This window comes from Podarcis gaigeae (assembly GCF_964106915.1).
Source record: "Podarcis gaigeae genome assembly, chromosome: 16".
Classification (NCBI taxonomy): Eukaryota; Metazoa; Chordata; class Lepidosauria; order Squamata; family Lacertidae; genus Podarcis; species Podarcis gaigeae.
The window spans coordinates 6,495,364-6,567,452 of record NC_139693.1 but is presented as its reverse complement, the minus strand read 5'-3'; the positions used below and the strand labels follow the sequence as shown (position 1 = coordinate 6,567,452).

The 72,089-nt window shown below is 43.8% G+C and overlaps 5 long non-coding RNA genes across 5 annotated transcripts; 2 read left to right on the top strand and 3 right to left on the bottom strand.

The window, feature by feature from the left end:
- Positions 1–14,969: 14,969 nt before the first annotated feature.
- LOC310833548 lies at positions 14,970–17,046 on the bottom strand. The gene is made up of 2 exons (XR_014558777.1): positions 16,977–17,046; positions 14,970–16,026 (listed from the first exon to the last, which is right to left on the bottom strand). It is a non-coding gene; the product is annotated as an uncharacterized lncRNA (long non-coding RNA).
- A 5,742-nt stretch (positions 17,047–22,788) lies between these two features.
- LOC310833553 lies at positions 22,789–24,853 on the bottom strand. The gene is made up of 2 exons (XR_014558783.1): positions 24,791–24,853; positions 22,789–23,845 (listed from the first exon to the last, which is right to left on the bottom strand). It is a non-coding gene; the product is annotated as an uncharacterized lncRNA (long non-coding RNA).
- Positions 24,854–34,738: 9,885 nt separating this feature from the next.
- LOC310833487 lies at positions 34,739–38,143 on the top strand. The gene is made up of 2 exons (XR_014558701.1): positions 34,739–35,377; positions 37,536–38,143. It is a non-coding gene; the product is annotated as an uncharacterized lncRNA (long non-coding RNA).
- Positions 38,144–51,864: 13,721 nt separating this feature from the next.
- Positions 51,865–53,940, bottom strand: LOC310833493. The gene is made up of 2 exons (XR_014558707.1): positions 53,727–53,940; positions 51,865–52,649 (listed from the first exon to the last, which is right to left on the bottom strand). It is a non-coding gene; the product is annotated as an uncharacterized lncRNA (long non-coding RNA).
- A 13,030-nt stretch (positions 53,941–66,970) lies between these two features.
- LOC310833494 lies at positions 66,971–71,468 on the top strand. The gene is made up of 2 exons (XR_014558708.1): positions 66,971–67,163; positions 70,302–71,468. It is a non-coding gene; the product is annotated as an uncharacterized lncRNA (long non-coding RNA).
- The last annotated feature ends 621 nt before the right edge of the window (positions 71,469–72,089 follow it).

The window sequence follows — 72,089 nt, the reverse complement described above, 5'->3', positions numbered from 1 at the left end:
CATAAGTATGCATGCCATCCAAATCTGTTATCATGACCTTTCAGATCTAATGCTGTTTCCTTTTCCAGTTTTATCCAGTCCCTAATCCACACCAAACATGCAGCCTCATAATACAATTTGAGGTCTGGGAGGGCAAAACCGCCTCTTTCTTTTATATCTGTAAGTATCTTGTGTTTAATCCTTGGCCTTTTGCCCCCCTCCAAAAAAACCCTTAGAAATATCCTTCTGCCATTTTTTTTACTGGGACTGTCTGAAAAAGAAAGAGCATTTTTGGCAATACATTCATTTTTATCGCTGCTATTTTTCCTAGTAGGGAAAAGTTCATTCTACTCCATATTTCTAAATTCCTTTTTATCTCAGACCACACTTTTTCATAATTGTCTTTGTAGACATTTATATTTTTTTGCTGTTAACCATACCCCTAAGTATTTTACTTTTTTATGAACTTCTATCTCAATACTGTGCATCAACTCTTTTTTCTCTTCTTCCTTCAATTTTTTTTTTACTAATAACTTAGTTTTCTTTCTATTTAATTTAAATCCTGCCACTTCCCAAAATTCTTGAATCTTTTCTATCATTCTAGGAAGATAATTTTTTGGATCATCCACCGTAATTACTAAATCATCAGCATATGCTTTCAATTCAAATTCACTTTTTCCAGTTTTTATCCCTGTGATCTCTTTATCTACTCTTATATTTCTTGCATGTACTTCCAGGACCAGAGTAAACAACAGCGGTGATTGCGGGAATGTTCCAGCTCTTAACAATTAGACATGTTCTTCTAACATTCACCATAAACAAACACACTCTTGCAATTTCATCTAGCTTCTGCGAAAACGTTTGGAACAGCTGTAGTACTCAGATGGGCCTTTCTAAATTGAGGTTCTTTGCCAACCAATTTCTACTTACTTTTTCAATGTTTTTACCGTCATATTGTGTTTTTATGTTGCAAACCAACCTGACCTGTCGTATTTATACAAAAGCGCAATTTGCTACTATTTAAACAAATAAATTAAATAAATATTTCCGACTGTGCTAGAAATCTTAAATGACTGCATAAAATCTACCAACTAAAGTAGTTTGCATTAATGTCATCTGCTTTGTTGTTTGACTCTATTTATTTTAGGTTCTTTGTTTCCGTTCTTGAAAAAGCAAACTGATTGATTGAAAGGTACTTTGAAAGCCATTTCTCATTTAGAATGAAGACCCCAAGGTATCATGAAGGTAGATGCTGCTGTAACTGTGCTGAAGCTGAGTTGGTCAAGATCAGCTCAGTGCCTCGACAGGAGGCAATGAAAGTACCCTACCTAATTCCACACTTGAATTCAATCATAGAAAAAAGAGAGGAGATAAGTGTTTTGGGATGCAACTGAAATTTTAATATGAAAGCAAAGAGGTACAAATAGTGAAATCAAAAGTGCAACTAGAATGCAGAATGAATGACACCATGTTCCATAATAGCTTGTTTCCATGAAGCACAAGGGTGGTAGAACATGGTGGAAAAAAACCACAAATCAAATGCTATACAATGCATATTCAGAAATGGGAGCATTCACAGAAATGGGGGCATTCTTTATCTTTTTTTAGTGGAGAAAGATCTTCTTACTACCATGCATTGAGGGAATGCATGGATAACTTTCAATCAGTCCCCATCCTATAATATTGCTTCCTCAGAATGACTTGAATGTGCAATTCCTTGTAGAAATGGCTGGGTGCACCCACAGTTCTAAATCTGGTGCTCAGATCAAGTGGCCTGCAGATGGTGAAGCATTATACAAGGATTTTAAATTCAACCACAATAGGCAACACAGATAGTATGCTGAGCATTAGAATGTAGGCATAATCAGTATGTGATAAGCATAAGGAAAGCTTGCATGCATCTTGTTTCAAGAAGGGTTCAGGTGCCACAGGTCATGACTTGTCCAAGTTCTGATGCTGGGTTTTCAATATTTCAGGCGGGAGTGGTGAGAACCAGTCCACCTCTTCTTTCCTTCTCTTACTTTCTTTTTGTTTGTACCACCCTCCTTCCATATATATCCTTCTTTGGACTTGATTTAGAACTTGCAACTATCATAGCTGCATGAGCTGCTTGGCATGGCATGAGAGTAGAATTCGGACATGTTGGAGCCACCACTGGCATACCTAGAAGATCTGCCGCTGCCATATCCATAAGCACATGGGTTGTACTGCTCAATGCACAAAGGCTGGTCAGGGCAACAGATAGCTGGCCCTGGGATGGTCAGGACAAAAGGTGGTGGCTGGATGGTCACTGTTGAAGGAGGACACTGGGCATAGCAAGGATCCTGCCACATACCAGAACGACGGCCAGCAGACATCTTTGAGGTTTAGAGATGGATCTGAAGGAAGATGGAGTCAGCGTTATGCAGAGTTTCCAATAAAGATAAGTTGTTTGAGACATACACTAGTTATGAACTCAATAGTTTCCTTCCTTCCTTCCTTCCTTCCTTCCTTCCTTCCTTCCTTCCTTCCTTCCTTCCTCCCTCCCCCCCCCCTGCCATAATACTACAATCTGAGACCACACAATGAATCTGATTAGAAGAAGATTCAGCGTAGATGAACTCTACAATTCTAGTTGGGCCAGTTGTCTGGCTCAATCAATGTAAGACCCATAGCCAAATAATAAAGAACCTGTGTTGTGAGCAGGAAGCCCCTGCTCCAAACACTGGCAAGGTCTCTGTAAAGGGCCCAAGCTGGAAAGTATGGGAAATACCTTTGCCTGACGCCAGCAAACCTGACACGTTAAGGTACATAATTCAACAACTTGGAAACTTCCTCTTTGTACAAGCGTCAGTTTCCTAGTAGAGCTATGCAGAAGGAGACAACTGCCACCCCCACTCTGCCACAAAGGTTTGAGGTCTGCTGGAAAGGAAGCTACATAATATTGGATTCTCTAAGCCAATGTCAAGCTTCAGTCAAGTACAGTGGTACCTTATGTTATGGACGGGATCCGTTCCGGAGGCCCGTCTGTAACATGAAAAGCCCGCAAAAGTGCCGCTTCTGCACATGTGCGAGTGGCGAAACCCGGAAGTAACCCATTCCGGTACTTCCAGGTTGCCATGGGACACAAGAAAAAACAACACACGCAACCTGAAGCAGACGTAACATGAGGTATGACTGTACCTAATTTATTTATTTTATGATTTATCATGATAATTTTGTATACCACCCTTTACCTGTAGATTTCAGGGCAGTTCAAACATAAAATTGCAATATAAAGAACCCGCAAAATACATAATAAATATAAGAACAAGAACAAACCAACAATCCCCCCTCCCACAACACATTTAAAAGGGCATCAGCTATCAATCAACCTAAGGACCTATGGCCCTCCACCATCTTTTACCATCGTCTGTATTTGCTGTGGCTGATGTTGGAGAGTTGGAGTCCAACCAGATCTGGAAGGCTTGCAGGTTCCTCACCTGTGTTGTAACCCCAGAGAGTTGTTGCCCATCAGTGTGGCCCAACCCATCAGAATGCAGGAGCATGCAAAGCAATGATATGCATTCCAAAATTATCTGCTTGAAAGCCTCACACAATGGTGCAAATCCCCAAACCCACTTATCCTTTAAAACCAGCAGCTACTAGCAGAACGCCCACATAACCTTGGTACACCAATGAGATCCAGAAGATGTCCCCACCGTTCCAGAATCCAAAATGGACTTACCTAGTTCTCTAAACAGCAGAAATGAGAAGAAGTGTTTGGAAGAACCCTAGATGATGGCCTTTTTATACTGTTTTGTAGCAGGAAGTAGATGTCGTTGCAGGAAGCATATTCAAGACTTCCTATTATTTATTTATTTTGTCAGGGGCTATGATGATGAGCCGTTAAATTGCCATAGGGAACACCCTGGTTTACTGTAAGCAGCAGACACACTTTCCTTGTTAAACAAATATTGATAGATAATCACATCACTGTCGTCATATGTTTCCCTCAAGCTCAGTATGCAAGTGTTCCACATCTTTCACCATACTAGTGTTGGCTATTTGCAGTATGGTAGTGCTGCAGAGAGCTTGCTGGGGAGACCATGCATTAAAAAGGGACTCAAAAAGTAGTTAAACAAGGTTTTAATAACAAAAACAAAAACTCCTTATACACTAAATACATCAACAACAAACCAGACCCAACCACCAACCTATCCCCCAGGGTAATGGGAGAGCTAGGTGCTGCTCTTTATATACTACACCCAATTGCCAACACAGCTTAATCAATACAACTCAGCAGCACCTGCTATGTTTCACAGCTGTAAAGCTGGGTCTCGTTATCTTCCTCTGGCCCTTGCTCTGGCCCCTTAAAGACATACACATCGGGTGGAACAATGATGAACCTTTACATTTAAAGAAGCCATTCAACAACTAGCTGCTGCAAGGATCTGGAGCAACATTAGGGAACTTGTTTACATTTGATGTTTTATCGTGTTCCACAGGGTGGGTGCCACTACTGAGAAGGTCCTCTACCTGGTTCCCTGTAACTTCACTTCTCGCAGTGAGAGAACTTCCAGAAGGCCCTTAGTGCTGGACCTCAGAGTCAAGGCTGAATGATGGGGGTGGAGATGCTCCTTCAGGTATACTGGGCCAAGGCTACCTTCTCTGTAGTGGTGCCCGCCCTGTGGAATGCCCTCCCATCAGAAGTTAAGGAAATAAACAACTATCCGACATTTAGAAGACATCTGAAGGCAGCCCCGATTAGGGAAGTTTTTAATGTCTGATGTTTTATTGTATTTTTAATATTCTGTTGGAAGCCACCCAGAGTGGCTGGGGAAACCCAGCTAGATGGGCAGACTCCTTCAGTCCTGTGTTAGTAAGCAGGAAGAGTAATGCCTGATGTTATGCCTTAAAGCAGGATGGGAAATGATTCCAACCTCAGATAGTTCTGCTGGATCTCTCAGCAGCTTTGGATACCATTGCCCACAACACCCTTCTGGACCGGCTAGAGGGGCTGGGAGCTGGTGGCACTGTTATACAGTGGTTCGGCTCCTTCCTCCTGGGCCGTGTCCAGAATGAAGTGTTGGGAAATGAGTGTTCAGACCCCTGGAATCTCACTTGTGGGGTGTCTCATGGTTCCATCCTCTCCTGCATGCTTTTTAACATTATATGAAGCCTCTGGGAGAGATCATCAGGGGGTTTGGGCTGGGTGATCATCAGTATGTGGATGATACCCAACTCTACCTATCTTTCAAATCGGAACCAGTGAAGGAGGTGAAAGCCCTGTGTGAAAGCCTGGAGGCAGTTGGAGGATGGATGGCGGCTAACAGATTGAGGTTGAATCCTGACACGACAGAAGTACTGTTTGGGGGAGACAGGGGGCAGGTGAGTGTGGAGGATTCCTGGGTCCTGAATGCGGTAACTGTGCCCCTGAAGGACCAGGTGCACAGCCTGGGAATAATAATGGACTCACAGCTGTCCATGGAGGCACAGGTCAATTCTGTGCCCAAGGCAGCTGTCTACCAGCTCCATCTGGTACACAAGCTGAGACCCTACCTACCCACGGACCATCTCACCAAAGTGGTGCATGCTCTGGTTATCTCTTGCTTGGACTACTGCAATGCGCTCTCCATGGGGAGAAGGTGAACTTGGAAACTACAACTAATCCAGAATGTGGCAACTAGAATGGTGAGTGGGAGCGGTCACCGAGACGACATAACACCGGTCCTGAAAGACCTACACTGGCTCCCTGCATGAACTGAGGCCATTTAGGGCTTGGTCAGCACCAACACTTTGAATTGTTCTCGGAAACGTACTGAGAGCCAATGTAGGTCTTTCAAGACCGGTGTTATGTGGTCTTGGTGGCCGCACACAATCCCCAGTCTCACTGCCGCATTCTGGATGATTTTTAACATTAAGAAAGGGTTAAGGAATGATTTTCATAACTTAGATGGACACATGACATCCTACTTTTAATAACACATTATGAATGTTAATGCGCTGCAGAGCAACCAGCAACCAGCAACCAGCAGTAGGGAAACAACATTTTGATGGAGGAAACAAAGGGAAGAAACACTTTTAATTTATAAGTATGCCCTGTGACATTTCACAACAGTATATCAAATATCATTCTGAGAATGTTAAACTGGTCGGTGTAGATCGAGCCATGGCCTTAATGGTTTGACATTCACTGTGGTACACATGCCCGACCTTCAGTGCTATTTGGCAAGGGAATGATCACACTCAAAATGCTTTGGGAATTTTACCCCAAGGACTTGGCTTTCCTCCCCAGACTAGAGGCCAGATTAAACCCATGAACAAAAAGCCACTTCAAGCAATGGCTCCCTACAGATTGAAGTAGGTGAAAAAGAGGAGTCCCATGCCAGTTCTGGGTTTTCTTCCAAATTCCACTTTTGGGGTGTTGAGTTGTGGCAAACCTACTCCGACCCTAAAGTGGGAGCAAAATTATTCAGACAGTGCTTTCAAACTTTATACTCTTTGTGAACTAACTTCCACCAATGTATTTGATAGTTTTGAAACTTTTTCTCTTTAATACTGTCTTTTTAAGTGTTGTGATGCCTTATATGAAGGTGCAATTTGTAAACATTTAAATCCAGAAAGTGAAATATATCATAATAATAATAAAAAAAGTATTTATACCCCACCCTCCCGGGCCAGAGTTGGGCTCTGGGCAGCCAGCACAATTAAAAATTACCGTAAAAACATAATAGGGGCAAAAAAACAATTTAAATGGAATTATGCTAGGAATGGTTGTTGAAGGACAGCATAAAATCTATAAAATGAAGTGATCTGCATAGATGTTATATGTTCTGGTGTTTGAGTAGATTTAGTTTAGTTTAGATTTAGTTTACTTTAGGTTCTTTGTTTTTGTTCTTTAAAAAAAGTGAACCGATTGAGTCAAAGGTACTTTGAAAGCCATTTCTCATTTCAAATAAGGACCCCAAGGTATCATAATTGTAGATACTGCTGCAACTGTGCTGAAGCTGAGTTGGTCAAGATCAGCTCAGTGCCTCGACAGGAGGCAGAGAACCCTACCTAATTCCACACTTGAATACAATCATAGAAAAAAGAGAGAGGAGATCAATGTTTTTGGATGCAAATAGAAGTTTAATATGAACCCAGAGAGGTATGCATAGCCCAAAGAGAAGTGCAAATAGAATGCAGAATGAAATACATTATGCTTCATAATACTTTGTTTACATAAAATACAAGGCTGATAGAACATGGTGGAATAAAACTGCAAACCAGATGGTAACCAATGCATGTTCAGAAAAGCGATAATTGACAATCAGGGTTCCTTTTTGCTTTTCTTCTTTGCTTTTTTGAAAGGGAGGGATCTTCTTCATACAATTCACCAGGGAATTGAGAAAAGGTTCCCGGGGAAGGTGTCATATATATAACCCACTCTGGCTAACATTCCCAATTCAGAGTAAAAATTCAGAATGGATAATACTCCCTCAGTCCCCATCCCATAATATTGCTTCCTCAGAATGACTTGAATGTGCAATTCCTTGTAGAAATGGCTTCGTCAACCCACAGTTCTAATTCTGGTGCTCAGATCAAGTGGCCTGCAGATGGTGAAGCATTATTCACGGATTTTAAATTCAACCACCTGAGGCAAAACAGATATAATGTGGAGAATTAGAATGTAGGCATAATCAGTATGCGATAAGCATAAGCAAAGCTTGCATGCATCTTATTTCAAGAAGGGCTCAGATGCCACAGGTCACGCCTTGTGCCAATTGTGATGTTCAATATTTCAGGAGGGAGTGGTGGGAACTGGTCCACCTCTCCTGTTTTTCTCTTGCTTTATTTTGGTTGCTGCCCTTCTTCCAAGCATATCCTTCTTTGGCCTTGATTTAGAACTTGCAGGTAGTGTGGCTGCTACTGTGGGTGCCTGAGCTGCTTGGCAGGGCATGACAGCCACCACTGGCATGCCGAGAAGATCTGGCCAGAGGGTATTTAACACATGGGTTGTGCTGATCAATGACAAGAGGCTCCTCGGGGCAGTAGAGCTCTGGCCCTGGGATGGTCAGGACAAAAGCTGGCGGCTGGATGGTCACTGTTGAAGGAGGACATTGGGCATGGCAAGAATCGCGCCAGATACCAGAACGACGACCGGCAGACATCTTAGAAGTTTAGAGGTGGATCTGAAAGAAGATAAGAGTCAACATTACGTCGACCTTGAGGTGCTGGTTAAGAACCTTAGGGGAGCCCTGGTGGATCAGACCAAAGGGCCATCTAGGGTAGAGGTTTATCAATTGAAGGTTTTCTTCCTTCACAATTCTAGAACATGGTTCCATCCAGTGAAGATTTCTAGTTGCCTGGCTCAATCAATTTAGGTCCCATAGCCCCATGATAAAGCACACCTGTTATGAACTTGAGGCCTCAGGACCAAATAGGAGCAAGTTCTGCTTTAAGGACCTATGGCAGAAAGGCTGGGGAGGACGTCCACCTAACATCAGGAAATCTGATGCATTAACATCCATATTCCAGTGGCCTGACAACTTCTTATACATGGTAGCCTCAGCTTCCTGATGGAGCTACGTATGTAGAAGGCAACAGTTGCCATCCATACCTCCACTCCAAAGGTTTTGAGTTCAACTGAAGAGGGAGCTAACTGCCTTTGGGCTTTCAACCCCAATGTCAATCTCTAACAGAGTCTCATCTATGCCTGCACTCCAGGACTACCTATCCCAACATCAAACCTCTCATTGATTTCCAGGGCTTCTTTTACCTGGAACTCAGTTCCAGCACCTCTCAGGTGGGCACCATTGTCATTAGAAGAGAACAAGGGAGGTGTTCGTGGTGAGTTCTGGCAACTCTTTTTCTAGATAAATAGCACTGGCTGTGCCCATAAATCAGTGGTGAGGAATCTGTGGAGCTGCAGAGGTTGCTCAATGGTGGCTCCTAATCAAGTACAATGCATCCACATCCAAAGAAAGAGAAGCAATGCAAGTAAGTTAGCTTGAAAACCTCACACAAAGGAGCAAATCTGAGAACCAACTTATCTATCCTGCAGATGGACTCCTGTGTAACCTCTGCATATCCAGAAGATCCAGAAGCTGTGCCCATTGTCCCAGAACCCAAATGGACTTACCTAGTTCTGTGAGAATCAGAAGCGAAGTGTTTGGAAGAAGCCTAGTTCATGGGCTTTTTATACTGCTTGGTGGCAGGAAGTTTATTTAAGACTTCCCTGTTTTTCTTTTGGGGGTGGAATGGATATAATGAAGAGCTGACATATTGCTATAGGGAACACCACAGATTTTTTAATAAAGAGGTGACACCCTTTCCTTGATAATCTAATATTCATTTATGATCACCACATTGGCATGTTATGTTTCACCCAAACTCAGTATTAAAGCACCACACATATTTTAACATAGGCCAATGTGCCAAAAACAGCACCTGATCTTCACAAAGTTGTTATTGAAACTGGCACATCATGCTCAGCACGTGGTTCCAGGACATAGCCAGTGTTTGTGGCAATCAGGATAGAGACATTGCTGGTACCCTGATACCACTAAGTGTCTACCTCTCTTTGTGGAAGACCTCTGAGAAGATGGGATCTGGAAGAATCAGGATAGACAAGGGGAAGGACATACTATGGGAAATTTATACTATTAGCACATCTTGAATTTTTCAACTTTCGAATTCCAAAGATAAGGCGTGCTAAAAAATTGAGAATTCAAAAGATATTTTGGTTGAATCAATATAATTTTATTCTGTTTGGTAATTGAAAAGTGTGCAAGATTTCATTAAAAAAAGATTTCATAAAGGTACCCCTGATAGCTAAGTCCAGTCGTGAACGACTCTGGTTGCGGCTCTCATCTCGCTTTACTGGCCGAGGGAGCCGACGTTTGTCTGCAGACAGTTTTTCCAGGTCATGTGGCCAGCATGACTAAGCCACTTCTGGCAAACCAGGGCAGCCCATGGAAACGCCGTTTACCTTCCCGCCGGAGCGGTACCTATTTATCTACTTGCACTTTGACGTGCTTTCGAACTTCTAGGTTGGCAGGAGCTGGGGCCGAGCAACGGGAGCTGACCCCGTTGTGGGGATTTGAACCGGCGACCTTCTGATCGGCAAGCCCAAGAGGCTCAGTGGTTTACACCACAGCGCCACCCGTGTCCCGTAATATTTCATGGAAATCATTAAAAAATTATTGCCAAGTACTTGCAGTTATATGTTATTATTATTATTTACTTGTTTACCATTATTTGACATTTTCAGAAGGTAAAATTCAAATTATTCGGTTTTCCGAAAGGAGTTCATGTACTTCTTCATCAGACATAGACTTACCAAGCTAAATGTTGTCCACTCACAAACATAATAGCAGATTTGAAGTCCTGACATCCCCAAACAACAGATTTTTCAGAGCCCCTCACTGAAAAAAATGGCAAAAAATACGTTTTACCCCCCTAAAATGACATACCATATAGAATTCATCCCCATGACATATACATGCAGGTCCTGCTACTGGAATGCTTGTTATCCACAAATTCAGATCTCCAAACATAAAAATGATGCTCAAACCTCATTACATTCTACGTTGATTCAGTCAGAGTTTGCACACCTCCTAACTTCTTTATTAGTTTTTTGCCATTTGGGGGCAGAAACCAGGGAGAAAGGGACAGGGAATTTTACCTTCTGAATCTTTTGAATTCTCAATATTTTTAGCACCCCTTATCTTTGGAATTTGAAAGCTGAAAAATTCAAGATGTGCTAATAGTATAACTTCCCCATTGTATGTCCTTCCCCTTGTCTATCCTGATTCTTCCAGATCCCCATCTTCTCACAGGTCTTCCACAAAGAGAGACCTTAGTAGACACTTAGTGGTATCAGGGTATCAGCAATGTTTCTATCCTGATTGCCGCAAACACTGGCTATGTCCTGGAACCACGTGCTGAGCATGATGTGTCAGTTTCAATAACAACTTTGTGAAGATCAAGTGCTGATTATTGTCACATTGGCCTATGTTAAAATTCAAGATGGATCATGATGTGCCAGTTTCAATAACAACTTTGTGAAGATCAAGTGCTGTTTTTGGCATATTGGCCTATGCATCAACCGACATGTTAAAATATGTGTGGTGCTTTAATACTGAGTTTGGGAGAAACCTAACATGCCAATGTGGTGACCATAAATGAATATTAGATTATCAAGGAAAGGGTGTCACCTCTATTAAAAAATCTGTGGTGTTCCCTGCAGAAATATGTCAGCTCTTCATTATATCCATTCCACCTAACAAATATTGATAGATAATCACATCACTGTCGTCATGTTTCCCTCAAGCTCAGTATGCAAGTGTTCCACATCTTTCACCATACTAGCTGCTGCAAGGATCTGGAGCAACATTAGGAAGTTTAGGGAACTTGTTTACATTTGATGTTTTATCGTGTTCCACAGGGTGGGTGCCACTACTGAGAAGGTCCTCTACCTGGTTCCCTGTAACTTCACTTCTCGCAGTGAGGGAACTGCCAGAAGGCCCTTAGTGCTGGACCTCAGAGTCAAGGCTGAATGATGGAGGTGGAGATGCTCCTTCAGGTATACTGGGCCAAGGCTACCTTCTCTGTAGTGGTCCCACCCTGTGGAATGCCCTCCCATTAGAAGTTAAGGAAATAAACAACTATCCGACATTTAGAAGACATCTGAAGGCAGCCCCGATTAGGGAAGTTTTTAATGTCTGATGTTTTATTGCATTTTTAATATTCTGTTGGAAGCCACCCAGAGTGGCTGGGGAAACCCAGCTAGATGGGCAGACTCCTTCAGTCCTGTGTTAGTAAGCAGGAAGAGTAATGCCTGATGTTATGCCTTAAAGCAGGATGGGAAATGATTCCAACCTCAGATAGTTCTGCTGGATCTCTCAGCAGCTTTTGATACCATTGCCCACAACACCCTTCTGGACCGGCTAGAGGGGCTGGGAGCTGGGGGCACTGTTATACAGTGGTTCCGCTCCTTCCTCCTGGGCTGTGTCCAGAATGAAGTGTTGGGAAATGAGTGTTCAGACCCCTGGAATCTCACTTGTGGGGTGTCTCAGGGTTCCGTCCTCTCCCGCATGCTTTTTAACATCTATATGAAGCCTCTGGGAGAGATCATCAGGGGGTTTGGGCTGGGTGTCATCAGTATGTGGGTGATACCCAGCTCTACCTACCTTGGGTGACACCTGGCTTGAGAGCAGTACATGTGAAAAGGATCTAGGAGTCTTGGTTGACCACAAACTTGACATGAGCCAACAGTGTGACGTGGCAGCTAATAAAGCCAATGCAATTCTGGGCTGCATCAATAGGAGTATAGCATCTAGATCAAGGGAAGTAATAGTGCCACTGTATTCTGCTCTGGTCAGACCTCACCTGGAGTACTGTGTCCAGTTCTGGGCACCACAGTTCAAGAAGGACACTGACAAACTGGAACGGGTCCAGAGGAGGGCAACCAAAATGGTCAAAGGCCTGGAAACGATGCCTTATGAAGAACGGCTAAGGGAGCTGGGCGTGTTTAGCCTGAAGAAGAGGAGGTTAAGGAGTGATATGATAGCCATGTTCAAATATATAAAAGGATGTCACATTGAGGAGGGAGAAAGGTTGTTTTCTGCTGCTCCAGAGAAGTGGACACGGAGCAATGGTTCCAAACTACAAGAAAAAAGATTCCACCTAAACATTAGGAAGAACTTCCTGACAGTAAGAGCTGTTCGCCAGTGGAATTTGCTGCCAAGGAGTGTGGTGGAGTCTCCTTCTTTGGAGGTCTTTAAGCAGAGGCTTGACAACCATATGTCAGGAGTGCTCTGATGGTGTTTCCTGCTTAGCAGGGGGTTGGACTCGATGGCCCTTGTGGTCTCTTCCAACTCTATGATTCTATGATTCTATGATTCAAATCGGAACCAGTGAAGGAGGTGAAAGCCCTTTGTGAAAGCCTGGAGGCAGTTGGAGGATGGATGGCGGCTAACAGATTGAGGTTGAATCCTGACACGACAGAAGTACTGTTTGGGGGAGACAGGGGGCAGGTGAGTGTGGAGGATTCCTGGGTCCTGAATGCGGTAACTGTGCCCCTGAAGGACCAGGTGCACAGCCTGGGAATAATAATGGACTCACAGCTGTCCATGGAGGCACAGGTCAATTCTGTGCCCAAGGCAGCTGTCTACCAGTTCTATCTGGTACACAAGCTGAGACCCTACCTACCCACGGACTGTCTCACCAAAGTGGTGCATTCTCTGGTTATCTCCTGCTTGGACTACTGCAATGCGCTCTCCATGGGGAGAAGGTGAACCTGGAAACTACAAGTAATCCAGAATGTGGCAACTAGAATGGTGAGTGGGAGCGGTCACCGAGACGACATAACACTGGTCCTGAAAGACCTACACTGGCTCCCTGCATGAGCTAAGGCCATTTAGGGCTTGGTCAGCACCAACACTTTGAATTGTTCTCGGAAATGTACTGACAGCCAATGTAGGTCTTTCAAGACCGGTGTTATATGGTCTTGGTGGCCGCTCAAAAACCCCAGTCTCACTGCCGCATTCTGGATGATTTTTAACATTAAGAAAGGGATAAGGAATGGTTTTCAGAACTTAGATGGACACATGACATCCTACTTTTAATAACACGTTATGAATGTTAATGCGATGCAGAGCAACCAGCAACCAGTAGTAGGGAAACAACATTTTGATGGAGGAAACAAAGGGAAGAAACCCTTTTAATTTATAAGTACGCCCTGTGACATTTCACAACAGTACAGTATATCAAATATCATTCTGAGAATGTTAAACTGATCGGTCTTCTAATGGTTGTAAGGGGTTACTTGTGCGTAAACTGCCTTCAGTTTAGTTAGATTGCTTGGCCAACCATGCTTAGGCTGACAGCTCGCCCTCCGTGACCTGTTAGTCACTTGCAGAATCCGTCAGTGGGCGTTTCTTGAACCTCTTCCAACATAAAAGCTGTTTGAGGCCAAGTCTACTCCTATTTTCCCTGCACGGAACTCGTCTGCGCAAGTAAGGGGAAGGCAGGGGCGTGCCAGCGCTCTCTCCACTAGTCTCTGGTGAAGGGTCTTGGAGACCTGTCTCCAATTCCTCCATCTCCCTCTCTTCTCTACTGGTGTTACGCTGAATTCCTTCCCCCCTGCTGGTCCCCTCTCCGGCTTCGCTCTGGAGCCCTGCCTCCGCCTCTCGCTCTGATGTCAGTTCCCTGACAGGTCTAGAATGAGCCATGGCCTTAATGGTTTGACATTCACCGTGGTGCACATGCCCGACCTTCAGTGCAAGTTGACAAGGGAATGCTCATACTCAAAATGCTTTGGGAATTTTACCCCAAGGACTTTGCTTTCCTCCCCAGACTAGAGGCCAGATTAAACCCATGAACAAAAAGCCACTTCAAGCAATGGCTCCCTACAGATTGAAGTAGGTGAAAAAGAGGACTCCCATGCCAGTTCTGGGTTTTCTTCCAAATTCCACTTTTGGGGTGTTGAGTTGTGGCAAACCTACTCCGACCCTAGAGTGGGAGCAAAATTACTCAGACAGTGCTTTCAAACTTTATATTCTTTGTGAACTAACTTCCACAAATATATTTGATAGTTTTGAAACTTTTCTCTGTAATACTGTGTTTTTAAGTGTTATACCACCTTGTGATATCTTATATGAAGGTGCAATTTGTAAACATTTAAATCAAGAAAGTGAGTTATATGGAATTATGCTAGGAATGGTGGTTGAAGGACATCATAAAATCTATAAAATGAAATAATCTGCATTGATGTTATATGTTCTGGTGTTTGAGTCGATTTAGTTTAGGTTCTTTGTTTTTGTTCTTTAAAAAAAGTGAACCGATTGAGTCAAAGGTACTTTGAAAGCCATTTCTCATTTCAAATAAGGACCCCAAGGTATCATGATGGTAGATGCTCCTGCAACTGTGCTGAAGCTGAGTTGGTCAAGATCAGCTCAGTGCCTCGACAGGAGGCAATGAAAGTACCCTACCTAATTCCACACTTGAATTCAATCATAGAAAAAAGAGAGAGGAGATCAATGTTTTTGGATGCAAATAGAAGTTTAATATGAATCCAGAGAGGTATCCATAGCCCAAAGAGAAGTGCAAACAGAAAGAAATACATTATGTTTCATAATACTTTGTTTCCATAAAATACAAGGCTGATAGAATATGGTGGAAAAAGACTGCAAACCAGATGGTAACCAATGCATGTTCAGAAATGGGATAATTGACAATGAGGATTCCTTTTTGCTTTTCTTCTTTGCTTTTTTGAAAGGGAGGGATCTTCTTCATACAATTCACCAGGGAATTGAGAAAAGGATCCCGGGGAAGGTGTCATATATATAACCCACTCTGGCTAACATTCCCAATTCAGAGTAAAAATTCAGAATGGATAATACTCCCTCAGTCCCCATCCCATAATATTGCTTCCTCAGAATGACTTGAATGTGCAATTCCTTGTAGAAATGGCTTGGTCAACCCACAGTTCGAATTCTGGTGCTCAGATCAAGTGGCCTGCAGATGGTGAAGCATTATTCACGGATTTTAAATTCAACCAATTGAGGCAAAACACATATAATGTGGAGAATTAGAATGTAGGCATAATCAGTATGCGATAAGCATAAGCAAAGCTTGCATGCATCTTATTTCAAGAAGGGCTCAGATGCCACAGGTCACGCCTTGTGCCAATTGTGATGTTCAATATTTCAGGAGGGAGTGGTGGGAACTGGTCCACCTCTCCTGTTTTTCTCTTGCTTTATTTTGGTTGCTGCCCTTCTTCCAAGCATATCCTTCTTTGGCCTTGATTTAGAACTTGCAGGTAGTGTGGCTGCTACTGTGGGTGCCTGAGCTGCTTGGCAGGGCATGACAGCCACCACTGGCATGCCGAGAAGATCTGGCCAGAGGGTATTTAACACATGGGTTGTGCTGATCAATGACAAGAGGCTCCTCGGGGCAGTAGAGCTCTGGCCCTGGGATGGTCAGGACAAAAGCTGGTGGCTGTATGGTCACTGTTGAAGGAGGACATTGGGCATGGCAAGAATCACGCCAGATACCAGAACGACGACCGGCAGACATCTTTGAGGTTTAGAGGTGGATCTGAAAGAAGATAAGAGTCAGCATTACGTCGACCTTGAGGTGCTGGTTAAGAACCTTAGGGGAGCCCTGGTGGATCAGACCAAAGGGCCATCTAGGGTAGAGGTTTATCAATTGAAGGTTTTCTTCCTTCACAATTCTAGAACATGGTTCCATGCAGTGAAGCTTTCTAGTTGCCTGACTCAATCTATTTAAGTCCCATAACCCCATGATAAAGCAGACATGTTATGCACACGAGGCCTCACGTCCCAATAGGAGCAAGTTCTGCTTTAAGGACCTATGGCAGAAAGGCTGGGGAGGACGTCCACCTAACACCAGGAAATCTGATGCATTAACATCCATATTCCAGTGGCCTGACAACTTCTTATACATGGTAGCCTCAGCTTCCTGATGGAGCTACGTATGTAGAAGGCAACAGTTGCCATCCATACCTCCACTCCATAGGTTTTGAGTTCAACTGAAGAGGGAGCTAACTGCCTTTGGGCTTTCAACCCCAATGTCAATCTCTAACAGAGTCTCATCTATTCCTGCACTCCAGGACTACCTATCCCAACATCAAACTTCTCATTGATTTCCAGGGCTTCTTTTACCTGGAACTCAGTTCCAGCACCTCTCAGGTGGGCACCATTGTCATTAGAAGAGAACAAGGGAGGTGTTCGTGGTGAGTTCTGGCACCTCTTTTTCTAGAAAAATAGCACTGGCCATGCCCATAAATCAGTGGTGAGGAATCTGTGGAGCTGCAGAGGTTGCTCAATGGTGGCTCCTAACCAAGTACAATGCATCCACATCCAAAGAAAGAGAAGCAATGCAAGTAAGTTAGCTTGAAAACCTCACACAAAGGAGCAAATCCGTGAACCAACTTATCTATCCTGCAGATGAACTCCTGTGTAACCTCTGCATATCTAGAAGATCCAGAAGCTGTGCCCATTGTCCCAGAACCCAAATAGACTTACCTAGTTCTCTGAGAATCAGAAGCGAAGTGTTTGGAAGAAGCCTAGTTCATGGGCTTTTTATACTGCTTGGTGGCAGGAAGTTTATTTAAGACTTCCCTGTTTTTCTTTTGGGGGTGGAAGGGATATAATGAAGAGCTGACATATTGCTATAGGGAACACCACAGATTTTTTAATAAAGAGGTGACACCCTTTCCTTGATAATCTAATATTCATTTATGGTCACCGCGTTGGCATGTTATGTTTCACCCAAACTCAGTATTAAAGCACCACACATATTTTAACATAGGCCAATGTGCCAAAAACAGCACCTGATCTTCACAAAGTTGTTATTGAAACTGGCACATCATGCTCAGCACGTGGTTCCAGGACATAGCCAGTGTTTGTGGCAATCAGGATAGAGACATTGCTGGTACCCTGATACCACTAAGTGTCTACCTCTCTTTGTGGAAGACCTCTGAGAAGATGGGATCTGGAAGAATCAGGATAGACAAGGGGAAGGACATACTATGGGAAATTTATACTATTAGCACATCTTGAATTTTTCAACTTTCGAATTCCAAAGATAAGGCGTGCTAAAAAATTGAGAATTCAAAAGATATTTTGGTTGAATCAATATAATTTTATTCTGTTTGGTAATTGAAAAGTGTGTAAGATTTCATTAAAAAAAGATTTCATAAAGGTACCCCTGATAGCTAAGTCCAGTCGTGAACGACTCTGGTTGCGGCTCTCATCTCGCTTTACTGGCCGAGGGAGCCGACGTTTGTCTGCAGACAGTTTTTCCAGGTCATGTGGCCAGCATGACTAAGCCACTTCTGGCAAACCAGGGCAGCCCATGGAAACGCCGTTTACCTTCCCGCCGGAGCGGTACCTATTTATCTACTTGCACTTTGACGTGCTTTCGAACTTCTAGGTTGGCAGGAGCTGGGGCCGAGCAACGGGAGCTGACCCCGTTGTGGGGATTTGAACCGGCGACCTTCTGATCGGCAAGCCCAAGAGGCTCAGTGGTTTACACCACAGCGCCACCCGTGTCCCGTAATATTTCATGGAAATCATTAAAAAATTATTGCCAAGTACTTGCAGTTATATGTTATTATTATTATTTACTTGTTTACCATTACTTGACGTTTTCAGAAGGTAAAATTCAAATTATTCGGTTTTCCGAAAGGAGTTCATGTACTTCTTCATCAGACATAGACTTACCAAGCTAAATGTTGTCCACTCACAAACATAATAGCAGATTTGAAGTCCTGACATCCCCAAACAACAGATTTTTCAGAGCCCCTCACTGAAAAAAATGGCAAAAAATACGTTTTACCCCCCTAAAATGACATACCATATAGAATTCATCCCCATGACATATACATGCAGGTCCTGCTACTGGAATGCTTGTTATCCACAAATTCAGATCTCCAAACATAAAAATGATGCTCAAACCTCATTACATTCTACGTTGATTCAGTCAGAGTTTGCACACCTCCTAACTTCTTTATTAGTTTTTTGCCATTTGGGGGCAGAAACCAGGGAGAAAGGGACAGGGAATTTTACCTTCTGAATCTTTTGAATTCTCAATATTTTTAGCACCCCTTATCTTTGGAATTTGAAAGCTGAAAAATTCAAAATGTGCTAATAGTATAACTTCCCCATTGTATGTCCTTCCCCTTGTCTATCCTGATTCTTCCAGATCCCCATCTTCTCACAGGTCTTCCACAAAGAGAGACCTTAGTAGACACTTAGTGGTATCAGGGTATCAGCAATGTTTCTATCCTGATTGCCGCAAACACTGGCTATGTCCTGGAACCACGTGCTGAGCATGATGTGTCAGTTTCAATAACAACTTTGTGAAGATCAAGTGCTGTTTTTGGCATATTGGCCTATGCATCAACCGACATGTTAAAATATGTGTGGTGCTTTAATACTGAGTTTGGGAGAAACCTAACATGCCAATGTGGTGACCATAAATGAATATTAGATTATCAAGGAAAGGGTGTCACCTCTATTAAAAAATCTGTGGTGTTCCCTGCAGAAATATGTCAGCTCTTCATTATATCCATTCCACCTAACAAATATTGATAGATAATCACATCACTGTCGTCATGTTTCCCTCAAGCTCAGTATGCAAGTGTTCCACATCTTTCACCATACTAGCTGCTGCAAGGATCTGGAGCAACATTAGGAAGTTTAGGGAACTTGTTTACATTTGATGTTTTATCGTGTTCCACAGGGTGGGTGCCACTACTGAGAAGGTCCTCTACCTGGTTCCCTGTAACTTCACTTCTCGCAGTGAGGGAACTGCCAGAAGGCCCTTAGTGCTGGACCTCAGAGTCAAGGCTGAATGATGGAGGTGGAGATGCTCCTTCAGGTATACTGGGCCAAGGTTAACACAGGGCTACACCCTGTGGAATGCCCTCCCATTAGAAGTTAAGGAAATAAACAACTATCCGACATTTAGAAGACATCTGAAGGCAGCCCCGATTAGGGAAGTTTTTAATGTCTGATGTTTTATTGTATTTTTAATATTCTGTTGGAAGCCACCCAGAGTGGCTGGGGAAACCCAGCTAGATGGGCAGACTCCTTCAGTCCTGTGTTAGTAAGCAGGAAGAGTAATGCCTGATGTTATGCCTTAAAGCAGGATGGGAAATGATTCCAACCTCAGATAGTTCTGCTGGATCTCTCAGCAGCTTTTGATACCATTGCCCACAACACCCTTCTGGACCGGCTAGAGGGGCTGGGAGCTGGGGGCACTGTTATACAGTGGTTCCGCTCCTTCCTCCTGGGCCGTGTCCAGAATGAAGTGTTGGGAAATGAGTGTTCAGACCCCTGGAATCTCACTTGTGGGGTGTCTCAGGGTTCCGTCCTCTCCCGCATGCTTTTTAACATCTATATGAAGCCTCTGGGAGAGATCATCAGGGGGTTTGGGCTGGGTGTCATCAGTATGTGGGTGATACCCAGCTCTACCTACCTTGGGTGACACCTGGCTTGAGAGCAGTACATGTGAAAAGGATCTAGGAGTCTTGGTTGACCACAAACTTGACATGAGCCAACAGTGTGACGTGGCAGCTAATAAAGCCAATGCAATTCTGGGCTGCATCAATAGGAGTATAGCATCTAGATCAAGGGAAGTAATAGTGCCACTGTATTCTGCTCTGGTCAGACCTCACCTGGAGTACTGTGTCCAGTTCTGGGCACCACAGTTCAAGAAGGACACTGACAAACTGGAACGGGTCCAGAGGAGGGCAACCAAAATGGTCAAAGGCCTGGAAACGATGCCTTATGAAGAACGGCTAAGGGAGCTGGGCGTGTTTAGCCTGAAGAAGAGGAGGTTAAGGAGTGATATGATAGCCATGTTCAAATATATAAAAGGATGTCACATTGAGGAGGGAGAAAGGTTGTTTTCTGCTGCTCCAGAGAAGTGGACACGGAGCAATGGTTCCAAACTACAAGAAAAAAGATTCCACCTAAACATTAGGAAGAACTTCCTGACAGTAAGAGCTGTTTGCCAGTGGAATTTGCTGCCAAGGAGTGTGGTGGAGTCTCCTTCTTTGGAGGTCTTTAAGCAGAGGCTTGACAACCATATGTCAGGAGTGCTCTGATGGTGTTTCCTGCTTAGCAGGGGGTTGGACTCGATGGCCCTTGTGGTCTCTTCCAACTCTATGATTCTATGATTCTATGATTCAAATCGGAACCAGTGAAGGAGGTGAAAGCCCTTTGTGAAAGCCTGGAGGCAGTTGGAGGATGGATGGCGGCTAACAGATTGAGGTTGAATCCTGACACGACAGAAGTACTGTTTGGGGGAGACAGGGGGCAGGTGAGTGTGGAGGATTCCTGGGTCCTGAATGCGGTAACTGTGCCCCTGAAGGACCAGGTGCACAGCCTGGGAATAATAATGGACTCACAGCTGTCCATGGAGGCACAGGTCAATTCTGTGCCCAAGGCAGCTGTCTACCAGTTCTATCTGGTACACAAGCTGAGACCCTACCTACCCACGGACTGTGTCACCAAAGTGGTGCATTCTCTGGTTATCTCCTGCTTGGACTACTGCAATGCGCTCTCCATGGGGAGAAGGTGAACCTGGAAACTACAAGTAATCCAGAATGTGGCAACTAGAATGGTGAGTGGGAGCGGTCACCGAGACGACATAACACTGGTCCTGAAAGACCTACACTGGCTCCCTGCATGAGCTAAGGCCATTTAGGGCTTGGTCAGCACCAACACTTTGAATTGTTCTCGGAAAGGTACTGACAGCCAATGTAGGTCTTTCAAGACCGGTGTTATATGGTCTTGGTGGCCGCTCAAAAACCCCAGTCTCACTGCCGCATTCTGGATGATTTTTAACATTAAGAAAGGGTTAAGGAATGGTTTTCAGAACTTAGATGGACACATGACATCCTACTTTTAATAACACATTATGAATGTTAATGCGCTGCAGAGCAACCAGCAACCAGTAGTAGGGAAACAACATTTTGATGGAGGAAACAAAGGGAAGAAACCCTTTTAATTTATAAGTACGCCCTGTGACATTTCACAACAGTACAGTATATCAAATATCATTCTGAGAATGTTAAACTGATCGGTCTTCTAATGGTTGTAAGGGGTTACTTGTGCGTAAACTGCCTTCAGTTTAGTTAGATTGCTTGGCCAACCATGCTTAGGCTGACAGCTCGCCCTCCGTGACCTGTTAGTCACTTGCAGAATCCGTCAGTGGGCGTTTCTTGAACCTCTTCCAACATAAAAGCTGTTTGAGGCCAAGTCTCCTCCTATTTTCCCTGCACGGAACTCGTCTGCGCAAGTAAGGGGAAGGCAGGGGCGTGCCAGCGCTCTCTCCTCTAGTCTCTGGTGAAGGGTCTTGGAGACCTGTCTCCAATTCCTCCATCTCCCTCTCTTCTCTACTGGTGTTACGCTGAATTCCTTCCCCCCTGCTGGTCCCCTCTCCGGCTTCGCTCTGGAGCCCTGCCTCCGCCTCTCGCTCTGATGTCAGTTCCCTGACAGGTCTAGAATGAGCCATGGCCTTAATGGTTTGACATTCACCGTGGTGCACATGCCCGACCTTCAGTGCAAGTTGACAAGGGAATGCTCATACTCAAAATGCTTTGGGAATTTTACCCCAAGGACTTTGCTTTCCTCCCCAGACTAGAGGCCAGATTAAACCCATGAACAAAAAGCCACTTCAAGCAATGGCTCCCTACAGATTGAAGTAGGTGAAAAAGAGGACTCCCATGCCAGTTCTGGGTTTTCTTCCAAATTCCACTTTTGGGGTGTTGAGTTGTGGCAAACCTACTCCGACCCTAGAGTGGGAGCAAAATTACTCAGACAGTGCTTTCAAACTTTATATTCTTTGTGAACTAACTTCCACAAATATATTTGATAGTTTTGAAACTTTTCTCTGTAATACTGTGTTTTTAAGTGTTATACCACCTTGTGATATCTTATATGAAGGTGCAATTTGTAAACATTTAAATCAAGAAAGTGAGTTATATGGAATTATGCTAGGAATGGTGGTTGAAGGACATCATAAAATCTATAAAATGAAATAATCTGCATTGATGTTATATGTTCTGGTGTTTGAGTCGATTTAGTTTAGGTTCTTTGTTTTTGTTCTTTAAAAAAAGTGAACCGATTGAGTCAAAGGTACTTTGAAAGCCATTTCTCATTTCAAATAAGGACCCCAAGGTATCATGATGGTAGATGCTCCTGCAACTGTGCTGAAGCTGAGTTGGTCAAGATCAGCTCAGTGCCTCGACAGGAGGCAATGAAAGTACCCTACCTAATTCCACACTTGAATTCAATCATAGAAAAAAGAGAGAGGAGATCAATGTTTTTGGATGCAAATAGAAGTTTAATATGAATCCAGAGAGGTATCCATAGCCCAAAGAGAAGTGCAAACAGAAAGAAATACATTATGTTTCATAATACTTTGTTTCCATAAAATACAAGGCTGATAGAATATGGTGGAAAAAGACTGCAAACCAGATGGTAACCAATGCATGTTCAGAAATGGGATAATTGACAATGAGGATTCCTTTTTGCTTTTCTTCTTTGCTTTTTTGAAAGGGAGGGATCTTCTTCATACAATTCACCAGGGAATTGAGAAAAGGATCCCGGGGAAGGTGTCATATATATAACCCACTCTGGCTAACATTCCCAATTCAGAGTAAAAATTCAGAATGGATAATACTCCCTCAGTCCCCATCCCATAATATTGCTTCCTCAGAATGACTTGAATGTGCAATTCCTTGTAGAAATGGCTTGGTCAACCCACAGTTCGAATTCTGGTGCTCAGATCAAGTGGCCTGCAGATGGTGAAGCATTATTCACGGATTTTAAATTCAACCAATTGAGGCAAAACACATATAATGTGGAGAATTAGAATGTAGGCATAATCAGTATGCGATAAGCATAAGGAAAGCTTGCATGCATCTTATTTCAAGAAGGGCTCAGATGCCACAGGTCACGCCTTGTGCCAATTGTGATGTTCAATATTTCAGGAAGGAGTGGTGGGAACTGGTCCACCTCTCCTGTTTTTCTCTTGCTTTATTTTGGTTGCCGTCCTTCTTCCAAGCATATCCTTCTTTGGCCTTGATTTAGAACTTGCAGGTAGTGTGGCTGCTACTGTGGGTGCCTGAGCTGCTTGGCAGGGCATGACAGCCACTACTGGCATGCCGAGAAGATCTGCCCAGAGGGTATTTAACACATGGGTTGTGCTGATCAATGACAAGAGGTTCCTCAGGGCAGTAGAGCTCTGGCCCTGGGATGGTCAGGACAAAAGCTGGCGGCTGGATGGTCACTGTTGAAGGAGGACATTGGGCATGGCAAGAATCACGCCAGATACCAGAACGATGACCGGCAGACATCTTTGAGGTTTAGAGGTGGATCTGAAAGAAGATAAGAGTCAGCATTACGTCGAGCTTGAGGTGCTGGTTAAGAACCTTAGGGGAGCCCTGGTGGATCAGACCAAAGGGCCATCTAGGGTAGAGGTTTATCAATTGAAGGTTTTCTTCCTTCACAATTTTAGAACATGGTTCCATGCAGTGAAGCTTTCTAGTTGCCTGACTCAATCTATTTAAGTCCCATAACCCCATGATAAAGCAGACATGTTATGCACACGAGGCCTCACGTCCCAATAGGAGCAAGTTCTGCTTTAAGGACCTATGGCAGAAAGGCTGGGGAGGACGTCCACCTAAAATCAGGAAATCTGATGCATTAACATCCATATTCCAGTGGCCTGACAACTTCTTATACATGGTAGCCTCAGCTTCCTGATGGAGCTACGTATGTAGAAGGCAACAGTTGCCATCCATACCTCCACTCCAAAGGTTTTGAGTTCCACTGAAGAGGGAGCTAACTGCCTTTGGGCTTTCAACCCCTATGTCAATCTCTAACAGAGTCTCATCTATGCCTGCACTCCAGGACTACCTATCCCAACATCAAACTTCTCATTGATTTCCAGGGCTTCTTTTACCTGGAACTCAGCTCCAGCACCTCTCAGGTGTGCACCATTGTCGTTACAAGAGAACAAGAGAGGTGTTCGTGGTGAGTTCTGGCAACTCTTTTTCTAGATAAATAGCACTGGCCATGCCCATAAATCTGTGGAATCTGTGGACCTGCAGAGGTTGCTCAATGGTGGCTCCTAATCAAGTACAATGCATCCACATCCAAAGAAAGAGAAGCAATGCAAGTAAGTTAGCTTGAAAACCTCACACAAAGGAGCAAATATGAGAACCAACTTATCTATCCTGCAGATGGACTCCTGTGTAACCTCTGCATAGCTAGAAGATCCAGAAGCTGTGCCCATTGTCCCAGAACCCAAATAGACTTACCTAGTTCTCTGAGAATCAGAAGCGAAGTGTTTGGAAGAAGCCTAGTGCATGGGCTTTTTATACTGCTTGGTGGCAGGAAGTTTATTTAAGACTTCCCTGTTTTTCTTTTGGGGTGGAATGGATATAATGAAGAGCTGACATATTGCTATAGGGAACACCACAGATTTTTTAATAGAGGTGACACCCTTTCCTTGATAATCTAATATTCATTTATGGTCACCGCGTTGGCATGTTATGTTTCACCCAAACTCAGTATTAAAGCACCACACATATTTTAACATAGGCCAATGTGCCAAAAACAGCACCTGATCTTCACAAAGTTGTTATTGAAACTGGCACATCATGCTCAGCACGTGGTTCCAGGACATAGCCAGTGTTTGTGGCAATCAGGATAGAGACATTGCTGGTACCCTGATACCACTAAGTGTCTACCTCTCTTTGTGGAAGACCTCTGAGAAGATGGGATCTGGAAGAATCAGGATAGACAAGGGGAAGGACATACTATGGGAAATTTATACTATTAGCACATCTTGAATTTTTCAACTTTCGAATTCCAAAGATAAGGCGTGCTAAAAAATTGAGAATTCAAAAGATATTTTGGTTGAATTAATATAATTTTATTCTGTTTGATAATTGAAAAGTGTGTAAGATTTCATTAAAAAAAGATTTCATAAAGGTACCCCTGATAGTTAAGTCCAGTCGTGAACGACTCTGGTTGCGGCTCTCATCTCGCTTTACTGGCCGAGGGAGCCAACGTTTGTCCGCAGACAGTTTTTCCAGGTCATGTGGCCAGCATGACTAAGCCACTTCTGGCAAACCAGGGCAGCCTATGGAAACGCCGTTTACCTTCCCGCCGGAGCAGTACCTATTTATCTACTTGCACTTTGACGTGCTTTCGAACTTCTAGGTTGGCAGGAGCTGGGGCCGAGCAACAGGAGCTGACCCCGTTGTGGGGATTTGAACCGGCGACCTTCTGATCGGCAAGCCCAAGAGGCTCAGTGGTTTACACCACAGCGCCACCCGTGTCCCGTAATATTTCATAGAAATCATTAAAAAATTATTGCCAAGTACTTGCAGTTATATGTTATTATTATTATTTACTTGTTTACCATTACTGAACATTTTCAGAAGGTAAAATTCAAATTATTCGGTTTTCCGAAAGGAGTTCATGTACTTCTTCATCAGACATGGACTTACCAAGCTAAATGTTGCCCACTCACAAACATAATAGCAAATTTGAATTCCTGACATCCCCAAACAACAGATTTTTCAGAGGCCCTCACTGAAAAAAATTTGCAAAAAATACGTTTTACCCCCCTAAAATGACATGCCATATAGAATTCACCCCCATGACATATACATGCAGGTCCTGCTACTGGAATGCTTGTTATCCACAAATTCAGATCTCCAAACATAAAAATGATACTCAAACCTCATTACATTCTTCGTTGATTCAGTCAGAGTTTGCACACCTACTAACTTGTTTATTAGTTTTTTGCCATTTGGGGGCAGAAACCAGGGAGACAGGGACAGGGAATTTTACCTTCTGAATCTTTTGAATTCTCAATATTTTTAGCACCCCTTATCTTTGGAATTTGAAAGCTGAAAAATTCAAAATGTGCTAATAGTATAACTTCCCCATAGTATGTCCTTCCCCTTGTCTATCCTGATTCTTCCAGATCCCCATCTTTTCAGAGGTCTTCCACAAAGAGAGACCTTATTAGGCACTTAGTGGTATCAGGGTATCAGCAATGTTTCTATCCTGATTGCCACAAACACTGGCTATGTCCTGGAACCACGTGCTGAGCATGATGTGCCAGTTTCAATAACAACTTTGTGAAGATCAGGTGCTGATTATTGTCACATTGGCCTATGTTAAAATTCAAGATGGATCATGATGTGCCAGTTTCAATAACAACTTGTGAAGATCAAGTGCTCTTTTTGGCACATTGGCCTATGCATCAACCGACATGTTAAAATATGTGTGGTGCTTTAATACTGAGTTTGGGTGAAACATAACATGCCAACACGGTGACCATAAATGAATATTAGATTATCAAGGAAAGGGTGTCACCTCTATTAAAAAATCTGTGGTGTTCCCTATAGCAATATGTCAGCTCTTCATTATAGCCATTCCACCCCAAAAGAAAAACAGGGAAGTCTTAAATAAACTTCCTGCCACCAAGCAGTATAAAAAGCCCATGCACTAGGATTCTTCCAAACACTTCGCTTCTGATTCTCAGAGAACTAGGTAAGTCTATTTGGGTTCTGGGACAATGGGCACAGCTTCTGGATCTTCTGGATATGCAGAGGTTACACAGGAGTCCATCTGCAGGATAGATAAGTTGGTTCACGGATTTGCTCCTTTGTGTGAGGTTTTCAAGCTAACTTACTTGCATTGCTTCTCTTTCTTTGGATGTGGATGCATTGTACTTGGTTAGGAGCCACCATTGAGCAACCTCTGCAGCTCCACAGATTCCTCACCACTGATTTATGGGCACGGCCAGTGCTATTTTTCTAGAAAAAGAGGTGTCAGAACTCACCACGAACACCTCCCTTGTTCGCTTGTAACGACAATGGTGCCCACCTGAGAGGTGCTGGAACTGAGTTCCTGGTGAAAAGAAGCCCTGGAAGTCAATGAGATACTTTACTGAAGTTTGATGTTGGGATAGGTAGTCCTGGAGTGCAGGCATAGATGAGACTCTGTTGGAGATTGGCATTGGGTTTGAAAGCCCAAAGGCAGTTAGCTCCCTTTTCAGTGGAATTCAAAACCTTTGGGCTGGAGGTGTGGATGGCAACTGTTGCCTTCTACATATGTAGCTCCATCAGGAAGCTGAGGCTACCATGTCTAAGAAGTTGTCAGGCCATTGGAATATGGATGTTAATGCATCAGATTTCCTGGTGTTAGGTGGCCATCCTTCCGAGCCTTTCTGCCATAGGTCCTTAAAGCAGAACTTGCTCCTATTTGGTCCTGAGGCCTCATGTTTATAACAGGTGTGCTTTATCATGGGGCTATGGGACCTAAATTGATTGAGCCAGGCAACTAGAAATCTTCACTGGATGGACCCATGTTCTAGAATTATGAAGGAATAAAACCTTCAATTGATAAACCTCTACCCTAGATGGCCCTTTGGTCTGATCCACCAGGGCTCTCCTTAGGTTCTTAACCAGCATCTCATGCCTACTCCTATCTTCTTTCAGATCCACCTCTAAACCTCAAATATGTCTGCCGGTCGTCGTTCTGGTATCTGGCGCGATTCTTGCCATGCCCAATGTCCTCCTTCAACAGTGACCATCCAGCCGCCAGCTTTTGTCCTGACCATCCCAGGGCCAGAGCTCTACTGCCCTGAGCAGCCTCTTGTCATTGATCAGCACAACCCATGTGTTAAACCTCTGGCACAACCTCTGGGCAGATCTTCTAGGCATGCCAGTGGTGGCTGTCATGCCCTGCCAAGCAGCTCATGCCACAATAGCAGCCACACTAGCAGCAGCCACAATACAAGCAGCTCATGCCACAATAGCAGCTACAGTACCTGCAAGTTCTAAATCAAGGCCAGAAGGATATGCATGGAAGAAGGACGGCAACCAAAATAAAGCAAGAGAAAAACAGGAGAGGTGGACCAGTTCCCACCACTCCCTCCTGAAATATTGAACATCACAATTGGCACAAGGCGTGACCTGTGGCATCTGAGCCCTTCTTGAAATAAGATGCATGCAAGCTTTCCTTATGCTTATGCTTATCGCATACTGATTATACCTACATTCTAATTCTCCACATTATATCTGTTTTGCCTCAGGTGGTTGAATTTAAAATCCTTGAATAATGCTTCACCATCTGCAGGCCACTTGATCTGAGCACCAGAATTAGAACTGTGGGTTGACCAAGCCATTTCTACCAGGAATTGCACATTCAAGTCATTCTGAGGAAGCAATATTATGGGATGGGGACTGAGGGAGTATTATCCATTCTGAATTTTTACTCTGAATTGGGAATGTTAGCCAGAGTGGGTTATATATATGACACCTTCCCCGGGATCCTTTTCTCAATTCCCTGGTGAATTGTATTAAGAAGATCCCTCCCTTTCAAAAAAGCAAAGAAGAAAAGCAAAAAGGAACCCTGATTGTCAATTATCGCTTTTCTGAACATGCATTGGTTACCATCTGGTTTGCAGTCTTTTTCCACCATATTCTATCAGCCTTGTATTTTATGGAAACAAAGTATTATGAAACATAATGTATTTCTTTCTGTTTGCGCTTCTCTTTGGGCTATGCATACCTCTTTGGGTTCATATTAAACTTCTATTTGCATCCAAAAACATTGATCTCCTCTCTCTTTTTTCTATGATTGAATTCAAGTGTGGAATTAGGTAGGGTTCTCTCATTGCCTCCTGTCGAGGCACTGAGCTGATCTTGACCAACTCAGCTTCAGCACAGTTGCAGCAGTATCTACCATCATGATACCTTGGGATCCTCATTTGAAATGAGAAATGGCTTTCAAAGTACCTTTGACTCAAACGGTTCACTTTTTTTAAAGAACAAAAACAAAGAACCTAAAGTAAACTAAATCTAAACTAAACTAAATCGACTCAAACACCAGAACATATAACATCTATGCAGATCACTTCATTTTATAGATTTTTATGCTGTCGTTCAACCAACATTCCTAGCATAATTCCATATATCTAACTTTCTTGATTTAAATGTTTACAAATTGCACCTTCATATAAGATATCACAAGTTGGTATAACACTTAAAAACACAGTATTACAGAGAAAAGTTTCAAAACTATCAAATACATTGGTGGAAGTTAGTTCACAAAGAATATAAAGTTTGAAAGCACTGTCCGAATAATTTTGCTCCCACTCTAGGGTCGGAGTAGATTTGCCACAACTCAACACCCCCAAAGTGGAATTTGGAACAAAACCCAGAACTGGCATGGGACTCCTCTTTTTCACCTACTTCAAACTGTAGGGAGCCATTGCTTGAAGTGCCTTTTTGTTCATGGGTTTAATCAGGCCTCTAATCTGGGGGGGGGGGAGCCAAGTCCTTGGGGTAAAATTCCCAAAGCATTTTGAGTATGAGCATTCCCTTGCCAACTTGCACTGAAGGTCGGGCATGTGCATCACGGTGAATATCAAACCATTAAGGCCATGGCTCAGTCTATACTGACCAGTTTAACATTCTCAGAATGATATTAGATATATTGTTCTAAAATGTCACAGGGCATACTTGTAAATTAAAAGTGTTTCTTCCCTTTGTTTCCTCCATCAAAATGTTGTTTCCCTACTGCTGGTTGCTGGTTGCTCTTCTATTAAAAGTAGGAAGTCGTGTGTCCAACTAAGTTATGAAAACCATTCCTTAACCCTTTCTTAATGTTAAAAATCATCCAGAATGCGGCAGCTAGACTGGTGATTGGGAGTGGCTGCCGAGACCATACAACAGCGGTCTTGAAAGACCTACATTGGCTCCCAGTACATTTCTGAGAACAATTCAAAGTGTTGGTGCTGACCCTTAAAGCCCTATATGGCCTCAGCCCAGTATATCTGAAGGAACGTCTTCACCTCCATTGTTTAGCCCAGACACTGAAGTCCAGCTCCAAGGGTCTTCTGTTGGTTCCCTCACTGCGAGAAGCAAAGTTACAGGAAACCAGGCAGAGGGCCTTCTCGGTAGTGGTGCCCTCCTTGTGGAACGCCCTCCCATCAGATGTCAAGGAAATAAATATATGATTTCTACTCCAACGGGGAGTTTGTCTTCAACAATGTGTAGCATCATGACAATGAAAATAATAGAGTTGGGGCGATAACACAACCCTCTTTGACACTTGATCCCACTGTGAATGGTTCACTTTGAGAGCCATTGTATCTGTGATTGTTGCTGTCATATTATCATGGAGGAGCTGCAGGATGTTCACAAATTTATCTGGGCAGTCAATTTTCGGAAGGACAGTCCACAGGGCTTTACCATTTACAGTGTCAAAGGCCTTAGTCAGGTCAATAAATGAGATATACAGGGGTTGGTTTTGCTCCCTGCATTTTTCTTGAAGCTTTTGGGAGGTGAAAATCATGTCCACTGTCCTAGAAGGTCTCAAACAATTTTGGGATTCAGGAAGATTAGCCTCAGATATTGTTAGGAGATGGTTTGCTAAGATCCTTGCAATAATTTTGCAGGTAGTAGCTAATAAAGAGATGCCTCAATAGCTTCTGTAATCTGTTTTATCACCTTTAAAAATAAATTGATAATTTTGGCATCCCTAAAGCCTCCTGGGATCTCCTCTCTCTCCCAGATTTTTTCAATGAACTTGTGAAGTTGTTGTGTAAGTTCAATTCTGCCCACTTTTAAGACTTCAGCAGGTATCCCATCAGGTCGGCTGGATTTGTTGTTTTTCATTTGGTTAATAGCTATACACAACTCTCCCAGACTTGAAGATACTGCAAGCTCATCTCTAACTTTGTTTTGCAGAATTTGTGAGAGAACCTCAACAGCTATGGGGGAGTTGCAGTTAAGGAGATGCTCTTAATGTTCTTTCCAGCGCAGCGCAATAGCTTCTTTATCTTTTAGAAGTGTGGTACTGTCTGTTGTGGGACGCGGGTTGCGCTGTGGGTTAAACCACAGAGCCTAGGACTTGCCGATCAGAAGGTTGGTGGTTCGAATCCCCACAATGGGGTGAGCTCCCATTGCTCAGTCCCTGCTCCTGCCAACCTAGAAGTTTAAAAGCACGTCAAAGTGCAAGTAGATTAATAGGCACTGGTCCAGCGGGAAGGTAAACAGCGTTTCCGTGTGCTGCTCTGGTTCGCCAGAAGTGGCTTAGTTATGCTGGCCACATGACCCGGAAGCTATACGCTGGCTCTCTCGGCCAACAAAGCGAGATGAGTGCCGCAACCCCAGAGTCGGTCACAACTGGACCTAATGGTCAGGGGTCCCTTTACCTTTACCGTCTGTTGAGCATAGGGGGCATATGCCATGATTTATTGGCCATAGATGGTCTTTGTGGCTTTAAACAAACTCTGTGCATCATGAGTGTCAGCTAAGTGCTGGCTAAGTACTGAGTGTACAGAATCATTGTCGCTGTAGTCACATACATAAATACCTTTGAGGTTTTCATTTCTTCAAGTATGAAAACATTATTGCTCTGTATTCAGTTAGAATTTCAGGGCAGCCATGAGAAAACTATCAGATCATCCTTAAGGAAATGTGGTCCTCAGAAGAAAGATATTGTTGGCTACCTCTGAAGTAGCACCTTCTGCCTTTCTTGTTTACCATGGCTCACCAGAAGTAGCATGTTTCAGTGGAAACACCCAGATGTGGCAAGCTTGTAGCCATCAGTCCTGGTTTTTGGGTGGTTTAAAGACAGCAATGCAGTGATCGTTTTGATAATGATTCTCCTGATCCCAACTGAGCAAATTCCAGGAAATGTGAGATTACATCTCATATAAGAATGTGGCTTTGGCGTGCTATGAGGAAAAGAACCTGTAGGGTGTAACTTGGATGCTCTATTGCTCTGAGGTTTGCAAGAAACTCATAAACAGAACAGGCAATTACTTACTGTAATTTGAAGTTCTTGCCACATGGAAAACACTCAGCTGGGAGGCAGAGCCCTGTGAAGTAACTCATCCTGAAGATGCATCATGCAACATCAATGCCAGTATCTGAAGTCTTTTCCCACAGCCCTTCTTCTTTTAACGAAACTTCAGTGTTCCCAGGTTTGTAGTACTGATGTCTAGAAAGGGAAAACTAGAAAACTAACTTCTACAATTATAGTGCTTTAGAGAGACTCTCAAGAGCATCCAGTCCACCACCACCCCCTTCAATGCAGGGATCTCGCAAGTACAGCATCCCTAACCAAAGGCTGCCCAGAGGCTGATTGCTCCACCATCAAACATATCTCAACAATTAGGCAGTTTCTCCTAGCATTTACCACAAACACATACACTTGCAAATTTATCTGGCTTTTGTTAAACTGTTTGGAATCACAATCATTCACTGATCTACTAACAATCACCCAAAGTATAGCCTGCAGTTCCTGGCCTACCTTTTCACCACTGTTTCCCTTAAATGGCCTGGTACAAACTTCCAGTTCCCCTGAAGGTACATTTCTCCCCTGGTGCTAGGGCAGAATCAGTTCTGGGTTGTGTTTGCTTGTCTTTTGGAGGAAAACATGAACCATAAACCCTCCAGGAGGACCTCCCAGAGCATCACCTCTGCATGTTCTATTATCTAATACAGGTGTGAGGAACGCTTGGGCCTTCAAATATAGCTGAACTGCAAGTCCTATATTCCTGGCCATTTGGCGATGCTTTCTGGTGCTGATGGAAGCTATTACACCTGGAGAGCAGAGATTGCCCAACTTGATCTAATATCTAGACCCTAAATTTTAGGGTTCTCAGAAGCTAAGTTCCATTGACCTAAGCTAGTTATGTCCATCCATTTCACTGGGTCTACTCTGAGGAAGAGCAGCATGGGATACAACCCTTAGAGATCACAGTTTCCATAAAAATACACCATACAAAATGACAATAAGCTCAATAAAACATTGTTTAACATGAGCTGAGAAAGAGAAATCAATACAAAGAAAAAATCCTTTATGAATCACTAACTAGAAACATCCCAAAGGAATTGATAATAAAAACATTTTACTAAAAACATTTTCAAATTTATTATAGAATCAGATCAGAGCGCTTTTTTTTAATCCATAAAAAGGTTGTTGGGAAAGGAAAGCCTTCAGCAGGCACCAATGTGTGTGTGTGTGTGTGTGTGTGTGTGTGTGTGTGTATGTGTGTATATATATATATTGCCGTCCATAGACCCACAAAACAGTTTCAAAACAAGATACAGTTAAGATAACCAAACAACAGGCGAAAGAGACCGAGGTAGTCATTTTGTTATGTCTAGAGCGTGATGGTATTTGTTTCTTGCGACCTCCGTAAGAAACTTCGCCACAGTCAGTGTAATACCATTTGACCTATCCTTCAGAAGGTATTTAATATGGAAGGCTTCAGATTTGCTAGTAAGGCTTTGATCATTTGATCCCTTGCTTGCTCATACTGCCCACAATGCAGTAGGATATGGTTCATGCAATCAACATCCTGAGAACATAAACAAAGTCTATTCTAATAGGGGATGCCTCTCAGTCTACCATTTAGAAGTTCTGATGGAAATACATTTAATCTAGCTTTGGTAAATAAATGTCAATAGGTAGGTATGGACAAATTCCTAAGATATGAGGCTAACTGAAAGTCGTGCCCGTATTGGATTCCTGCTGCAATCGGGTGACAGATTACATTGGATCTGGATCGCAGGTCGCTATGTGAGGTGTCCCAAAGCCTTTGCCTCAGGGATACAAGGGCGGTATCGTAGCCCAGTTGATACAAAAGGAATGGTGGCAGTCCAATCGAGGTGGTGTTCCTTGCCATAGTTTTCAGCCATGGACTGATAAACTCCTCGTTGGTTAGATGTACAGTGGTACCTCGGGTTAAGTACTTAATCCGTTCTGGAGATCCGTTCTTAACCTGAAAATGTTCTTAACCTGAAGCACCACTTTAGCTAATGGAGCCTCCTGCTGCTGCCACGCCACCGCTGCACGATTTCTGTTCTCATCCTGTAGCAAAGTTCTTAACCCGAGGTAATATTTCTGGGTTAGCGGAAGCATCTGTAACCTGAAGCGTATGTAACCTGAGGTACCACTGTATAAGTAATCCCTTCCCCAGGCCAAATACTGAGATCTTAAGCCAGTATTTCAAGGCAATTTGAGACCTGTAGTAAGGGCCGGGAAAAAACTTCGCCTGCAACCCATCTAACTTAAGAAATAAGCTGTTGTTCCAGACGTTTGAAGTGTAGAGAAGTTGGGAGACAGATTTTGCATTAACAGGCACCAATAAGAGAACAAGAGACATCACTTGTCCTGATATGTGATGCGTCCAAGGGCCTGATCCCAACATTGCATGAAATAGACTACCTGATGAGTTGGTATCTACAAGATACCATCCCTGGCAAAGTAGAGTGACCAGTTACGTCTGTAAGGGGGTGAGACAATATTTAATTAGGAACATTGGAATATAGGAAGCTGTATTATTGTTGCCTTATTTGACACTTTTTCCAGATTCCCAAATTCTCAGGGGTCTTTTATGGTGGGTTAACTTAGTGGTCACCTTACTGGTTTGAGGGCGCCAGCAGTGACTCCATCCTGATTGCAATTAACATTAGCTATGCCCCATAACAACTTGTTTATTATGGTGTACCAGTTAGGAGAGCAAATTTGTGAAGAGGAAATGCTGATTTGGCACGCTGTCCGTGCAGCAATCGGTATGTTGAAAGATTTGTAATGTTTTGATACTGAGTTTGGGAGAACCCTATGACAACAGTGAGGTGAGTATTCAGTGAGGTGAGTATTCTGATTATTAAGGAAAGGGTGTCAACTCTTTACAGGAATCTGGGGAGTTCCCTATGACAATTTACCAACTTGTCATCATACACCCCTTAAAAAGGGGGAGTCTTAAGTATATTCCAGGCTACCAGAGATACAGTATAAAAACCCCATCCTCTAGGCTGCTTCCAAACACTTCTCTGCATTCCTGCTTCTTAGAGAACTAGGTAAGTCCACTTGGGTTCTGAGAAAGCGGGCACATTTTCTGAATCTACAAATTTTATAGGATGTACATTTTCTAGTTTACAAAGGTTATGCAGGTGAATGTCAGTTGTTGCTAATTTTCAAGGGTAGATTGCACTGCTATGTGAGGTTTTCAAGCAAGTGCACTTGAATTGTGTGTGTGTGTGGCTGCATTATGCTGGGCTGGAGCACTTGGGTGGGGAAAACTCCTCTGGGGTTTATAGTAAAGGTGAGGAACCTATGGACTCCAGCACTCCAACATCATCAACAGGCACAATGGTCAAGGATGATGGGGGCAGCAACCCAGAAACTTCTGGAGGACCACAGACTCCTCACCACTGATTTACATTCTTAGAAGAGATACTTGATTGAAGTTTATCATTGGGATAGATGGTCCAAATGGAAGATAACTTCCTTTTTGCTGAAACTCACAAGCTTTGCAGTAACAGTAACAGTGGTGGTGGCAGTTGTTGCCTTCTACATAGCTCTACCATGAAGTTGTGAGTCCCACCAAGAGGAAACTACCAGGCCCTTGGACTATCTCTCCAAAAATGTGTCAGGTTTCCTGGTGTCAGGCTGAAGTATTTCCTATTCTTTCTATGATAGGTCCTTTCAACTGATACCACTATTATTTAGACCTGGGACCTTCTGCGCTTTCTCATTTGATTACAGGAATTGCTTATATCGAGCCAGAAAACTGGCTCATTTAAATTGTAGAGTTGGAGGAAGCCATGTAGATTTTCAAGACCAACTTTCTGCTCAATGAGGAAAATCCAGATCTTGATCATCCAGAATATATTACTGTCCAGTGTATGCTTGAAGACCTCTAGAGTGGAAGAACCCTTCCACTACCCTTCTGCTTGTACCAGTAATGGAACCTAGAGTTTCTCCCTCATTAGAGTCAGAGGGTTTTATTCAATGAAGTCCAGCTCATTATATACCCATCGAAATTAACGAATCTAACTTGGCCATGTTTGTTAACTTCAATGGGCCTACTCTGAGTAAGCCTAGCGTTGCATCCCCCCCTCTCCCATAAGCTGGACAGCTATCTCTGGGGGAAGCTCTTCCTTTAGCCCAGTGTTCTCCAAGGTCTCAGGTTGATGACTTTTCAAAATCAGCTGATATCCATTTTAACTAGAGGTGGTTATGGTATTCTAACCCACAGGAAGCAATGTTGGCCACCCATCTGGATGGCTTTAAAATTCATGGCAGACAAGGCTGTCGGTGACTACAAGCCACAATGGCCATGTTCTGTTTCAAAGGTCAGGGGCAGTAATGCTTCTGAATATCTGTTGCTGGAAACCACAGAAGGCAAGAGCGGTATGTGCTCAGTTGCTGCTTGTGGGCTTCCCATGGGGGTATCTGGGTGGCCTCTGTGAGAACAGGATGATTGACCAGATGGGACATTATCATGATACAGCAGGCTCTTCTTATGTTCTTTTGTTCTTATGTTCTCATGTTCTTATTCTGATGGTCTCAACCAGCAAAACCAAGACTCCCTAAACTCTTCAGCTCCATGGAATCACTACCCTTTAGCTTAGAGAAAATGAGGTAGTAAACAACCATTGTAGGCTTTGATAGCTTTATCCGCAGTTGATTTGGGGGAAAGGCTATAGCTCAGTGGGAGAACATCTGCCATGCTTACAGAAGGTCTCTGTTTCAGTCCCTGGCATCTCTGGGTAGGAGAGACCCCTGTCTGAACTCCTGGAGAGCCACTGGCAGTCAATGAGCACAAAGCCAAGCTGGATGGAACATTGGTCTGATTTGGTATAGGGCAGTTTTGTATGTGCCTGGATATAAACCACCTGTAAAGCCTGTAAAGTTGGTGATCAATCCTTGCATCTTGTGGAAATGGATTCCACAGTCTAACAATATGTTGTGTGACAGAGAACTTCATTTTTCTCTATGCTGAATCTTCTGCAGTTCAGCTTCATTGAATGGCAGCAAATGTTTTGTTTTGTTTTACTATGGAAGGGGGAGAATGAAAAAAAAAATCCCTCTATTGACTCCATGGATATATATATCCCAAGGTATGGAACTAGAGGGCCTTCTGCCATCTTATTGAGCTCTTAACTATTCTTATTATCAAACTTGTGCTCTCCACTGGGAACTTTGCATGATGCTGACTCCATGTTCTTTCAGGTCCACCTCTGAACCTCAAAGATGTCTGCTGGCCGTGGTGGATGGAATAATCAATGCTATGCCCAGTGCCCCCCATCAACAGTGACCATCCGGCCACCACCTTTTGTCCTAACCATCCCAGGGCCAGCTCTCTGTTGCCCTGACCAGGCTTTTCGCATTGAGCAGTACAACCCATGTGCTTACGGATATGGTGGCGGCAGATCTTCTCTGTATGCCAGTGGTGGTTCCAACACGTCCTCGTTCTATACCCAGGCCCTGCCAAGCAACACATGTAGCAGTGGTAACTGCTGGCTTTAAATCAAGACCAAAGTGGAAGATCCAAGGAAGAACGATGGAGAAAACAAGAAGAGCTAGATCAGCTTCCACAACTCCAACCTAAATGTTGAACATCCACAATGCATGGATGTTTTCCTTATGTCTATATCTGTTTTGCCTACTGCAGTTGTATTTAAAATCCTTGTATACTGCTCTTACTGTTTGCTGACAACTTGATCTTAGCAACAGGTTGAGAATTGTGTGCATCCAGTGCTTCGTTTCACATCGTATTTGCACTTCTGACCGGGTTATTCCTATTTGCTTTCATATTAAAATTTGAATTGCATCCAAAATCACTTATCTCCTCTCTTCCTTCTATGGTTGAACTGAAGTGTGGGCTTCCTTTGTTGCTTCCTGTCCAGGCACTGTACCAACTTAGTTTCAACACAGCTACAGCCCCACATCTGGCTTCATGATACATTGGGGCCCTCATTCTCTACGATAAGTGGATTTCATAGAGTCATCAAGCCAATCAGCTCATTTTCAAAGAAGCAAAAGCACTCATCTCACTTCATTAGCTGAGGGAGCCAGCATACAGCTTCTTGGTCATGTGGCCAGCATAGCTAAGCCACTTCTGGCGAACCAGAGCAGAGCACGGAAACACCATTTACCTTCCTGCCAGAGTGGTAGCTATTTATCTACTTGCACTTTGATGTGCTGATGTGCTTTCAAACTGCTAGGTTGGCAGGAACAGGGACCAAACAACCGAAGCTCACCCTGTTGTGGGGATTCGAACCGCCGACCTTCCGATCGGCAAGCCCTAGGCTCTGTGGTATATATACCACAACAGTTGAACAACAGAATAGATAAGCCACTTTTGAAAATAGATTTTATGTTGTCCTTCAACAAGCGTTTCCAATACGGTTGTATATATTTTATTTTATAGATTTAAATATTTACAAACCACAGTTGTCCATAACATATCACAAAGTGGTTTACAACCTGAAAACACAATATTGCTAGCTCTGATTTGTTTGTTGTATAACTCTATTGTCAGAGGCTGTTAACATCTGTATAGTAGCTGTTGGTAACCACGGGTGGAGAGCATTGTGTGGTGCTCAGCTCCTGCTTATGGGGTTTCCATGGAGGCACCTGGTCGGCCACTGTGGGAACATGATTGTAATGGTTCAAGGGGTTGCTCATGCGTAAATCGGCACCACACCTGGCTGGGTTGCCTGAGTGAACCCTTTCTGTCCCGACAGCCACTCGCCCGTGGCTGTCTCAATTGCTGGCAGAATCCGTCAGTGGGCGTTTCTTGAACTTCTTCCAGCAAAGAAGCTCTTTGATGCCTAGTCTCCGCCTACTCTCCCTGCGCGGAAGCCTTCTGCACAGGGAGGGTGTGGGCAGCGGAGGACCCGTGCTCTCCCCGCTGGTCCCCGGCGAGGGGTCATGGAGCCACCTCGCCGATTCCCCCATCTGCCCCCCTTCTCCACTGGTGCTACGCTGATTTCCTTCCCCAGAAGGTGGGCTGCTTCTCTCCCTCCTGGGACGCTCTCCGGAATCCATCTGGAGCCCTCCCTCTCCCTCTGGCTCCGATGGCAGTTCCCTGACAATGATGTTGGTCCAGAGACTGTCCACCAACCTGATCCAGCTGGGCTCTTCTGATGTTTCTAAGTTCCTTCCACTTGAGCTTAAAAATTGTTGGTGAGGAATATATCAGGGGGGAGGTAGTCTAAGAATCCTCCTCCCATCTAGCCATCCTTTCATTTTCAGCTCATAAAAGAATACGGCTGTAACATCAACACTGGCGAGACTCTGCCAGTACATCAGCTGTCATTAAACCTAAATCAGGTGATAACTATTGTCAAGAAAAAGGCGCAAATCATATTACACAAGCAAAGGTGCAGAGACACAAACACATGCCCAGTTTACTAGAGTAGCCTGACCTATCTGCATAAAAATAAAAATCCTTCCAGGATTCACAGAAACTTCACCCAGCCAACTCCTTATTACATCAACAGGCTCCTATCAAAGATACACAGCCCTGAATCTAGTCCTGAAATGCAGGGATTTTCTGGGCAATTAATTCACTTGCTTCTCTATCATTGCAACTGTGTGCAGAGGAGGGCAACCTAGATGATCAAGGGCTTGGAAGCCAGGCCTTGTGAGGAATGGTGGAAGAAGCTGGGTATGTTTAACCTGAAAAAGGCAAGACTGAGAGGAGATATGATAGCCATCTTCAAATATCTCAAGGGTTGTCAGATGGAACATGTAGCTTGTTTTCTCCTTCTCTGAAGGGTAGGACTGGAACCAATGGCTCCATGTTACAAGAAACCAGAGTCCATGTAAACATCAGGATGAACTTTCTGACAGTAAGAACCATTTGACGGTGGAATGGTTCCCCTCAGGAGGTTGTGGATTCTTCTTCCTTGGAGGTTTCAAAGTAGAGGTTGGCTGGTCATCTGTTACAGGTGCTGTGGCAATCACACAGGGTCCCCGGACGTTTAACGGTCTATTAATCCCTTATGCCACAATTGTGCTCGCTTCCCGCTGCCACCAACCAGTTACTCTCTGGTAAACACTGAGTCCAGTCAGTTGTTAAAAGTAAACAAAAAAAACCCAAGTTTATTTTACAAACATTAATGAGTTTGTGGTTTCTCAGATAATATTCCTGCCAGTATCTTAACTTTAGTTTCTTTACCGGCCTATACCTTCCTAATACCTTCTGACTGATTATCTCAACTGTTTGACTGACTCCTCTTAACAAATTATCTCCCTGTCTCGCACCAGACTAGCCCAACCCACAGACTTATCTTCTCTGTCTCTCCTAACTCCAGACTGTCTTCTCAACAACTCTAACTCACTAAAAACCTCTGTGCTTAAACTTATACACAGTTAACTCTGCCCCCTGTGTTCCCATGGGTTAGTCATATTACAATTAGTTAACCCTTTCCCTATGAACCCAGTATGAAGTCATACACATAGGAGGGAGAACACCACAGATGCTTTAGTTGACTAGGTGTCCCTTGGGGTCCCTTCCAACTCCACAGTTCTATGGTTCTATGATTAACTGGAAATCAGAAAGGGGGCTGGATCTGGAGATTCAAGATGCTACTACTACTTTGCAGTGGATACTGGCTCATCAGGATGAATGAGGCAGAATTCCACAAACCTCTGTCTGCCTTCTTAAAACCAGTCCACAGAGTGGCAATGTCTGCCAGCTTCCTCCTCCTTAGTCTTAGGGTTTAGCAACACTAACCTTTCTTGCCCCACCCGGCACTCCTTTTTGCAGGGGGTGGGACTAGATGACTCCAAGTGTCCCTTCCAACTCCACAATTCCATGAGAGTTCTCTGATTATTTACAGGCACAGGTCCACACCTAACGCTTTGTGTCTGAGATTTGTTCCCCCATCCCAGTGTTGGATTTACCTATAAGCTAAACAAGCTATAGCTTAGGCAGCCTTCCTCAACCTCGGCCCTCCAGATGTTTTGAGACTACAGTTCCCATCATCCCTGACCACTGGTTCTGCTAGCTAGGGATCATGGGAGTTGTAGGCCTAAAACATCTGGAGGGCCGAGGTTGAGGAAGCTTCTCTTAGGGCCCCACTCTCTTGGGGGGCCAAAAAAAATTAAAGAGGAAAAAAGTGTTTCTAAAGGAGCCTTTGTTATTGCCAAATGCCAATGTGTTTGCATTATTAAGTTTGTTATGAATAAAAAAATCATTTAAAGTTAGAACTTAATAATTATTTCACTAATAATATACTTCTTCTTAATTGTATTTCACTATTAATACACTTCTTAACTGTATTTCAGTTCAACAATTACTTTGATAAATGTATATATGCAAATGGCTTTAGATACCTCGTAGGTCCATAAATTACCATATAGCATATATTCAACACAAAAACAGCAACAATTTGTTGTTGACAAAGGACAGCTGGACATATAAAGGACTCCATTACCTTCAGTAGCGAAGGGCCTCATCAAACCTAAATCCAGCCCTGCCCCATCCCCAGGCTTTCCCTACAAAAACCCATTCTTTAGAGCTCAACATCAATTCAGTTTTTCCGCAGTTGGCCATTTGCTCAGGTTGAGCTTTAAAGAGCTGGTTTTCATGGAGAAAGCAGGGGAAGGCACTCAGACACTGAGCTTTAAATGATGAACCATGCCTGGAAAGAATCATAGAGCTGAATCACAGAATTGTGGAGTTGCAAGGGACTCTGGGGGCCATCTAGGGTCAACTAGTGTGGATAAGCCCTCCGTCTTGTCCCTTGAAGAGGACAAAGAGGCAGTTACAAGCAGTTGGGATATGGGTGCCATTGGCTCTGGCGCCACCTACTGTTTGGGTTCCATGCATTCCACCTCACCAGTCCCAGTGAGTGCCAATCACCACTGCTGCTGGTTAGAGTAAACACTTTTGAATTTCCTACAATAGAGAGGGCAAAACCAAGGGCAAAGGAGGACACAAGTTTGCATTAGGATTGTGCATGGGGACCAAGATCCTGAAGGAGCAGAAAAGACTATTTATGTACATGACGACAGCGGTACGGATGTTACTAGCCCAAGAGAGGGAAAGAAGACAAAGTCCCTACCAGAGAGGAATGGCAAACTAAGCTGTCGGAGTACAGTGGTACCTCGGGTTACATATGCTTCAGATTACATATGCTTCAGGTTACAGACTCCGCTAACCCAGAAATAGTATCTCGGGTTAAGAACTTTGCTTCAGGATGAGAACAGAAACCTTGTGGCAGCAGCGGGAGGCCCCATTAGCTAAAGTGGTCCTTCATGTTAAGAACAGTTTCAGGTTAAGAACAGACCTCTGAAATGAATTAAGTTCTTAACCCGAGGTACCACTGTATGCTGAAATGGCAAAACTAACCGGTAAGCTCAGGAACCAAGAAGACCAAAACTTTAATAAAGAATGGGGGAAATTTATAATTTATCGTATTTTTCTGTGTATTAGACATGGTTTTTTGACTCAAAAATCATGTCAAAAAACTGAGGTCTTCCAGTACAAAGATAGTGGCATGGGGGTGAGGGGAAAGCGCCGCACCCACCAGCCAGCTGATTGGCAGGAGCACATTTCCCCTGATGCTGCAGTGAGCCGGAAATGATCTAGGGAGTGTTTCCTGCCTGCAGCTGGGGGAGGGGCTCAACAACTTTGAGCCATCTTCCCCATTTTATTAAAATTTAATCCCCCCAAAATAGGGGGGGTGTCCTTATACATGGGGGCATCTTATAGACGGAAAAATGCGGTACTTGGGAAACCACTGTAAGGAGATGAAAACTTTAGCAGGATTGCAATAACACTTGTAATGTGGCAAATATAATGGATAAAATGGAGAGATCTAAGATATGGATTACTGAATCATATGCAGTTGTAAAAGGTTGACAACAGGACCCATGGAGGGGGAGGGGGGAAGTCCAGGGATTCAGAGAAATCTCTAAATATGGGTGTGTATGTTGTATTGTAGTAATTCTATACTTGTAAAACCAAGTAATTTTTTTAAAAAAAGAAAAAGCTGTGCATGGACATTTTGATCCACCCTCTGGTCCTAATCTGTGGCACCCTGGTGGGCTTATTCATCCTGTGACACCCTGGCAGCTACCCACCCTCTCCTAGATCCATCCATGAAACCATCTGAGAGCGAGGCTAAAGGTTTTGAAAACTGAATTTTATGAAAGTTCAAATATGATTTTTTTTTTAAAAGGTAAGGTGTGCACCAGCACCACAAAGATCAGAGCCTCTTGCTTAACAGCTGTTCTCTATAACACAGGGCACGTTGTCACCCAGCAGCTAACCAGGAGGTTGGTGTTAGAGGAATTCCCAGAATGACATGTGAAGACGGATTCTTAAGCCACTCTGGGAATTGTAGCTCTGAGAGGGGGAAAGGGGATCTCCTAACAACTCTCAACTCCCTTAACCAGTGTTTCCCCAACTTGGGTCTCCCTCTGTTTTTGGAATACAACTCCCATCCTCCCTAGCAAGACCAGTGGTCAGGGATGATGAGAATCATAGTCCAAAAGCAGCCGGAAACCCAAGTTTGAGAAACTCTGCCCTTAACAAACTACATGTCCTAGGATTCCTTAGGGAAAGCCACAACAGTTTAAACTGGTATCACACTGCATTGTGATGTATAGTGTGAATGCGGCCCTATTCATGTGGAGAAACCCTCTTGCAAATCCCCACGCTTTCTCATCAAAATTCTTCAAGGATCTCCCTTTGGAATTACCTGTACATTCCACATACTTACACAGGCACAGAATTTTAAGGTAGTTGCTCTGAGCAATATCTGAAGGACTGTGTCTTCCCATATAAACCATCCTGGACTTTGCGTTCATCATCTCAGGCCCTTCTTTGTGTGCCTCCTCCACATAAGGTCCAAAGCGTGGCAACACAAGAACGGGCCTTCTCTCTAGTGGCTCCCTGTTTGTGGAATGCTCTCCCCAGGAATGTTCACCTGGTGCCTTTATATATATGTTTAGAAGCAAGGCAAAAATGTTCCTCCTCAACCAGACCTTTGGCTGCCTGATATTCTACAGCCTTTTAAAGGTGTCTGTTGGAAGGGAGGATTATTGTTTTGTTGTTTTGGTTTTAATTATTTACCTGTGTTTTTGTCCTGTATTATATTCTCGAACCACATGAGACCTTGTGATGAAGGGCAGTATATAAATGTGGGAAGCGGGTGGCGCTGTGGTCTAAAACACTGAGCCTCCTGGGCTTGCCAGTCAGAAGGTGGGTGGTTCGAATCCCCATGACAAGGTGAGCTCCCGTTGCTCTGTCCCAGCTCCTGCCAACCTAGCAGTTCGAAAACACGCCAGTGCAAGTAGATAAATAGGTACTGCTGCGGCGGGAAGTTAAAGAGCGTTTCTGTGCGCTCTGGTTTCCATCATGGTGTTCCATTGCTCCAGAAGTGGTTTAGTCATGCTGGCCACATGACTCAGAAAGCTGTCTGTGGACAAACTCTGGCTCCCTTGGCCTGAAATTGAGATGAGTACCACAACCTCATGGGGGACGCAGGTGGCGCTGTGGGTTAAAGCCTCAGAGCCTAGGACTTGCCGATCAAAAGGTCAGCGGTTCGAATCCCTGCGGCGGGGTGCGCTCCCGCTGCTCGGTCTCAGCGACTGCCAACCTAGCAGTTCGAAAGCACCTCCGGGTGCAAGTAGATAAATAGGGACCGCTTACCAGCGGGAAGGTAAATGGCGTTTCCGTGTGCGGCTCTGGCTCGCCAGAGCAGCGATGTCACGCTGGCCAAGTGACCCGGAAGTGTCTCCGGACAGCGCTGGCCCCTGGCCTCTTAAGTGAGATGGGCGCACAACCCCAGAGTCTGTCAAGACTGGCCCGTACGGGCAGGGGTACCTTTACCTTTACCTTTTTACCACAACCTCATAGTTGCCTTCGGCAGGACTTAACTGTCCAGGGGTCCTTTACCTTTACATAAATGTTAATGATAATGATAATTATAAAGTGCTGTGCTAGTCCAATTGTAAAAGTGGGAGGGCAATACCTTTGCATGGACAGGCGGAGTCCCCAGATCCTGCACGGTCCCCCCGTCATGTGGAATAACGACTCAAGACAACGTGCTATGGGATTAAATTGGCCACAACTTTATTAAATTTCAAATGTGGGTAGACCTTGGCTCAGGCATTGGGCGTTCTCCCTCCCCAATCCCCAGCCGGGGACCTAGGGAGCATCAGGGTTATCCAGTGTGTGTGTGGGGGGGATGGGCCGGCTCTGGAGAACATATGTTCAAGCAGAGATAGCCGCCCCCGTAACGACGCCGCCGCAGGGGAGAGCAATGACGACCTTCCGCGTACGGTCAAAGCCTCCCTTCAGAAACCCCTTTAACGGGGAACCCTGGTATCGCCGCTGCATAGAGGAAGATGGACAAAAGGATTCCGCCCAAGGCCTGATACCGCCAAAGTTGTGACGTTTTTCTACGGGAAAGGCGAAACCTGCCAATGCAGGGAAATTCCTTTCCGGCCCTTTAACAGCGACCTTAACGTAGCAGCGCCCGCATACCTGTGAAGAAAAGTTAATCTGCAAAACCTGTGAGGAAAATTAACCTGCAATATAAGACATTGACTGAGGGTGGGTAGGGTGGGAGAAGCTCTGGAGCCAAGTGAGAATTCCCAGGTAAGATCCTCCCTCCTTTGTGTGGGCAGGTAATCCCTCCCCTACCTGGCCTGGTTTCCTTGGCAACTCTTCCCCCAGGTGGGATTGGACAACTGACTGAGGTAGGCGGAGACTTCCAGGTATCCCACCTGAGGGAAGGCAAAGCCTAGCCTATGCTGTTGGAGCCGCTCCAGATCTAGGGGCTGCACGCGTCCACGCAAAGGGCGCCCCCCGTTTTAAGCGGGGAGCGGTCATTGATGTTCTTCCAACAGTTACCCCTGTTGCGTGAGTTATGAATTTTCTCTCTCTTTCTTTTATTGCATTGATATCCCCCTTTCTTCTTCATAGAGCTCAAGGTGGCCTGCAGGTTCTCCCTGTCCTCATTTAATCCCCACAACAACCCCGTGAGCTAGGTTAGGCTGAAAGACAGGGACTGGCCCAAGGTCACCCATTAACCTTCATGGTTACGTGGGGATTCAAACTCTACTCTCCCAAGGTCACAATCCATCAATCTAACCACTCACTGGAGATCCATCAAAGCATTCTATAGTGCAGAAACTGATAAACATTTTTATGTGCAGTTGGAGAAGTATGGAGGCAGGAAAGCAGAGAGCTGCATTTCATACCTTCCAAACAGCAGCTTCCTATCCGCAGTGGTGCCAGCTAGGCTGGTGCAACCACATGCACGCAATATAATTTAATAAGTAACTATTATACTGCAATCAACAATCAGCATCACAGGCTGGGCTGGGCTGCCCCCACTTGCTTCCCGCCTTAGCAGCAGCCTTAGCCAAGGCTGTTCCCTGCTCCCTTGCTCTGGCACATCCTGTCCCAGATCTAAAGATTGCTGAGAGTAAACTTGAACACACCAGGCTTCAGAAGAAGTGGGCTTTCTTCCTTCATCCCCAGGGATACATTCCCCATTAGCCTTCCTTTCTCTTTCCCTGTGTAATATTCCAGTGTGTTTTGACTGCAGCAAAACTCCATGGTGGACTTGGAGATTCATGTTTGGGGTAAGAATCCAAGGACTTTCAAGGGAACTTTGTCAAACAAAACAAAGCAATTGGACTTGCTCGCTCCATTTTGCTGGTTCCTGACATTCATTCGATCCTGTAACTAAAGTCTCTTTGTAGCTTCTTGCTGGTCTTCCCCTCTCCCGTAAGTTTCTCTCTCTTTTTTCAGTAGGAGGGAGAGGAGAGAAGTGGGGGAAAGAAGGCAGAAACGTAGGAAAGTAAAGGTAGAGAATGAAACAGACGGTTTGCATTGGAATCTTGCAGGAATGACATTTGGCAACACATGGGTTGATTTCCGTTCCGTCAGTTTCTCTCATTTTCTCATTTCTCCAGTCTTAAATTCAGTTCTCCATATTTCTGCAACAGTACAGGTGTGCTTTTAAATCCTCATAGGAATTCATCAGCATTTTAGTTCACATTTTCACAAAAGCACTCAATTTGTCTGCATTTTTCCTCCTTGACACGTTTTTGGAAACAATTTCCCTTACTAGCATGCATGATTGCTTTTCATTTTTGCAGGCATAAAAGCATTTTCTTGCCCCTCCCTTTCTCTGCTTTTGAACATATTCTTTTGTTGCAAAATTTGGTGAACGGCAAAATTTGTAGGGTAGGTGCTTCTGTTTGCAGATCATTAGAGTATGAGAGGTTGGTTTTGGCCCAGCCTTATTTGAATTGGGAGAAACAGCTGATGGGTTTTGAGGGCAGTAAAATAACTTTTGGCAAAGCCAGCAATACCTCTTGATTCTAGGACAATTTGCATGACTGCTTGATGTGGATCTCAGGTAGAGGTGTATGGAACAAATACTCTGAAGCAAAACTCCATAACCAAAACCACTATGGTTCTTTTTGACAGTCTTCTAATTTCCCAGGACATTTCAGAGGTGTTTCATCTAAGCAGAAAGGCTTCAAATCTGCTTTCAAATTTTGCTGTACACGAAGGGTGAAGAACATTTTGCCCTCTGGATAATAGATGAAATACAATTCCCATCAGCCTCAGCAAGCATGGCCAACAGTCAGGGGTGATGGCAGCTGTAGTTCAGCAACAATTGGGAGACAAAATCTATCCACACCTGTATTAGATAATGAGGAGGTGAAGATGCTCTGGGAGGTACCCCCTGGAGAGCATATGTTCCATGTTTTCCAACAGAAAATGAACAAATCTTGGAACAGATACTCCTCTAGCCCCAAGAAAGAGATTGTTCTCAATGAGAACTGAAAGCTTCTACCAGACTGCTTAAGGGCAACAGTGATGAGAAGGTAGGTCACTCTCTGCAGTTCATTCTCTGGGTGATCTGAAGTAGATCTGTTAGGGATTGAAATTCCAAATATTTCAGCAGAAGCAAGATGAACTGCCTGTGCTTCCATGGTCAATGTCCAGAGAACCTTCCTAATTGTTAAGAATTGTTTGCTGGTGGAGCAACCAGCCTCTGCCAGCCATTTTTCAGGAGTGTTATACTTGCAAGATCCCTACATTGAGCAGAGGGTGGTAGTGGGTTGCATGAGCTTGATGGTCCTTCTCAACCCCAAAATACTATGATCCTAAAAGTCACGTTTTCAGATTTTATTTCCCAGTCACGAGCACTACATACCAGCAATGTTAAAGTTTTGTTAAAATAAGAAGAGCTATGTAGAATGACTTCAGATGCTGGCATCTGACTTTGTATGATACATCTTCAGACAGGGCTCTGCCTCCCAGCTGAATGTTTTCCATGTGGAAAGAACTTCTAATTACAGTAAGTAATTGAGCGCTCTGTTTATGAGCATGAGTTGCTCACAAACCTCAGAACAATAGCGTATGCAAGCTACACCCTACAGGTCCTTTTCCTCATAACAAACTAAAGCCACATTCTTGTATGAGATGCAATCTCTCAGTTCCTGAGGTTTCGTCAATTGAAATCAAAGGAATCATCAAAACGATCAATGTGTCTCTGGTTTCTTGCGTTTAAGCTGTGCAAGAACAAGGACTGATGGATACAATCTTGCCACACGAGGTTGTTTCCACTGATCCGAACAATGTTCTGGTGAGGTACAGTAAGCCATCAGGACAGAAGATGATACAGCAGGGGTGGGCAACCCTATTTTTCTTCTGAGGGCCACGCAGTCTCAAGGGTGATACAATAAATAATAATAATAAATTTTTATTTATACCCCGCCCTTCCTGGTTCAGAAAACCGGGCTCAGGGTGGCTAACAACAAATTTAAAACACTTAATTGATGCAACAAAAAACAGTATAAAATCACCAGGGCTATTTGTCATCTTGTTTCATAACTTATTGTATCTTTCAGTTTATCATGTTATCAAATTCAAAATGTTGTACACCAATTCTTATATATTTTAGTCAAAACACAATAAAATTATTTCCTGATTCCACCTCAAACTTCTTATACCTTGGTTTTCATTTCACCTGATTGCTATTGCTGGGGTTAAAATTTCCTATAAAGCGCATTTTCTTAACATTCATACAACTTATAATGTTTTTGTAGATAGTCCTTAAATTTTTTCCAATCCTCTTCCATTGCTTCTTCTCCCAAGTCTCGGATTCTGCCAGTCATTTCAGCCAATTCCATGTAGTCCATCAACTGCGTCTGCCATTCCTCCAGAGTGGGTAAATCTTGTGTCTTCCAATACTTTGCAATGAGGATTCTTGCTGCTGTAGTAGCATACATAAAAAAGGTTCTATCCTTCTTTAACACATTCTGGTCTACCATGCCCAGAAGAAAGGCCTCCGGTTTCTTAGGTAAGGTATACCTAAATACCTTTTTTAGCTCATTGTAAATCAACTCCCAGAAGGCCTTCACTTTCGGACATGTCCACCAGAGGTGAAAGAATGTCCCTTCCGCCTCCTTACACTTCCAACATTTATTATCAGACAGATGATATATCTTAGCAAGCTTGACTGGGGTCATGTACCACCGGTATATCATTTTCATAATATTTTCCTTCAAGGCACTACATGCCGTGAATTTCATTCCGGTGTTCCATAACTTTTCCCAGTCTTCAAACATAATGTTGTGCCCAATGTCCTGTGCCCACTTTATCATGGCGGATTTGACTGTCTCATCCTGTGTGTTCCATTTAAGCAGCAAGTTATACATTCTCGAAAGCAATTTATTTTTTGATTCTAACAATTCTATCTCTAATTTCGATTTTTCCACCTAGAATCCCACCTTTTTGTCCACTTTAAAAACTTCCTGAATTTGGGCATAATGCAACCAATCTCGCACCTTGTATTTTAATTTTTCCAAGCTCTGCAACCTCCAATTGTCTCCAATTTTTTCAATTATCTCCCAATATTTTGGCCAAAAGGCCTCCATGTTAAGTCTCTTACGTGCCTTGGCCTCCACCGGTGAAAGCCACCTCGGGGTCTTACTCTCCAATAAGTCTTTGTATTTCATCCAGACCATAAAAATTGCTCTTCTGACAATATGGTTTTTAAACCGTTTGTGAACTTTAACCTTGCTGAAGTTTGTATTTTAAATAATGCAAGGTCTGGAGGATGTGGGGAAGTCCAGTAGTTTTGACAAAAAGTCTATGGAAATTTGAAATCTTTATATTCTTTTTTCTTATATCTGTTTTGCTTCTATAATTCTATATTCTGTAAAATTAATAAAAATATTTTTTAAAAAAAATAAAATCACCAGGGCTAGCTGGCTAAATTAGTTGTAATTGGGCCAGTGAGGAGATCAGGGGAGAATTAGCTGTGGGATCCCAGAGCTGTGGGATCCCAGAGGGTAATCTTCATAAAAAGGGGAGGGGGAGGAAAGGAAGGGGAATAAAAGATCAGGCTAAATTCTAATTGAAAGCCAGGTGGAATAGTTCTGTCTAACAGGCCCTGCGGAAGGAAGTTAAATCCTGCAGGGCCCTGGTCTCATGGGACAGAGCATTCCACCAGGTTGAAGCCATCACTGAAAAGGCCCTGGCCCTGGTGGAGGATCGTCTGACTTCCTTAGGACCTGGGACCTCTAAACTATGATTATTCATGGACCTTAAGGTCCTCTGCGGGGCATACCAGGAGAGGTGGTCCCGTAAATACAAGGGCCCTTTAGAAAGCCTTAAAGATCACAGTTCCTTGTGCTCTGCCTCAGTTGCTGAGGTCTTCTGATGGAGGATTTTGGGTGGTCTCACATGACCTTGGTGTTCAGCTAGCTTCTGCTAGGGGGCAAGCTTTCGGTGTAGCTTGCCTCCCCCATGGAACTCCTTGCCAGTGGAGACTCAGCAGGAATCATTCCGACAGGGCTTTCAAAGTCTCTGGGATTACTTCCCAACTTACTTCTACTGATGCGGATATTATTATTTAACCTTTTTACAGTGGCACCTTGGTTTAAGAACTTAATTCGTTCCAGAGGTCTGTTCTTAACCTGAAACTGTTCTTAACCTGAAGTATCACTTTAGCTAATGGTGCCTCCCGCTGCAGCCACGCTGCTGCCACACGGTTTCTGTTCTCATCCTGAAGCAAAGTTCTTAACCCGAGGTACTATTTCTGGGTTAGCAGAGTCTGTAACCTGAAGCGTCTGTAACCTGAAGCGTCTGTAACCCGAGGTACCACTGTACTGTAATTTGGAAGTAATACTGTGTTTTTAGGTTGTATACCACAAACGTGCAATTTGTATCTATTTAAGTATTTAAATTAGCAAAATAAAACTGTGCTGGAAATGGTTGTTGAAGGACAGCATAAATTCTGTGAAACAAAGCAGTCTCCATTAATGTTATCTGCTCAACTCCACTGTTCAACTCTCCTTATTTAAGGGTTTCTAATGGTTCTCTGGAAGACACTTCTGATGTAGAATGAGGGCCCCAAGGTATCATATGGAACTGGATGCTGCTGCAACTGTGCTGAAGCTAAGCTGGTCTAGGTCAGCTCAATTTCTAGACAGGAGGCAACAAGGGAACGCTACGCATTGCCACATTTCATTTCAACCATAGAAGAAAAAGGGGAGGCAAATGTTTTGCGATGCAATTGAAATTTTAATATGAGAGCAAAGAGATGCACATAGTTCAGTGAAAATAGCAAATAGAATACAGACTGAAAGACACCATGTTCCATAATACTTTCTTCCCGCAAGAAAACACGGGTCATAAAACAGGATAGAAGAAGATCACAAACCAAAATGGTATACAATGCATGTTCAGAAATGGGAGCATTCACAATCAGGGTTGCATTTCCTTTTTCTTTTTGGGAGGAGAGAGATCTTCTTAGGACATTACACTGGGGAATTTAGGGAAGGGCCCCAGTGTGGCGTTCATATTGCAATCGCTCTCTGGCTCTTTCTCCCAATTCCATAATTCCCAATTCAGATGCCACATGTTGTTGCTTGTGCCAGTTCTGATGCTGGGTGTTCAATCTCTCAGAAGGCAGTGGTAAGAACCGGTCTAGCTCTTCCTTTATTTTTGTTTGCCCCATTGTTCTTCCATGCACATTCTTCTTTGGTCTTAATTTAGAATTGGCAGCTACCATAGTTGCATGGTAGCTGGGGCTGAGAGTAGAAGTCGGACACGTTGGAGCCACCACTGCCATACAGAGAAGGTCTGCCGAGAGGGTATCTAGCACATGGGTTGTACTGCTCAATGCAGAAAGGCTGGTCAGGGCAACAGAGAGCTGGCCCTGGGATGGTCAGGACAAAAGGTGGTGGTCGGATGGTCACTGTTGAAGGAGGGCACTGGGCGTAGCAAGGATCCTGCCACATACCAGAACGACGGCCATAAGACATCTTTGAGGTTTAGAGGTGGATCTAAAAGAAGAGTAAGTGTTATGCAGAATTCGCAGAAGTTTGAGACAGACACAGGTTAAGGGCTCTGTTGGATCAGACCAAAAGGCCATCTACTTGCACACCATGGAAAAGATAATCTGATCGCTTGGTAACTTCCTCTTTGTGGGACTCATAGCTGGGCAGCAATATAATCTGGATTATCTAGCTCTGTATTTTCCTCATTGAGTAGAAAGTTGTTCTTCTAAATCTACATGGCCTCTTCCAACTCTACAATTTAGATTAGCCAGTCTTCTGGCTCGATATAAGCAATCCCCATAACAAAATGAGAAAGTGCAGAAGGTCCCAGGTCTAAACAGTGATGGTATCAGTTTAAAGGACCTATCATACTTCAGCCTGACACCAGGAAACCTAACACATTTTAGATTGATAGTCCAAGGGCCTGGTAGTTTCTTCTTGGTGGGACTCACAGATTCATGGTAGAGCTATGTAAAAGGCAACAACTGCCACCACCACTGCTATTGCTACTGCAAAGCTTGTGAGTTCTAGCAAAATGAAGCTACCTTCCATTTGGACCAATGATAAACCTCAATCTAGTATCTCATCTAAGCATGTAAATCAGTGGTGAGGAACCTGTGGCAACAACTGGCAACCATACCTCTACCACAAAGGTTTTGAATTCTACTGAAAAGGAAGCAACCTACGATTGGACTTTCTACCCCAATAACAATATTCAAGAAAGATTCTCATCTATGTTGGTAAATCAGTGGTGAGGAACCTGCAGCACTCTAGAAGGTGCTGGACTGCTGCTCCCATTTGTTGGAGAGTTGGAGTCCAATGACATCTGGAAGACTGCATGTTCCTCACCTATATTGTAAGCCCCAGAGAGCTTTTGCAAGTTGGACTACCCCAACTCACTACAATATTCCAACATGCAAAGAAGAAGCAACACAGGCCGATTTGCTTGAAACCCTCCCAGAATGCAGCAACTCCCTGAGCCTACTTATCCTCAACAATCAGCAGCTACTGACAGACCCCTGCAGAACTGTTGCACACTTAGAAGAAGAAATGGTCACAGTTCCAGAATCCAAGTGGACTTACCTAGTTCTCAGAGAAGTGCAGAAATTAAGATAAGTGTTTGGAAGAAGCCTAGAGCAAAGGCTTTTTATACTGTTTGCTAGCAGGAAGCATATTTAAGACTTCCTTTTTTTTCTCAGGGGGTATGATGGTGAGCTGATAAATTGCCACAGGGAAAATCCCAGATTGTTTCAAAGAGCTGACACCCTTTCCTTTATAATCTAATATTCATGAATTATCACCTCACTTTCATCATACATTTCTCTCGAACTCTGTATCAAAGTCTTTTACAATACCAGTGGCTGCATGACGAATATTTCAGCCGTGCATGGACAAATTGCCATGACTCAGCATTTCGTCTTCATGAAGCTGCTTCCCGGAAAATTGTACATCACCATCGGCAAATGGTTTCGGGACATAGCTGGTGTTGGTGGTCATCAGGATAGAGTCACTGTCAATACCTTGAAGCCACTAATTTGGCCACTCAATTCCCCCTTCATGGAAGACCCTGAGAAGATGGGGATCTGGAAAAGGTGCAGAATAAGGCAACCCAAATGATCAAGGAGCTGGAGCAATATCAGCAAAGCTTGCAACATTTGAAAAGCTTGCAACTCTTTAGAGAACAGACAAGAAAGGGGAGAGAACATGATAGAGGTCTGTGAGATTATGTTGGTGTGGACAAAGTGGACCCTCTCTCATAATACTACAACCCAATGGGGCCATCCAATGTAGCCGAATGTTAGAAGATCCAGGTGAGATGAAAAGAATGATTTCTTCATGCAGTGCATAGTTAAACTATGGAATTCACTCATTAATATACAGTGGTACCTCAGGTTAAGTACTTAATTCGTTCCAGAGGTCCGTTCTTAACCTGAAACTGTACTTAAGCTGAAGCACCACTTTAGCTAATGGGGCCTCCTGCTGCTGCCACACCGCCAGAGCACAATTTCTGTACTCATCCTGAAGCAAATTCTTAACCCGAGGTACGATTTCTGGGTTAGCGGAGTCTGTAACCTGAAGCGTATGTAACCTGAAGCGTATGTAACCTGAGGTACCACTGTATAGTGATGGCAACAAACCTTGGAAGACTTTAACAGAGCAATAGACAAATTCATGGAGGCTATCAATGGCTCCAAGTCATGATGGTTGCCCATTACCTACTCCACTCTTGACCAGTGGCCATGATAGCTGGGCCTGGTGGAGGTTGTAGTGCAACAACAGCCACAACAACAACAGCTTCCCTATGTTGGTACTAATCCAATACTTGAACTAAACCTTGCTGCCTGTACCACCTCCATCAAAGCACAGTCTTCTTCTAATGCAGGAATAGGGAACCTATGGTCCTCCAGATGTTATTAGACTACAGTTGTCATCACCAAACCTGACAGTTATCCACGCTGGCTGTGGTTGACGGGAGTTGGAGTTCCACAACTTCTAGAAGCAGGGCCTTCACTCTTGGTCTACAACAAATTTTCTTGAGAATCTCCTATATTCTCAGAATAACAACTGACGGGAAGATGTCATTTTGCAGCTTCTCAGCTAGTTGTTGATGATTTGTTAGCTGTTGCTAATGTGTTCTACAATAGCTAACTGATTTAAGATGGTTTGGCAAGTAGAAAAAAATAATATAACAATCTGTTTGTGGCAGATTGGTGCTGTTTTATTGTTTATGCTAGCAAAGTTGAAACACCAAGACATGTCCAAGCCACAAACGAAACTCAGTAGCTGCTCTGAACATCATGGACTTGAAATTTAATAATTCCTGTCAGGTAGTATTGATGTATTAATGTTTATAGTTTGTTTTCAACACTTGTTTGGAACTCCCCTTGTCTCCTCTACAAGATGAGAAGGGAATTAAAACTATTAAAACTATGTTAATTACAATTTTTACTTTCACAATAGTGTTGTAGGGGATGCAAGTAAGTACCGTATGTGATTATCGACATCCCTGGGATTGTGGAAAAATACAAAAGTCCTGGCTTTCTGTGTTTTAAGAGATAATTGCAATTACAAATTGTAGCACACTACCCACCTCACAGCTGGCTCTCCTAAACATTTTGGAAGAGAATGTTAAAAGATTACACTGTAAGGAGTTCGTTATTCATGTGCTAAATGTGGCCAGAGTCACAATAGTCCAATTTTCAAGGGATCTAGTCAGGGCAGATATTTCTTCAGGGGACCCAAAGGTATGGGAATCAGCCCTACCAGAAAAATCAAAATATAAACTGAGAACCAACAAAAACCAGGAACAAATTTATTTTTTTGAAATTACTATTATTTGCATCAATAATTCAGAACATAACCAATCTCCCTCCATATATAAATGGCTATGGGTTATAAAAAAGGAGTATGTGTAGAGTTTCACAAGCTAAAGTTTGTTGGAAATACAACTCCTCCCCTCCCCCCAGAAAACAAGGAATATCTGTCTATCCATTTTTTCACATTTATATCCCATATTTCCCCCAAAGAGTTCAAGTTGGCATACATAGTTCTCCCCATTTTATCCTCACAATAGCCCTGTGAAATAGTTTAGGTTGAGACTGAGTGATTGGCCCAAGGTCACAACCCAGTGAGCTTCATGTCCAAGCAGGGATTTGAACCTGGTCTCTCAGATTCTAGTCCAGAACTCTTAATCACTACACCATACTAACTCTCATGGTCAGTGGTGTTTCTTAAATTGTTTATAGACTAACTATAATTTCTATTATATCTAAAGTCAGGAATGTATTGCTGATGTCTCTTGCTTTGATCTTTCGTACCTGCTTTCTGTGATGATTTTGTTCTATGCTTTATTTTTCATTTTAATAAAATAAGCATTGAAAAAAGGAATAGCAACCGGTGTGTGACCACCTTCACACACACACACACACACACACACACACATACACACACACACACACACACATCCCATAAACACAACCCTGGTGGGGACGGTGGAGGGTAAAGGAAGCTCTGATACATCTTGCCAGAAGTCTCATCTTCTAAATGTGAGGACAGTTGCAAACCTTATTTGTTTACATGCAACATTCCAGACAACCATCTTGTGACTCCCAGTTCTGAAGATAATGAACTGTGGTTGGTAGTGGATTGATTTGCTCAAAGCTACCAGGCAAGTACATGCCTCCACAGGCAACTGAGTCCCAGAATGGTCCACACCTTTGTGACTGAGCTCTACCCACTTGGACCACACTGAAAGTGTGATTCGTAAGTTAAGTACAGGAAATATGTTGCTCAAACCACAGGTAATACTCGCTATTACAGATGGTGTTGACACTACGAATTGATACATCTCATAATTGCTGGGTGCCCTGGGATACCAGGTAATAATTACCTGGAAAGATATAGAAGGGAAGGTGTAATTATTCGGGCCCAAATTGCAGCGTGCTTGCCATCTGCCAGTGTTAACTGGAATGTTTGTAGGAAGAGAAGTCCAATTTGGAAAATGATTACCAGAAGTAACAGCAAATGCCAGTCAGTTGAGGGTAATACCAAAGATCATTGCAGCAGGCTATTTGGTGTTCTTGGAGGAAATAGATTATCTTGATCCCTTTCAGTCTGGTATTAGCCAGGATTTCAGGCGACTGAAACCATTTTGGTTGCCCTTAATTATGACCTACTGTGCAAGAGGTATGTGTGTGTGGAGGCGAAGGCTATCAGTGGCTATCAAAGCTATGCTTTGCCTCCACAGGTGGAAGAAGCAATGCTTCTGAATATCCAGCTGCTGCAAACCAGAGGAGGGGGAGAGAGCTCTTGTGCTTGAATCCTTCTTGTGGGCTTCCCATTGGGGTATCTGGTTGCTCACTGTGAGAACAGGATTATGGATTAATGGGCCACTGGCCTGATGCAGATGGCCTCTTCTTGTGTTCTTATGTGTGAGAGAGCTTCCGACTTCTACTTTAAACTAAGGATCTCATTATATCAGAAGAAATTGCTTTGCAAAAAATGCATATTTTAGGCAATGTTGCATGCAAAATGATGTATATGAACAGAAATTCATAATAAAATCTTGATGAACTGTCATAGGGACTTCAAAAAATAAAATAAAAATATTCCTGAGCTACTGGGGAAGTCTGAGTAGCAGACCTTATTTCCTCTTTCATTCAGTTGAACCCACCCACCAAAGTAAAAAAGAAAAAAGAAAAATATTATTCTATTCTATTTTATTTTCTTTTAAAAAGGAAAAGAAAGGGGAGGGAGTCTTTGTTGGAACTTGGTGGGTCTGTCTGTCCTAATGAAACCGCAGGAAACTTCAACTATAAAGAATAGTTTCCAACACTATGTTTTACTCAGGTCCTGGACTTCTCATTGGGCCATCTGGTTGGCCACTGTGATATCAGGATGCTGGACTAGATGGGCCACTTGCCTGATCTTTCTAGGAGGGACCACCTGCTTGAAACCTGGGAGAGCCACTGCCAGTCAGTGTAGACAATATGTATGTAATGCAGCTTATGTTCCTGTTGCCTATTTTTGACTGGCATAGCCTAATTCATGGGTGGGAAACCTGTGGTCCTCCAGATGTTGCTGGACTTCAACTCCCATCATTCCTGACCATTGACCATGCAGGATTGAGAATGATGGAAAACATGATTCTGCCGGAAGACACAAGACCTACCCACCTTGGAAGAATGGCAGATGCAAGTAATGGACTACATGGAAATGGTGGAAATGACTGGCAGAATCCGAGACCAGGGAGAAGAGTTGGTGGAAGAAGATTGGAAGAAATTTAAAATCTATTTACAGAAATATTGTAAAATTTTTGAATGTTGATGACATTGAAATGAAATGAAGAGGTTCTAGTAATAAGGTATAAGAATATGTAAGAATGGATTGATATTAGATGAAAATGTGAAGTTATAATATGTGAGGAAAAATAATTAAGGATAAACTAACAGGATATGAATTTGCTGAACCAATCTTTAAATGGAATACAAAAAAGGGAGGTGTGAGGAAATCAGGAAAATAAGTTAATCAAAGATGAGAAATTAAAAAAGAGGGTTTTTTGTTTTTTGGGTTTTTTTCTTCTTGTTCTATGTTAAATGTTTGTATTTTTGTATTTTTGTATTCTTGTATTTTCGTGTTTTTGTATTTTTCTTGTGTGTTTTTTTCTATATATTGTCTTATAACCTTTTTACTGTTAAAATGTAATAAAATATTATTATTATTTTTTAAAAAAACATGATTCTGTCATAACGCAGGGGCAGAAGGTCCCAGATTCAATTTCTGGCATCTCCAGGTATGGCTGAGAATGTACCCTTGTCAGAAATGCTGGAGAGCCATAGCCAGTCAGTATAGACAATACTGAACTAGATGGACCAAAGGTTTGACTCAGGATAAGGGGTATAGTATAAGGAAAATGAGATATAAATGCTTGAAGATAAGTTTCACACTGCCAGTCCACTTGGCCTCCGTACATCAAATGGAAGATATTATCTTCTCCTTTTCCAGAGGAACCTGCTGGTCTTGGGTTGGCTCTGGGAGCAGTGGAAATCATTTCAGTGAGTCTTGGTAGTTTCCTTGTACCAGGAACCATCCCTAAGTTCCCAGGGAAAAATGGTGAAATCCCATTTAGAATGTACAGCTGTGAAAGGAGCCTTGTCATCAGTGGATTACCACACAAATCCTGTGTTCTTGGGATGCTTTCAGGAGGATAATTGCCTGGAGAAGGTTGTTTTCAGCATATCTTCCATGTTCATCAGAAGCTTCAATGTGTTATACATTTACCCATCCCTAATCAATAATTACAACCAAGAAATCTGAGCCAATATATTATGGGAAGCATCTGCCTTTGCTAGATGTCTCAGTGGTTTCCCAACTATTGAAATAAAGGCTTGTCTATGTAAAACTCACAGTTTAGATGGCGTCTTCCTGCTCATTTTGGTAGATTTGAATATCATTTTGGGACATGCAAATGAAGTATGTCTGTATTAAGATGTTAAATGGCCCAGATGTCTCCCCTGTCCCTAGATGTTGCACAGGGGGTCATTGAAGGCTGGCAAACATTGGGAGTGGTTGGTCAAAGAGCCTAACAATAGGTAGCGCCAGAGCCAATGATAGCCAATGCCCAACTCATTCTGGTTTTGTCCCCATCCTTTTCCCCACTGCTGAATTGCATAAAGGGCAATATTGAGACCAAGGGAGATGAAACTGACACTCTGATACGGGTTGTCAGTATGAAGGCTATCAAAGGAGAAGAAGGCAATTGATGGCTACTAGGCTCTCCCTACATGGTTGGAGGCAGTTATGCTTCTGCAGGCCAGTTGTGTGGCGAAACCCCTCCCCCCAAGAGAAATGAAGACACAGGACACGTTATTTAAGGTTAATGGGCATAAAAAAGGCCACAACTTTATTGATTACAGGAATTGGAAGGTATTGGCCTTAGGCATTTGCTCCTATCGTCTACCCGGCATGGAGACCGGGAAGGGTTATCCACAAGCCGTGGGAGTCCTGTTGAAGTACGCCAACTAGGATCCCATGGGTGTCACCGCTCGGGGGCGTGCCGGAGGCCCTTACCTCCCTAGGTTTCGGACAAGGCAATGCCCCCCCCGGAGTCCTCTACCGGACTACCCTTTTCATTGGGGGAAGGTGATGGCACTTCCTCCCCCATTCATTTGCATAACAATTTACCCCTGCCAATGCCTAACCGCCAATACCGAAGATGTGACATTTGCTACGAGGTAGGCGAAAAAACCAAAAGGCTAGAAGTGCGCCAAGTTGGAAAAATTCCTACCAGGCCCCTTGCAGTGACCAACCGAAGTCCATAGCAAGGTCAAAGCTAGCTAGGCCTAAAGGGTGGGTGGGATGGGAAAACCGGGCAGCAGGAACAGGGGCAAAGAGGGTGGTCCCTGGGCGCCCTTGCCTTAAATTGGGCCAGGCCATGCCTCCCCGGCCCGCCGATTGGCGGGCCGGGTCGCGGGCACGCCCGGGGATTCCCTCTTCTCGCGGGGGCTAAAACCAGCCCCCACGTGTGTGGGGAGGGGATGGCCCTCGAGCTCGGAAGTGGCTTTGCTGGAAACCACGTCAAGGGGTATTTCTCTTGTCCTTGAGTCTTGCTTGATGGTTTTCCATAGGCACCTGAGCGGCTGAGAGAACAGGAAGCTAGACTAGATGAGCCATTGGCCAGATCCAACAGGCTCTTCCTCTGTTCTGAAGGCAAGTGGGGGGCACTGATTTAGGGCAGACTGAGTTGCTGAAGCAGTGCTCCATTGGCCCTAACACAGCAGGCTCACTGCAGGGAGTGTAACCAAGAAAGGGGAAACCAGTAGTTACTGGGGCACACAAACACCCCACACTTTGAAGGGGATGGAACATATCCCACCTATGTAATATCATATTTGGGTAGAAAGCTCTGTGTTCTAGCTGGAGCCAAGGCAGACATATATGTGAGGAAATTTTGGCATCAATGTATTTTTTGTGGGGAGAACAAAATGTGTCTCCACCTCTGCTACCCCTTGGTTCATCTTTCTTTTACCACCACCTGTTCTGCACTAGTACAACTTCTTGGGACTTCCAACCAGCCTCTCCCTTTGCCCCCCCCCCCCAAGACAAAAGTGTATCCCTTTGAACAATGCTACTACTAATACCAGCCTCTGTGGTCACAGTCATACCACACATTCAAAGCACAAGGACAGCACTGTGAACAGTTACGGCTTTCCCAAAAGAATGAGGAGAACTGCAATTTGTTTAGAGTGCTGAGAGTTGTTAGGAGGACCCCCCCCCCCCCGAGCTAGAATTTGCCAAGTGGCTTAACCTGACAACTTTTTGCTCCTTTAACAAACTACCGTTCCTAGAATGTGGCCTGTGGGTAGCACCATCGTTCTCCCCAGCAAGTTCAGCCAATTTTTGTTCCTATACTCCAAGATATCAAATGATCAAAGAGACCCCTTGACTTCGCCAGATGTCAGTGGGGAAGTGAAATTGGGGTGAGGGCAATGCTGCTTTTCCAGCTGTCTGCTGAAAGGTCTTTAAGGTGGTGTCAGACCATGAGTTCATCTCATTCGCCATTGCCTCTCCTGACCAGCAGTGGCTGTTTGGGTGTTTCAGATAGAGATATTTCCAAGACCAACATAGAGATTCCAAGAATCGTACCTGGGATATTCTACATGCAAGACAGATGCTCCACCATTGAGCTACAGCCCTACAAGTGCATTGTCGACACAGCATCTGAGTCTCAGGTTGAAAATGCCCATTCTTATCTGGAGATTCCATGGAATGAACATGGGACCTTTTGCATTTGAAGGAGATTCTCTATCACTGAGCTGTGACCTAACATGAAAACTAAAAATGAACCCATGTCTTGAAAAAGAGACCCACACAAAACTGGTAGAATTAGTCTTAGCCAAAGGAGGCCACTGCCAGAAGAACTAAACAGAACATGTTCACATGAAAAGTGAAGAATGTAAAATGGTAATGACTTGGCAACTTCACAGGCCAAAGACAAGTTGCCAACAGCTTTCTCTTTTGCCCTGGCATTTAATTTGAGTCTGGGCAGAAGTACCAACTTGAATAAAATATTGGAGGGGGCAGGTAAGCCCCAATATGCGTAATCAGTCACAGGACGTGGTCTATGCACACCATTTGAATGGCAATGTCCATCAAATTTGGGGAGACCCGTCCTACTCAAATATTTTAATAGGGGCAGAAGGGACTTTGGACCCTAGGAGTTGGCTCCTATCAGTCTAGGTTGTACCCAACATAGTCAGAGTTAGACCCACGAAAACGAATGAACCTCAGTTGGAGTAACACATCCTTCAGTTATTTTGCAGACTATCATTTCTTGTGGTTTGTCATTCATGAGCCGGAGGGTTGTTGCTAGTCCTGCTTTAGCTATGCTTTAATTTAACAGGCTGTTACTGTTTTTCTTTGTGGTTTACAGTTGTTGTTATTATTGTTCTTCCTTGACACTTGAATGTTATTTGCATCTCCAGACTTGCAACCTGTATCAAAGGGGAATCTTTATGAGGGAAGATAAACCGCAATTCAGTAAACAAATAAACATGCATCCACAGGGAGGCTGTTCCATAAGTAGGGCATCAACACAGGCCCAGTTAGGGGGCCACATAGGCCCCTGGCATAATTTCATGCATTTGGCAAAGAGGGGGAAATGAAGGGGAAAGGGGGAGGGGAGCAGCTGAGAAGAAGAGAGGGGGTGGCAGAAAGAGGGGCAGAAAGACACAGAAAGTAAGCAGTGGATGAAAGAGAAAGAAAGGGCAAAAGGTAGCAGAATGAAAGAGAATAAGAGAGTAGCAGAAAGATAGAGGGTGAGAGTCAGGGGTGGAAGAATGAGGGGCTGAAATGGGATTGAAGAAAGCGGGAGGGAGGAGTGGGAGAGGGAGGGAGAGAGAGACGATTTCTCCTCACTTCTGACCCACCATCTGGCCCATCTACCACCAGCGTGTCACCTCTGACAGATCAACCTTTGAAAGGTAAAAAGCTACCCACCTCTGCCTATATCCACTGTATCCTGTAGGCAGTCACCTCACCACTAACAGCCAGGGAAAAAATGGAGGTGGCCCATGGATGGTGACCTCACACAGACCCTCCAAGTGTTTCTATTTTCCAGGAACGTCCCTGATTTAGAGAAGTCATCCTGGTTTCTGATTTAATCCCAGAATGTCCCGCTTTTCCTTAGGAGGTCCCTATTTTCATCAGAGAAGTGTTAGAGGGTATGGAGTTATCCAGCCCCTGAGCTGTCTGAAGACAATCCTGTATGGGGAAGTTTTTTTAATGTTTGATGTTTTATTAGGTTTATACAGTGCTTTTTTTAAAAAAAAAATGTTTAGGGATACTCTCATTTTGTCGCAAGAAAAACACCATTTTATAGTTCAAATCAGGAAAAATAAATACAGTAAATTGATAGTAAGTAACTAAGTAATTTTATTTACGGCCATAGGCCCATACAGGTAAAAACGACACATAAATAACAACTTGTGCACGTGGGGAAAACAGCCGCTAAAACACCACTATAACAATAAAATACTATAAGATAGAATGGCATACTACGCCTTAGTTAGCTTGTAGTGCTCCTTGGCGTCGCTTTTGGGTAAGGACAGCGACCAGGAACCTTGCCACTTTCAGGGTCGTATTGATACGATACAATGCATCATACGGTAATCTTTATTGTCATTGTCCCGTACAGAACAATGAAATTGAAAATCTACATCAGACATTCAGAAACCAACAAGCCTGCTATCTCAGCCTGGTTATCCCCCTAAAAACTCTGATACCCCATAATTAAATACAATATACTCCCATAGAGACTACCTTACACTGCGTTTAAAACCAAAATCACATTTGAATAGAAACTGTTTCTCAGGCGGCTAGTGCTAGTCTTTATAACCCTGTACCTCCTTCCAGAAGGCAGAAGCTGAAAGAGGTCATTTCCGAGGTGCGCACTATTCTGCACTATCTCTGCAGCTTTCTTATGACACCTGGAAGCGTAGATTTGATCCAAGGTAGGGAGAGTGCACCCAATTATTCTCTCTGCAGTCTTTACAACCCTGGACAGCATTGTTTTTTCCCTGACTGTGCAGCTCCCAAACCAGACACACAGACCATAAGTTAATACACTCTCAACAGTACAGTGGTAAAATGCCATCAGCAGGTCCTTTGAGAGATTATTTTTCTGGACAAAATGGCAAAAGTACAAAGATTCACAAATGTTTAGGGGAGAGCGTACCCCTGCATCCTCCCCTAGAATAAAAGCACTGTGTTTATATATATATTGGAAGCTGCACAGAGTGCTGGGGCAACGCAGTAAGATGTGTGGCATATAAATAGTAAATAGCTGCTCCAAGTTGCCCAAGGGAGTAGGCTGGCAGCGGCAGCAGCCATGGAATGGCAATGGGATGCTCTCTCACAGCTGCCGCCACTGCTGGCAAAAAACGCCAGCTCATCCTCTTCCTGGGACTGTCCCTGGAAAATCAGGGCACTTGGAGGGTATGAGATGGCCTCTATTTTCTGGTCCCTGTCTTGAGAATCCCTGCCCCTGTTTGGGCCCTTAACTCCCTAGAGTCTCAAGAAGAGTGATGGAGAAACTCAAGTCCCAGTGACCAAGCCCTCTAAGCCTACCTGTGTGTACAAAGATAAACTTTACATTCATTGTCTTTGGCCCCATCCACCATTGGTCTGTGGCCCCGTAAAAGGGTGACCAAGAGGGAATGTGGCCCAACCCATCACAGAAGTTAGATCTCCAGCTACAGAGCACTGGATTAATTGTCCCTCTAATGGGTTTTGATATAAATGTGCATAGACACTGAGGTACAGCAAAATACAGTATGGTGTAGTGGTTAAGAGTGATAGACTCGTAATCTGGTGAACCTGGTTCACGTCTCTTCTCCTCCACATGCAGCTGCTGGGTGACCTTGGGCTAGTCACACTTCTCTGAATTCTCTCAGCCTCACTCACAGAGTGTTTTTTTTGTGGGGGAGGAAGGGAAAGGAGAATGTTAGCCACTTTGAGACTCCTTTGGATAGTGATAAAGTGGGATAGCAAATCCAAACTCTTCTTCTTCTTCTACACAGCCTGCCATTTCACAGAAGAGCCCGCCCACCCCCCTAGTCCATTGGTCACATTGTCAAACTGCTCTTGCCGCCAAGGTTTTTATCCTTAAGTACCAGTAGAATCCACCCTTATGTCACTTAAGCTGGTGAGACCTAGTCCCTTGGGCATTTCTGAGGCAGACAGAACTCTCAAGAGAGGCCTCTCTGCTGAGGTTAGCACCCAAGACTGTCTATAGGGTTGGCGGCACTTGTGACAGATCTCAGATTTCCTGGATGACATGCAACATTTAGACACGTAACCAAGAACATGTTCTCCAAAGCATCTTTATTTACCTTTGACCTTATTTTTTTTTGTCTATCTTCTTTTATTAATACAGAAGATAATGTATTTAAAGATAGAAACTCACTAGAGTTTAATGACCTTCTTTCTCCTGGGAAAGCCTCTCACATTACAGTCATACATCATGTTACGTTTGCTTCAGGTTGCGTCCTGTGGCGACCCGGACGTAATGAAACGGGTTACTTCCTGGTTTTGCCGCGCAAAATGACGTCACATGCATGCGCAGAAGCGGCAAATTGTGACCTGCGCATGCACAGACGCACAGACATGGGTTGCATTCTTTTCAGGTTGTGAACAGGCCTCTGGAATGGATCCCGTTCACGATCAGAGGTATCACTGTGTAGGGAAAGGCTACCAGTTCACTAGGAGGTCTTGATTTCTGGCACAGCTACATAGTGTGAAATTCAGTGTGGTGTAGTGGTTAAAGTGTTGGACTAGGGCCTGGGAGATCAGATTTCAAAACATCACCTGGCTATGAAACTGACCAGGTGAGTTTGGGTCCTTTGCTGCCTCTCACCTTAACCTGCCTCACAGAGTTGTTTGGGAATTAAATAAAGAAGGAGGAACTGTGTATACCACCTCAAACTCTTTGGAGGAAAAGGTGGGGTATAAATGCAACAAGTAAATAAAATTATACCCCCCTAGTTCAAACAGTGAAAACCTTACACATGAAGATATCAAAGAGGTCTCACCAATCATAGAAGAAGGCTTATGTCCCATGCTAGTCCTACACAGAATAGAGCCATTGAAGTCAGTAGACATGACTAACATAGGTGGTTTAATTTCAGTAGGTCTACTCTGAGTTGGAATTAGTGGGATACAATTTGAAATATTCCCACTACCACCCTTGGGCCAAACCTCTCATACATTGCAATCTCAGAAAAAACACGGAATTTCCATTTCAATACTTTTTGGCCACTATGGATCCCAAACACCTGATGTTTTGGGAGTGCCCAAGGTATATATCCCAGGATTAAAGTATTAAAACAGTTCTAGAGAGGATGACAAAAATTAAGGTTAATCCTTGTGCTCCCACATGCTGTCAAAAGTACACAGAAATCAGGCTGTCAAAATAATACAAAGTTAAGGCCACTCCACAAAAGAACAGAGAATGAAATAACAAAAGCATAGCATGAGGTGCTTGGCAATGCTAAGGGACAATTATTATCAGGACATCTGAAATGCTACATGAAATCATCATGGTTGGCAACTCTTAACAGCTGGCATTCTCCCAGTGGTTTCTGGTTGAGAATACCTAGATCTATTGATTCCTATGTTTCCAAGGGGTTGCCATCTCCCACTTTTCCAGCGGATCCGGTGAGAACACCCCAAGAAACAGGCCAGTGCTGTTTTGAAATAAAACCAGGTATTTAGGGTGTAACATATTAAAACATAGGGTTGCTGAATCCAGGATAAACTCATAAACACTATCAGCAAGATTATTATTCACAACATTTTGGTAATCACCGTCAAGGATGTAATTATTTCTTTTTCTAGCATGAAGTAACAGCACACACAAAAATGTCTCAACTTCTCGAGGCCACCCAAGAAACCGTATAAAAAGGCAGAGCTTGAGGGATCTTCAAACCACTTCTTGCAATTTCTGATTCTCCGAGACATCAGGTAAGCTCTGAGCGGAAATCTCAGCGTGCATGGGGTTTGGGAATGGTGGACGTTGGGAGTGGATGATATGTCAGCTAACTGTGTCACTGTGGTGGGCAAAAGGTGCAAGGCTCTGAATTATTGTGGGGAAGGTCTTTAACTGTGTGGGAGAGTACCTGCTTTGCTTGTGGAAGGTCACAGGTTTAATCTCCAGGTAGGACTGGGAATGTTCCCTGCTTGAAGCTCTGAAGAGGCACAGCCAGTCATTGTAGACAACACCAAACTGGATGAACCAATGGGTCTGACTTAGTATAACACAAGTCCCTATGTCCCTGTAGCTGGCATACTTAATTCCCCTTTGATTGGTAACAAGAGTGAAATGGTCTGAAAATCATTTCCACCTGGCTGGTGTGAATCTAGAAGGGCAATCTAGAAGGACACGGGTGGGCACTGTGGTCTAAACCACTGAGCCTCTTGGGCTTTTCGATTGGAACATCGGTGGTTCGAATCCCCACGACGGGGTGAGCTCCCGTTGCTTGGTCCCAGCTCCTGCCAACCTAGCAGTTCAAAAGCATGTCAAAGTGCAAGTAGATAAATAGGTACCACTGCGGTGGGAAGGTAAACAGCGTTTCTGTGTGCTCTGGTTTCCGTTACGGTGTTCCATTGTGCAAGGAGCAGTTTAGTCATGCTGGCCACATGACCCAGAAAGCTGTCTGTGGACAAACACTGGCTACCTCAACCTGAAAGTGAGATGAGCGCCACAACCCCATAGTTGCCTTTGACTGGACTTAACAATCCTTTAGCTTTACCTTTACCTTAGAAGGGCAATGAATGAGGCAGTTCATCCACCATCTTTTCTCTCACCACCACCACCAAAACCTTTACAATTATAACCTATTTATTTACACAAGATAAGTCAGAAAAGAGGTATTGTTCCTAATTTGGGTTCAGTCACACTCAACAACGTTTTCCACAACTACAAGATCATGCTTTTGACCAACCCACCGTGCTTTAAGTCAGTCCTCACCTGTAATTCTTTTATCCCAACCTGTTTTATTTTATGAAGACATTAGGGCTGAAAGGGCACATCAGGAACAGACTTTAGTAATATGGCACCTTGAGCGAGCACAAAATTTGGCAACCCGCTCCCTAAATATTTCTTATAATTCCTTTTGGCACAGTTGCTTTCTTATGGATCTTCTCAGTAGGTATCCATATAAATATAGGCGGCATTATTATTATTATTATTATTATTATTATTATTATTATTATTATTATTATGTGTCCCCTTGACTCAGCACCCTGTTTGGGGGGCGGACTGCCCAAACTGCCCTAAATCCAGCGCTGGACACATTTCTATAAACCCTTAGTTGACTTATATGCTGCTTTTCACACCTTTGTTAGAGAACAGTTGTTATTAAAGCTTACAAATTCAAGTGCAGATTTGCATTCCCCGTTACTGTGCCAAATGCTCTGCAGGCAGTTACCAAATTGCAGGTTAAATTCTCTTTCCCCCCCAATTACTAATTAAATGTATTTCAGAAAACAGGAGAGGGAATTGAAGATGGTTCTGCTCATTTACTGCTTTAACTATACCTAAATAGCTCAACATAGTTTCAGTGGAGAACAATTCCTCCTTCATGGCTTATTACCCTCACTTTATTTGTAATAATAGGATTGTCACGGTAGAAGACGTTACTCTACTACCCTTCACATACAAATGGGATTGTGCAGATTGTTGGCATATTTGGATACTTCTTGCACTATGATTAAGCACATGGGGTTACACACAGAGAAAGAGACCTTTCTAGGTCAACGTTGGGGAATATGTGTGTCAGGGAACTGCCATCGGAGCCAGAGGGAGAGGGAGGGCTCCAGAGGGGTTCCGGAGAGCGTCCCAGGAGGGAGAGAAGCAGCTCATCTTCTGGGGAAGGAATTCAGCATAGCACCAGTGGAGAAGGGGGGCAGATGGGGGAATCAGCAAGGTGGCTCCATGACTCCTCGCCGGGGAGAGCACGGGTCCTCCGCTGCCCACACCCTCCCTGCGCAGAAGGCTTCCGCGCAGGGAGAGTAGGCGGTGACTAGGCGTCAAAGAGCTTCTTTGCTGGAAGAAGTTCAAGAAACGCCCACTGATGGATTCTGCCAGCAATTGAGACAGCCACGGGTGAGTGGCTGTCCGGACAGAAAGGGTTCACCCAGGTAACCCAGCCAGGTGTGGCGTCGATTTACGCACGAGCAACCCCTAGAACCATTACAATGTGGCTGCTAGCCATGATGGCTATTCCTCTGCATTGTAAGGGGCAATAATGCTTCTGAATATCAGTTTCTGGAGAAAGTGCTCTTGCTTTGCAGTCCAGCTTGCATCCGGTTGGCCACTATAAGAACAGGATGCTGGGCTAGATGGACCAGTGACCTGATATAGCTATATCCTTATGCTTTTGTTAACAAGAACAAGTTCCACATCAAAAACAACAAGAACTGGTGTATTGAAAACCATTGACCGTTCCTTTCTAAAAACAGTCCAACCCGGTCATATAGGCAGCGTATAAATTGTTGTTGTTGAATAGGATGTCCCTATTTTTATTGGAGAAGGGACCTTCTGTTTGCAAGGCAGATACTCTACCACTGATCAATAAAGGCTGATTTAAATAGAATATAGGAAGCCTTTCCCAGCCCGGTCTGAAATTGAACTTGAGATTCTCTCTGTGTGAAGTGACTTTGCTCTGTCTTGAGCTCTTGTCCTTCCCTTTGATTAAACACACACAAACTCTGGACTGGTACTTTTTATGTTTGTACAGTGGTACCTCAGGTTAAGTACTTAATTCGTTCCAGAGGTCCGTTCTTAACCTGAAGCACCACTTTAGCTAATGGGGCCTCCTGCTGCCACCAAGCTGCCGGAGCACAATTTCTGTTCTCATCCTGAAGCAAAGTTCTTAACCTGAGGTACTATTTCTGGGTTAGCGGAGTCTGTAACCTGAAGCGTATGCAACCTGAAGCGTATGTAACCCGAGGTACCACTGTATAGTTAAGAGCTATAACCCCCCACCCCATAACAATCTTCTTCCTGGAAGCTGTTTATCTAGTTCCCAAAAGTAAGTGCTGACTCAGTTGATTATAAAGCGTTTGTTCATGATCTCTCTCCCTGTTGTGTTGTTTCAGATTCATCATCATCCAACCATGAAGGGTCAAGGGTCATTTAACCCTCGGTGCTATGCTAGCTGCCCTCCCTCAACTGTCAGGATACAGCCACCAGCATTTTGCTTAACCATCCCAGGACCGGCCCTCTACTGCCCTGACCAGCCCTTTTGCATCACCCAATGCAACCCCTGTGCTCGTTCTGGTCAGGGCGGTAGAGGACACAAAAGCCTCAGCTTTGCAGAGTTCCCTGCCCCGGCCTTTGCAAGCAATTCAAGCCTGATGGATTTTTATTCCAGGCCATCATACCTAGAAAGAAGATACAGCTACTGCAGCAATTATTAAACTCAGACGGAATACCATTGCTATGAAGGAAAACAAGGTACCCCCACCAACGGCGTGAGATCGCCTTGCCTAAGCTTCTACGAATTCCTGTACCCCAGGAGTGCTGAGCACTCGTAGCCCCAACCATGGACCACAAGAACTCAGCACCTCTGCGAATGAGGCCTGCATCAAAACTTCCCCCTTCTCGCTCTAAGCTTCATTTTAATTGCATACATCTATACTTAAAGGGCTTTCCAATCTGAATAGCATTTCTACTATATAATGAGCCTGGGATATTAGTTGCACAAAACGGAACGTTTACTCATGCATGTTTGAATTCTGGGAACAGGGGAAAACTTGCATGTGTGAATCGGCCTTCAGAAAGATGGAGCATTTGTTTTGCTCAGGGTCAAGCATGAGCCTTTTCTATGGGAATGGTCAACATGTCTCACCAAGAGCTGTCAAGTAATGGGAGGCGATGCTGATATACATCCCATGAATCCAACCCAACATGTGATGGAAGCTGGAACACCTGACTTCATCTGTGTCATATGATCACATAGTTCTTCACTGAATGAAATGGCACGGATGGAAGAGAAGACCTCATCGACAAGGAAGAGTCACTCTATAAAACCAAAATTAAGTCAACGTTGAGACACTGGACACTATTTGGGGATGGGTAATTGATTCTGCCCTTGAGAGCCTTCCCCCCTTCCCCTAATTGTTCAGTGGGTCAATTCTAAAAGTCATTCATGAAAGGCAAAGTATCCACATATCTACTGTACTTGAAACTGACTACTAATGTTCTAAATGTTATCTCTTGACTTGTTACACACATTAAAACCTATGCTATGCTGCAGCACACAATGTCTAGCTGTGTTTTAATCAGTAAGGTTTTTCTTTTTCTAAAAATCTAGCAACAAGAAGGGTGGCATTCCCAATTATTACATTTATGCCTGAATCAGGACTTAGTCATTCCTAGAGCAGACCCACTGAAAATTAAAGAAATCATGACTAATTTCAGTCTGGTTGATTGCAATGGGTCTCTTCTAAGCATGACTAAGTTGGGATCCATTGAGTTGTATCCCACTCCATCCTACACAGAGTAGAACAATTGAAACCAATGGGCTTAAGTTAGCCATTCCAATTTGGTTGTAATCCAATGTCAGTCATCCTCAGAGCACACCCATTGAAACCAATTGCTGTGTCTCACTTAGGTCCATTCATTTCATCCAGTACATTACCGAGGCAAGACATCGGTCCAGCACGTCCACAGCCACACCTGCGGATGTAAAGGAGAAGTAGAGTTGTGTGTCCTCAGCATATTGCTGACGTTGTACTCCCAAAATCCGGAGTACAAATTTGTCTTAATCATAGGAGAGAGAAACCTGATCTTCATCTGGTCTATAAACACATATTCTCTCTGGTAAAAAGCTTCATGAATCACACTGCAGACCTGCTTTTCTCAGCCCTGCTCCTAAGATAATT